Source organism: Larus michahellis, chromosome 1, assembly GCF_964199755.1.
Source record: "Larus michahellis chromosome 1, bLarMic1.1, whole genome shotgun sequence".
NCBI lineage: Eukaryota > Metazoa > Chordata > Aves > Charadriiformes > Laridae > Larus > Larus michahellis.
Genome location: NC_133896.1, coordinates 99,944,522 through 100,015,494, shown reverse-complemented (window position 1 = coordinate 100,015,494; position 70,973 = coordinate 99,944,522). Strand labels below are relative to the sequence as shown.

Sequence of the window (70,973 nt, the reverse complement as noted above, 5' to 3'; positions counted from 1 at the left end):
AATTGTCTATATTTACTCCAGGGTGAGAATTCATAAAAGGCACCAATTTGCTTGAAAAAAGGAGGATAAGGTCAAACCATCTGCTCTCTGACTTCCACAGGACCATCCGGTAGCACTGATTTTGACAGCATGGAAAGAACCTGGGACAAGATAACATCTGAGTGGCTCAAAATGCAAGCTCGCCCTGCAAGACACGTCTGGAGCTCGCACAGCTCCTGCAGCTCGTGATCCACCCCAGCTACGCAGAATTTTGTCTCCATCCAAATTATCCCAGCTGGGATGTGCAGTCAGTGGCAGAGCCAACATTGCGACACAACGAAATGGCCTGCCATTGCACTGGTCAGCCAGCTGTGATTTCGGATACCTCTTTCTGAAGCCTCTACTTGAGCTGTAGGTGACAGCTTTGCTGAGTTTTTCCTGAAAAAGCAGGGAAGAGGAAGGCAGAGTGACTAAGCAGGAATCCTGCACCTGGGCTTTATGCAAGAACTAAAGCAGGAAATCCCTGAACCCTTAGAAAGCCAAGTCAGGTAGGATGCACAGCACACTGCCACACTGTCATCCCACCTGATGATGCAGTGATGTAGCTGGAGACATCCAAACACTCAGTTTCCATGTGCTGGGCACTGGCGGAAAGAAGAGCCCTGAGAAAGATGCGTTTCACATGGCGTCAGTGTTGAAGGCAGGGAAATACCCAGTCTAGCAACAGGAACATCATCCATCTACCAAGAGAAGGATGAATCACCGAGTAGTAGTTCACAAACTATGTGAAACTTTGATTTATTGGTAAATTACAACAAGCAGGCTGTGCAGTTCATCTCCTAACACGCTCTGCTGTCCAGGTGAATACACCCAACATCATTTGCAATGTGAAGAAGTGCCACCACAGAGCTCCTGAGCTCATCAGCAGGAAAGACCTGGTTTCTTCAAGACCGGTTTTACTCCAAAAAGTGACTGCCTTGAAAAGTTACCTTCCCTCCATGGGCTGTGTCTTGGCGGGGTGAGTCAGAGTTTAATAGATGCCTCTGGTAACCAAGATGAGTTTGCACAGACAGATCCATACCGTACTCTGCACCCTGAACTCAGACCCCAGTCATGGCTCGGCGGCGAGACCACCACCACCCAGACGGGCTCGCACCCAATGATCCGGGTGACACAGCAAAAGCTACACCTCATGTAGGAAGCCTTTCATTTTCAAATGTTTTGTAGTTAAAAGCACCTCTTTCTATTGCTTCCATATGCGTTTTACCCTGCAATATTAAACATAAAAGCAGTCCAACGCAGGAGACCCAATTTCTGCTTTGCACAACACTGGGGAATTATAATAATACATTACCATGATTTCTTAATAAAATGGAAGTTCAGTCCTCAAATGAGACATGTGGCAGTTGTGGAAAGAAGCCCTCCTGTTTTCTTCACCCTGTGTGTGCCACATCACATAACTGGGCTACAAAATTTCCTCTGAAGCATCAGGTTTTGGTCCCCTTCAGACACACATCCATGGTCAGTGGCCTGAACGAACAGATTACTATCACAAAAATGCGTTGTGTTAAAAGTCACCTGGAAGCGGAGGGAAAATGCGAGTTCTTTAATTTGCTTTTTTGACTTGGATGCCCTTCTCACTCTTCCCCAGAAGAGGAGGTGGTGGGATTCTCCAGCTGAGACTTTTGCTGTTAAGCACCAGTCTTGTCTGCCACACTTTTCCCTGAAGGCAGCAGAGCTAACACAGAGAAGAAAACCCTGCAAAAGCAAAAAAAAAATGCTTGCTGGAGACCATGTTTTACCGCATAGCTCGAACGCCTGAAAAAACTTAGGAAAAAAAAGGTATTCTTACTTTAAAAGAAAAACATGCACATTATCCATCATGGCTCAAGGAATACTAGTCAATGTGCTTGATTCTTCCACAAGTCCATGAGCATTTTCCGAGGAAATCTACAGACACACGCTAGGTGTTTTGAATGTAGCCGAGTTATGAAAATGCAGAACACTTCAAATCTCAAATCAGTAATCTCTTTCTTAACACATAAGCTGCCAGAATCAGCCTGTAGCATGAGAATGTCATCTTTTATATTTAATTTAAAAGTCCTGATTAAAGTTTTTCCCCTTTAGAATTTCTGAAAGAGAAAAAAAAAAAAAGCTTTAAACAGGGACATGGGGATACACTAAGAACAGAGGAAAAAAAGCACCGCTCCAAATTGCCTTGGATCAAGTCATTATCCCAAGTCCCTTAGTTCAAGATAAGCCTGGGTTAATACTGGGTTGGCAAGATCAGTGCTCTTTATGAAACCAGTCAGTCTCCACTTACATATCAGGGTGAGGAAAAACAAGTGGGAAAAAACACAAGCCTATGTATGAAGTCAGATCTGTCTTAAGAAACCAAGACCTGATTTTTTTCATCTTCCAGCTCACCCTTCTCTTCTTGGGTGCTGCTTTGGGGGACATATACACATTTACATTATCCACACTTATGGCCTGCACTGGGGGCTCACAAAATGAATGCAAGCTTTAGTCAATCCACAGAAAGAGAGGAAAGCTGAAGCCCATGCGTGAGGGCTTTGGTACGCTGAAATTTGACAGCGGGACAAGCGGCCGAGCCAGACACAGTTGCTGAACGCGCAGATTTCATGGCTGGAGGAAAATCCCCTCCGGAGCGGCAGCAAGGGCTTCAGTGGGGGTTTGCACACAGTGGCGTGCAGATTGGGGGAAGCCCTGTGGATCACGATGGGCACTTTCCCAAGGGCTTCTTGGGAGATTTACAAGTCTAATCCTAATCATAGTTTACTCAAGCATGGCCACTAGCAGAGCCGCAGGCACGCCACCCCCTCCTGCTCCACCCTCACATCCCCCAGGCAAACGTCCCAGCTCCTGGCCATCCCTTGTCCCCATACACCTCCATCCCCAGGCTCTAACCCAGCTCTCATATCCACCTCCACCATCTGGGACCCGGCCACATCCCTCACCTCTGGGAGCCAGGAGCTGCCCACACATCACCACCAGCCATGACCCATCTCCACAGTCTGCGAGGAGGGCTTTTACTGGAAAGGCAAAATAAAATTTACCCTCGTTTTGCACATGGTGGAAGTTTGCTGTTGGATCCAACAGTTAGCACGCTGGTGGACCTCTCTGAGACACCCATGGTGCTTCAACAGGACTTGACTTAACCTTCCTGCCACCCTCTCCTCGTCAGGTCAGCTTGCCCAGAGCTGCTTAACTCTCGGGAGATAATTCAGTGCCATGCAACTGGGGACAGAGGAAAATATGAGCTCAGGTCCACTGGTTTACACGAAGAAAGGCTGACAGCAGTGGGGTGACCTGCACAAGGGGCCCAGCCTGGGCGGTGGGAGACAAGAGGAGGGGGAGAAGCCCAAACCAGCACCACAGCACATCTACAGGGGAGGGAGGGACGGTACTGTGGGACCAAACATCTCCAGCTTCAGCTACAAACTGATCCCCAGCAGCAGATTTCTGGGTGGGAAGGAAATATTGGTACAAAACACGCAGGTCAGAGAAAAAATCACCCTGAGAATTTGGGCAGGCTAAGCAGAGCGTACGAATCATTTTCTCTGAAAACCCCATCGATGACACTGATAGAACAAATTGCCGTCATTTAACAGTTTGCTCAGCCCTCCAGATTGTCACTGACAATTTCATGTTTTTCAGCAGAATTAGTCATGCCATAAATTGTTACACCTGAAATGGGAACCACAATCACCAGATTATCATCTATCTAATTAAAACAAACCTAAGTATTTCACATTCTATGTATGGTACAGTGTTCATGTGCCAAACATCAAGATACAGAGTGCTTTGGAGTTTATATTGACGTCAGTTTTTTGCTTCAATCAACATTTACCTTTTAGGTCAATACATTTTCATGTTTGCCATAACAGAAGCTAGAATCAACATGCTTATGCCTGTAATTATTTTGCTTAACTCTTTCAGTGTTTGAAATAACATTTGCAAGGAAAAGGGAAAGCAAAACACAAGTGTGCAGTGGCTTTGCCCGGCCTTTCTCTCAGTTAAATCCAGAAAAATGCTATTGCGGGGCTGTTATCTGGTAGAATCGCCTTGCTTGTTGCCAGCACTGGCGCAGAATACATAACAACATTGCCAGTAATATTAAATACCAGTAATAGCCCACCTGAATAGCCGGGAGACAAACATTCAGTTATTAAAAGTGATGGTACAGAATTGCCTCATTAAGCCCGGTAGCTCACTGTTTACAATGGGCTAGTGCCAAAAGAAGAACAGAGTTTTACAGCTTTTATTGCTATTGTCTCAGCGCATTGAAAAAGTAGTCTGTTTTCAGATAAGCTACAAAAAAAGCCACCGATTTTAATCAACGTGAGGTATTTGAACTCTGCGGCCATCATTTGATTCAGCCCTGCCGAGATAAGTCAGAGACCGAATGTTCATCTGTTTGGTTTATACAAGAAGTGAGTAAACTGTTTGCATTCATTTACCACACTTCACTCTCCAGCGTTACCCACGCCGGCTCAAGCGCTGGTGGAGAAAGCACCATCTGCCCAGGGACGGATGATCCGTGCCACGTGTGCCAATCTGTGCCACAGCGGGCGCCAATGGCTTCCTCGGCACCGCCATCCCAGGGAACGACTTCGTGTCCCCAGCTATTCAAGCTTAAAATGGGCTCAGGATGAGAAGAGGACATGGAAATGATTATAAAATGCGCAGGCACAAAGTCACATGTGCCCTGCAAAAAAATACATGCACGCACTCACATGGAAGGCTTTTTGGCAGACTCTCTCCCTTGCTTTCTCTCTCATATGTATATATGCATATATATATGTGTATATATACATATATATGTGTGTGTGTGTATGTATTTTCTTTTTTTCTGGGCCACAAGTCTTCCCTGCAAGCCTAGAATTGCCAAAAACCCCTTTCACTGGCCTTGCTCCAAGTTGTTGACGAGACCAACAGCTGTTCTGCTCCAGCAATAACAGGGAAGCAAGGAAAAGGCACGCTGTACGTACATGGGGAAGGAGGGACGTTAGTGGAGAGAAGGGGAAAAGCATGGAGGAGGTTTCACCCTTCACAGGTAAAGCACATCATCATGGAGGTGCGGTACCCTCTGAAGGGTGTAGCCGGGAGTTTCTAGGCATCTCCCTAATGCAGCCTGTCTCCATTCCCAGGGTGGGAACGCTATCCCCAGTTTCTCTCTGGGATGTAGGCACGGGGCGTTTCGGTAGCTGCCCGTGTCCAGGGCAGAGCCCTGATGCCGATACTGGGGCTTCTCTCGTGCAGCACCAGTTCTGCACTCATCGTCATCCCAATTACGGCTCCTCAAAGCAGAAGGGAGGAGGAAGGTCAGTGTGCTCCACTCCAGCCTGAAAATAAAGCTTAAAAAAACACGCAAAATTGGCTATTCCCGCATGAAAGACAAACACGGTCTCCCTCACTTTCCAGTAACTCACTGCCTTAATGGCAGAAGATAGACAATTAATAGTGTGGCTTCCGTGTTAAATCACATTGGGGGCCATGGCTTAAACCCACTTTAAAGAAACTAGGCCAATCATTTTATGAGGCGTGGGAATTGTTAAATTGGGCTATCCCTTCTGCTTCATAGAATTGCATGAAGACCGATATTGTGGAGAGGTTTTTGATGAAGGCCTTGTATAGCTCTAGGTCAGGACATTTGCATTTGTGAAGATTACATTGAAAGCACAAGAAGCGAAGCAGCATGAACAAACAGCAGTGTTTTCATCTTTAAAAAAAAAAAAAAAACACAACACATTCCGTCCGTGGGAATGTGGTACAAGGGACTGGAAAACAATGGTTTCTATTTCCAGCTCTGCTGTCAACTTACAGGAGTCTGACCTTAAGCAAATCATTTTACTCTGGAACCTCATTTATCTGCCTCGGGTGTGTAGAGGTTCATTAGTACCCTTACTAATGAGCTTCATATAATCATATGCAAAGCACAGCATTTTAGTAGATTTTGGAAGACTAAGATTTGTAAAGCCCTTTGAAATTCAAGATGATGTAGATATGTAAAGATCTCCCTCTTGCTCACTCGCTCTCTCTCACACACACTCTCTCCAGGTGATAAAGACAAATTCCATTTTAAAAGTTTCGATTCCCAAGCACAAACAGTGTAAACTCAAAGTCCAGTTTTTGAAGTTTTATTACTTCTTTGAAACAACAGTGCTAACATGCACGCTCAAAGGAAACCCAAACAGCAGCAAGTTACTGGAACAGTCGGTCTTGAGCAAGCAATAAAAGCCTAACCAAAGTTGAACTTTGGATTACAATCCATGTTGAGCTATTGAATTTGACAGGTTAATTTGTTCATTTCTTTGACCTGATTTATACATTTGCTATATACTTGCAGAGCTCCTCCTCTTCAGGTGCTACTTTTATACTCCTTGCCCTGTTGTAGTCTCAACAGTACAGAGGCAGTCACCTGCTATGAGTGCACAGTTGCAAGCCTGTGTCTTTTATTAAACTAATTGGTACAGGTGGAAAAAAAATAGTTTTCATGCCTACAGCCCCGAAGCAAAGAATGACTCTGTTCCCAAAAGAGTGTTTTAATTTTTTGCAGTTGTAACAGTTGGCCTAATAAAAGATTTTACCTTTAACTACAAATCTTGTCCACTCTATGTCCTTTGAACAGCACACTTGTAGCAAAATACCAGGATAAAAGTTCTAACTTATTACTCCTCCTCACTGGAAATAGCACATGCACTGGTTTTGGCTGGGATAGAGTTAATTTTTTTCATAGCAGCTCCTATGATGCTGTGTTTTGGATTTGTGACCTAAACGATGTTGATAACAACACACTGATGTATTAGTTACTGCTGAACAGTGGTTACAGAGCATCAAGGGCTTTTCTGCTTCTCAGGCTGCCCTGCCCATGAGTAGGCTGGGGGTGAACCAGAAGTTGGGAGGAGACACAGCCAGGACAGCTGACCCCAACTCACCAAAGAGATATCCCACACCATATGATGCTGTTCTCAGCAATAAAAGCTGAGGAAGGAGGAAGGAGAGACATTCGGAGCGATGGCATTTGTCTTCCCAAGCCACCATTACACATGATGGAGCCCTGCTTTCCAGGCTGAACACCCGCCCGCCATGGCCAGCAGTGAATGAATTTCTCATTTTGCTTGGAGTGCGCATACAGCTTTTGCTTTACCTGTTGAACTGTCTTTCTCTCAAGCCACAAGTTTTTGAACTTTCACCCTTCCAATTCTTTCCCCCATCCCGCTGCGGGGAGTGAGGGAGCATCTGGGGGGGAGTGAGCTGCATTCCAGGGCTCACCCACTGGAGCAGGGTGAGCAACAGGCTATTTCTAGCAACCTATGTGCGTCCACAAAGGGCTGGAGTCCATCAGTGCTGCTTTAACCAGAGCAAACTGTGGTTACTTACACTACTTTAAAAAGATTGAAGCGGCAGGTTGAATGTTTTCCAGAATGGAATTTAACTGCTTAATGGGAAAATGGAAACAAAAATCAAGGGGGCTTTCTAGGAATTGTGCCAAGCAAACTCCAATATCCTTGCACAAAGCAGTGTCTCATTTCCCCTTCCATGCACAGGCAAAAGGCACACCTCGCTGATTTTTATTATCCTTGGGTCTAAACTGAGGATATGTCTCCCTACGAACGCCTCCTGTAGAGCATGCTGGTAAGTCTCTCCTGCACAATCAGATGCATGAAATCAGGGAAAAAAATAACTCTTATCTGCATGTGGAAAGCTAATTTGGACACTGGGCACTGAGGCAGGACTCGAGCGATCCATCTGTTATGCTCACACAGCCTCTTCCCTCTCCTTCCCAAAGCCCCCAGGGAAGGACCACGGCCATTTCACAGACATGAAGCTCAGGCCCCAGTGCCATGGGGTTTTTTTAGGATGCCTAGGTACGCTGCAGAGACTCCTCGATCTCCATCAGGTGCCTAACCCTCGTAGGCAACAATTGCTTTGGAAGGTACATTCCGGGCAGACTTTGGGCAAGCCTCCACACGTGGGCACAGAGAAGAGCCATGCGCTGGTTTCACCTCTGCTCTCCACCGGCACAGGCGAGACCTCTCTGCCCGGGCAGCCATGTGCCCACGCTAAAACCCAAGTGCTTTCCTGGAGGAGAAAGGAAGGATTTGCTTTGGGAAAAGCGGACGGAGCAGCCCTGTACGATGCCGTGGGGCTCCGGTGAGCCATGGCCTCCCTGCAAGGGTATCCCAGCTATTTGAGAGCAAGGAATAGTGTTGGAGGATAATTACAGTGGTGGGGAATTTGTCCTGGTTTGTTTGGTACAAGCTTTGTGCACGCTAAGTATTTGCTTGGCTGGAGGTTTGGGGTGTTAAAATTAAAGAGGAACAATATTTTTGAATGATAGATGAGGCAAAGGTCCCCTTGGCAATTGAGGTTTTGCCAGGGCAAGGAAGTAGCAGAGAGACCACCGTTTGACAAGAGATGAAATCAGATTATTATCTCCGATCAGTTTTCTACTATTTGTTTTTTCATTGAACCTAATTGCATTACTTTGCATTTATCCTTGGGTAAGGAAAAGGAAAGCAGATTTAAGGTTCGATTTCAGAGAAATTAGGTAAGGCAAGGAGATTGGAAGGCTTTAATTATAGCCTCATCTCATCAACTGACTAGCTTTGCTCACCCTTTGCACTTGCCATAACCCTTCAGAAAGATGAGGGAACCCCTCCACGCCTTTCTACAGCCAGTCCAAAACCTCAGCTCCCTCCGCATCCCAGGGGAGCCACAAGGCTCCCTCAAGATTTCACCACATCGGGAGCAGATCTCAGACGATCCCCCGGCTTCGGGGGCTGCAGGGCTCCTCGAGCCAGCATCACTTTACCTCAACAGGCCGAACGATCTCCAGCGCAACCCCTTCGCCGTGCGATTTGGGGAGAAGGCGAGTGCAGCACAGTAGCCGGCTTTCTCCTCCCATTACCTTCCTCCCCGCACTGCCACTCATCCATCCCCGTGCTGCCAGGCTCATCTCTCTTAATGGCAGGAGTTGTCCGTGGGACCAAACTATGAGTAGACAGTGAAGGGGCCCAGCTTAAAAATAACACCTTAAAAAAAAAATGAAAGCACATGGGAAGAGTTGTTGCGGCCATGCAACACCTGTCAGAGCCGAGGAGGTGGCAATCGGTGGGAATGAGCATGAGGAAGGATGGGGCAAAACCTAGCATCTCAACCTGTATCCCTGGAGGAGTCCATTCCCTGGGGTTCATTCCCACCACTTTCTGATGCCCCCCATCATGCAAAAGCAGGCACTGGTGCTTGAAACCCTGGAGGGCTCGGTGCCAAGCCTTCCTTGATGGAGACAGGTCTTGCCCTAAGGGCAGGGTGCTCTGTTCAGAGAAACAGCTTTCAGGGAAATGAGTTTGTTTTTTTTTCTCAACCAGGGTCTGGCAGCTTGCCACGGTGCCCCTCACCGAAACAACCCCATTTAGCATTATCGACCCCCACACACCCCACGCCAGCACCCGCAAGAAGCTGTGTGTGACCGATGCAGGGATGGCGCTGGAGGAGTCACCCGGACTGCTGGCAAGGGAAGCAGACAAGCCCGAGGGCTCAGCACCCGAGGGGGAGGATGCTGCTGGCGCCCAGCACCTGGCAGCCTTTCCCACGGGGGGAGAGGGGAGCTGGCAGAGCCCCCACGCCCCCCTCCCTGCCCTGTACTGAGCTACCCCCGCTATGCGTGATTTCTCCTGGGATTTCTCCCTTACTGTCTTCGCGCCACAAAGGCAATGGCGGGTGTATTAAGAAACGTCAAGAAGAAAACGGGCTTAAGGCATGTTGTCCCCCAGTCAGCTGTGCCAGAGCCACTCCTCACGCTGCAAACTGGATGGGGACCGAAATGGAGAGGAGACCACGGTTCCCCTTCCTCCGATGCAGAAAAACATCCTTTTCCTTACAGACAGGGGTGAGCCAGTGTGGGGTAGGGCTCTCAAAAGTCTCCATGCAGCTTGCAATTACCAACACAGTTGTGTTGCCTACTTTTGGAGCCAGGGCTGATGCTGGGGTGTTTCCTACCTCTCAGGCCCAGACAACGAGCAGGCCCACCCACTCCTACCTTAAGGGAAGGCTTGTTCCCTGCTGGGTGCATGAGCTGGCTCTGCATGCATTTGCATGTCTTCTGATAGCGCCCGGAGAGTCGCTCTTCCAAAATCCTTGCACTAGAGACAGCTGGAGAGTCTAATGTGATGTTGCGACGGTTAACACCAGACTCAGTCCCCATCATGCAGACCTCTTTCCCCGTGCGTGCCTCATGAGCTTGCACGCAGCTCCAGGACAGGCTGTGTGTGGTGATATGCTTTCCCTCACAGGACAAAGAGCGCGTGTCTGCCCTTCATCCCCAGCCCTCCACACACACTCACGCACGCGTTTGCATGGACAGCTTTGGGAGTGGGGTCACCACCAGAGAGCAGCTTGGGGTCTGAGAGCACCCTCCTGGTGCCAGCATCCCAGGCAAGCTTCTGCATGGCCCTGGGATGCGGGAGGTGCTTCGATGCTCCTCTAAGAGAAGGAAAGGGAGAGGCACAAGAAAGCTTTAGGAACAATCTTCTGCCCTCCCCACTGCTGAGGATCTCTTTCACTTGCACCAGTATCCCTCTGTCTCCAAAACAAGGTTTAGCTCATCAGGAAGCAGAGAAAAGCATGGGAGGGAAGGGGAAATGTGAGTGGAGCGGCAGGGAGAGCCAGGGCCACAGCCTGGCACGGCAGGGGAGAGCAAGTCGAGCCATGCCACCGAGAGCTCCCAGGCTCACATCACCTCCCACCCGCTTCCGTCGGAGCAGGCAGGGGCGATGCTGCTCATGCTGCCGCGGTGCCAAGGAGTATTCTCCACACATATCCCTCCTGCTCCTCACCCACCCCAGCGCAGAGCGTGCCAAGGCACACAGGCATTGGGCTGTGGGCCAGGTGCAGATTCTTTTTTTAACTTAATTCAGCCATCTTCTGCTCAGCAGCCCGGTCACTGTGTTTACAGCTTAACCATCAATCTCAGCATCAGAGCCCATCCTCACCCCAACCAGCCATGGGGCACAAGGTATCTGCAGAAAAGGGCACCCTGCGCTGATGATCTAGGGTTTTTTTAAGGGAGTTGTGTACCGTACAATCAAAATGACCAGGTATTTCCAAAACTGTTCAGTGAGGCCTTCTTTTCTGATTAGCATGTCTCGTGGAGAAAAAGCAGAAGGTGTGAAGGTCTTTAATACCTTCACCTAACACCTAACAACACAGAGCGCTGTGGTGAGGACCAGGGAATCCTACCCTACTGCCATGGGTACTGCCAAGGTGTTCTCAAGTTATGCAGCAAAAGAGGCTGGTGATGTTAGAAAATGGATATGAGGACAGCTGCAAGACCCACAGTGTTTCTCTAGGTTGCCTTTTCCCCAAGGCACCTCCACTTGGAAAGAAGGTTCCAGCTGGGCTGACAGACTTGGAAGCTGAACTTCTACTTAGCAAGAGAATAAGCCTAACACAGATTTCCCCACGGCTTTCTGATAAGGACATGACAGTCAGGAACCACACCTAGGGAGGCTCTTTCTGGGCTTGTTGCAGGCTGCAAGGTCTCTGCCAGCCCTGGCCAAGGATGGTAGGAGGGTTGTGTTGTCCCCTCCGCAGCAGCCCACTGGGATGCCCCCAGGGAGCAGCAGCAGCAGCATCCTCCCGTCTGCTGGGGTACGGCCGGGGCAGCACAGGGAGAGGAGGGCACCGCGCTGGCTCTCGGGCACGTTTCTTCACAGAGGGAGCAGTTTCCACACAGGCGTTTTAAGAGTTTGCAAAGATTTATCATTAAGTCAACAACTCGTTGTGCAAGAGGCCCTGTGAGATGTAACAGGAGCTGGTAGATGCCATGGCACTATGAAAGGAGAGTCAGGAAGCTCTGTTCCCCGCTCAGAGATGTCACAGTGGTTTTATACCTTAAGTCATGCACCTGGTGTGTTTCGAAGGGACAAGTGACTGGGCTACATCCTGGTGACCCAAGATGTCAGCACTTTATTAAGAGGGAGACTGAAGACAGGCAGATGAGGACGTGCAGGTATTCCATTGCTTTAAAAAAAAAAAAAAAAAAAGAAGAGAAAATATAAATTTCTGTGGGAGACATAGTCTCCCCACAGGAAGAAGTAGAGGTTTGTTTTAAGTGGGTTTATTTTTTTTAACATTACGAGTATTTTGTTTTAGAGGAATGGTGTTTCACCTGCAAAACCAGAGTTCATTTTATCTCCACCCACTCCTCATTAATCAACCTCAAAGAGCATTTTTTACAATAAAGAGATACAATATTAGTTAAACTAATGACTTACATAGGCAGAATCATTCCCGCAATCTCACCGAATGCTTGGAGCAAGCAGACAGGTCCTGAGAACTGACAGCATTGGCCAGGTCCAGGGTATGAGGCTCCTGAACAAGGGTTGCACCACGGGGGAATCCCCAGTCCCAGCAAAAGACCCCAGCCTCACCAGCCCCTGTCAACAGCATCGATGAGGTACACAACCTGTACCATGAAGATGTGGCACAGCAGAGAAAACACTTAGATTGGATATTAGGAAGAAATGCTTTATTCTGAGGGTGGTGAGGCATTGGAACATGTTGCCCAGAGAAGTTGTGGATGCCCCATCCCTGGAAGTATTCAAGGACAGGTTGGACGGGGCTTTGAGCAGCCTGGTCTAGCAGGAGGTGTCCCTGCCCATGGCAGGAGGGTTGGAACTACATGGCCTTTAAGGTCCCCTCCAACCTGAACCATTCTATGATTCTATGATTTTCACAGAGAAGTTTTGGGAAGAAACGTCAACACCAAGGCAATTGCTGGCCCCCATGTTGAGAGGCAGGATGCAAAGCAAGTCAGAGTGGCTATTCTAGATAAAGTCCTATGTGCAGGGAGCAGGAGGGCAAGCTGCAGGAGGTGGCCAGCTGACAGCATGGGTGAATGAAATGGCACAAGGGCTATGGAACTGAGTGAGCACTGGGACTTGCACGTGGGAGAGAAAATCAAGCACACAACATTTCAGCGATGGGTTATGAGCAGAGGAATTTGAAGAGGAGACTAAGATCGTAGAATAGGTTCATTCTAGATGCATCAGCAAGGTTTGGCTGTGTCTAGCTTTGACCACTTTTCCTTCCTCTTCAAGTCTCCCTAAGTTTCAATTTGCCTTCTCCACAGCCAACACTTCAGTAGTAGCAAACACGAAAGGAAATGCATTGGTGGTGCTAGAAAGGAAATCTTAAGCCGGTAGGATTTGCACAAATGGGAAAACGGGCAGGGGAGAAGATGGCTGCAATGGTGAGGCTGGAATGGATGCGACCCTGGGAACAGCAACATGGAGCACGACAGAGAGGGTGGTGACTGGAAACCAAATGCTGTGACAATGTGGGAAGCCTGAGCTGGTAACAAAGGTGGCTAAATGGGGGGCCAGGATGGAGGCATGGATTTAGTTAGCGCTCAGGAAGTGAAGCAGGCACAGCAGGACTCAGAGGTAGAGCGCTCAAAGGCACCAAGAGAGGGAGGATCTGATGGCCCGAGCATAGGCATGGTGCCCCAAGGAGGACACTGAGCAGGAGATGGGGAAAAGCAAGTACCAGAGCTAGACGTGGTGGGCTGAATACAGCAGTATGGAGGCTCTTGGGAGCTGTGCAAGAAAAGAGACACCAAAGAGCCATCAGCACCAGTCTTGAGTAGAAAAGTGGCTCTCAAGATGAAGTTTGGCAGCAAAAGGGAAGAGAAAGTTGCAAAGTGTATACCACCAAAGTAATTGGGACACCAGCAGAAAAAAAAAACCCAAACCCCTAGCAAAGCAGGAAATAAGAGAGATGGGGGAAATTGGACAGAAAGAGGACATCAGAGTACGCATAAAAGCAGAGAGAAGACAGAGCAACAGAAATCCACCAACACCCTGCAGCCCTGAAAAGGCAGGTATGAAGCAGGCTGTGGAGGAGCAAGGCAGCGGGGAGCTGATGGCACAGGATGAGCCAAGAGGGTTGCAGTAAGACCATAAAGGCTCACAGGAAAGGATGGGGATGATGCTCCATAGTATCAACACACGACACAAGGAGATAGGGAAGGAGGGGCAGGGACAGCTGAGCAACTGGCCAAAGCAAGCTGAAAGCAAAGCTAATGGATTTAACAAAGGCACGGAGGAGTCTCCAGCAGAATGGCAACACTTATTAAGAGGATGTGGCACCAAGATATGATGGCAGCAAATAATTAAAGGTTGGTAACAGGCACTAATTTAAGGCTAATAAGAGGCAGCAATTTATCAGGAGACAAGAGTAAAGAGTCCAGGAGCAATAAATTCAACAATGGAGTAAAACCAAACAGGCATAGCAAGAACCAGAGCCACCAGCATGATAACAAGGACAACGACGCAGCAGCATATAAACTCTGTACACAAATAGAGAGCAGCTGATGGAGGCCCAGATGGAGCTGCCAGGCCTCCTCCCTCTGCTTATTCAAATCTTCGCCAAATACCCATCTCTGCTGGGAGGCCTTTGGGAAGAAGTCAAGCCAGTGACCAGGGAAGACACAACGTTTTGAAATAGGGCCCCTATTGCGCTTGTCTCTGCACCTGGCATCTAGACCAAGAGCTCTTCAGAGCAGAGGCCGTCACAAGATCCCCACCACTTGTGGGGTGGGCAGGGTGGGGATGGACACAAGGTTAGTAAGGAGGGGCATATCCAGGGAACGGCAGCCATGAGTAGATCCCTGAAGGAAGGTGCCATCGCTGGGCCTGCGGAACAGAAGCAGCATGAGGAAGGGGCAAGAGGACATTTTAGTTGCAGCCCCAGTTAAGGAACAACCAGGCACCTCCCTGGAGACCAAAGGACCGTCTTCCCATGGGAATGGGGAAACAGGAGCCCAAGTGTCAACTGGTGATCAGGAGGGCAGGAGGAGCAGGCTGTCCTCCCCATAGCTCTTACTGCGTTTTTCCAGCAGCTTCCTAGAAAGCACACAAAGCTTACTAGCCATGCTCCTGTTCCATCCAGCCTGAAGTAACTGGGGACAATTGCCATTGTCCCTGCAGCAAGGATACCTCTCGTTCGCTCATGCCCAAGGACCAAAGCTAGGCAGCGGGAGGTACACACCCGCCCCATTGCTCTCTGCCTCTGAGCTCGAAAATCCCGATCCTCAGCTTGGGCCACTCCAAAGGAGGTCAATGCCCAGCAGCAGCACGTCGGCGGTCAGGTTTGCTCCGGCTCTCCCTCCCGTCAGCTGTCCCCGGGGCTCCAGCCACCACAGCCACCGCAGACCAGCCTGCGCTTACAGCTAGGGACACGAGGCGTGGAAAGAAAGGGCTGCCATGAAGCTAAGAGAAGCGCCTTGAGACACCAATGCAGAGAGCGTGGGAAAGAGGCTAACGACATTCATGTTCATCAGGAGACAGATAAAACCACTGCAATAATAAAATTTCATTATGACAGCTAAGGAAGAAGAAACAAAAATTCTTTGTTTACTGTGTCTATAATAAAGTACAAAGGTATCTGCCTTTGCGCTACTGGTTGCACAGGCAGGTTTCAGCCCTGGGTGAGGGCCAGAAGTTGCTGTATGTCATTTTCCAGGCAGCAGATGGGCTCTTCACAGCGTTAACTCAGCTCTCTGTGCCACAAGGTGCATACAAAACAACTTTCCTGGGGTCCCTCTCCTTATGGGAACAGAGAGAGGACACTGCAAGATTTACTAGTTCACACAGACTTACAGATTTATGAATTTATCAAGAGAAACGGGGAGGACATTAGGGTCCTCACCAATGGCTGAGGACTGCTTCATCCTTGCTATGCATGGGAGAGTCGACGTTGGCGTTCATTCTCAGGGCAGAAAACCATTAGAAACCTGACTTTTATTCCCTATAGAGCTTTGTTTTTTACTACAGGTCTTTACTAGTGCATTCAATTTGCAAATCCAAGGGAATAGTATGGGAAAAGTTTCTATTTTTAACAAAAGAAAGTAAAAACTTCTAAAGTAATGAACTGCTGGATAAAAAGATTAATCTTCTTGAAAGAGTTTTGCTGCCTTATGTACTCCCACACAATACATTTTACATACTTACATTTTGCATGCATATATACATACGATTCTCCTACAGAGTACAAAAATAAATTGATCCATATTATAAACTTACTCTACATATGCATGGTTTTTATTCACAGACGTGTGTGAGAAAGTTTGAGAAAATGAAAAACCATACCAGCCTGCGACTAGGGCCAGGGGCAAGGACAGAACTGGATAAAAGTAGTATATTCTAGGCAGTAAAGCATCCTCTCTTATCTGCTCACTTCTAAAGACACTTATCCCCCCCCGCCATTATTTTTGTTAAGACAAGTTCGTCTATCCTGAGCACCAGAGCAGCTGACCCAATGGCAGTTACCTCCTGGTGAGTCAACTGTGTCCTGAGCTGAATGTCCCCACCCCCATCCCAATAGGAAGACTTATTTTAGATAGCTCTGTCAGAGCATTCACGGTGATGTCTTAAGCACTGTTAAAAGCTTATACCAGCAAGACAAATATTTATTTCTCAGTTTGAATCATCTCCCTTTTTTTTTAAGAAACCCATTCATGACTAAGCATGTTTCATCACAAGCTTTTTAAAATGTCTTTATACGATTCCACCTCGCTTACAAAAGGCCTTCATAGTTTTGCCTCAAATGCTCACAAAATGTAATGAGGCTCGAGACATGAGTCTAGCTCGGAGTTCCCTGCAGTCGTAGCATACTCAATTTGCTCTAGTCTATTTTTTCCTAGTCTGGCTCTGCTTTTTCTCTTCCTGTTCCGGCAATCATGGCTTAGAAAGGAAATTTTTCAGGGAAGAAGAGTTTGCAGCTCATTTTTGAGGTTTTGACCAATGTCTGATCTGAACAGTCTGGCAATCCCATCAGTGAGCAAAAGCAGAATGCAGGCAGGGTCTCTGAAGTGAGCGCACAAAAGACATGGACTAAACATGAATGACTTGCAAAAGGATCATGAGTGACCTACAAATCAGCCATTGCTCACTGCGTCATTCAGCAAATTTAGAAAGAGCAGGCAACTAGGACAAATGCAAGCCTGCACTGCCTTTGGATCAAGTTCTTTGAGTATCTTCAGACGAGCTTCTTTCCTTCTCTCTGCCTCTGGTTTCTTATCTAGCTGATGGGATTAGTGATTATTACTGGCTTTTGAAGCCACCTGGAAATTTACTGATGAATAATGATAACAGCACACTACTATCTTGATGGTTTTCCTCAAGTTGCTCCTAAAACACTTCCCCTCAAAACGTACGTGGGCTGCCACTGGTGACCCAGTTCTTATTCCTACCTAGTATGCCCAAGTGCAGCGCAAAGGACAAGGTAGCACCATAAGCATCTCTCAAGAACATTCATTGCTGTGACCTCAAATTTCCAATTCTTCTTACAGAAACCCCAAATTTATTGGCATCACTTACTGGGCTGTTTTAAGTGGAGGGAAAGTCCTTGGGCAAGGACCTGTGGTCTGCCTGAGGATAATAACAAGAGGTACCTGCTCAGCTCCACAGGGTTTATTGGCTGGCCACAAACAGCAGTATTTATGTCGTCCCAGTCCTCTTTTATGGCAACTTGAGTTTGAAGCTTACAGGGCAGCTCTGTGCCTTCCCAGAAGGACCTTGAGAGCCCCATGAGCAATGACTGAAGGCCATCCCAAGGAGCCATGGACCGAAATGATCCAACTTCCACCTCTCTCCCAGGTCAAGTCAATGGAAAGAGCTCAGCACTGCAGAAGAGATTTTTGATCCACAGGCAGCCAACATGCAGTATTTGGTACCATGACCTACCACGGTACCAAATGGTACCTATCGTGGTACCAAAAGGTCACATATGTGACTGAGACCATCTGAATAGAACTACAAGCTTTCATTAAACATATGCAAAAGCATCTCTGCACTGCATCCATGTGAAGACATTTCACTCGGACACTTCACAGTCTGACTCACAGCCCAGACAAGTTTACAGAAGCAATGGGCAACTTCTTTCAATTTTTCCCCCTCCGCCCCTAAATCTAAAGCACCACCTTAGTCATCTTTCCCTCAGGCTTGCTGACTAGCAAAGGGGAAGGGAGACATTTCAGCAGAAACTAAAAGGAAAACCACGTGTGAAGTACAGGTTGGTTACTGCAGCAACCACTTTCTCAAAACAGCCTAGATTGCAATTTCAGAGCTAAGAGTAAGGTTTACCAGGTAAAACAAGGACTTATTCGGTCAGCCTCTTAATCGCAAGAGCTGAAAACAAAATACACTAAACAAACACAGCCCAAGATACATTACCTTTCTCCAGCAAGACCAAGATTGGCGCCTGAAGGAGAAACCAACCCCCAAATCCAACTATTTGGAAACAGACAACCTCTGTCTGGTGTAGCCTCTCCACACTAGTGAGGTTCCTAATTTCATTAGTGCTGTCTTGCGTTTTTTGCTAACGGTGATAGGATCTAAAGAAATACTGTGATCTCACACACTGATCCATTAGCCAGGAAACAGATCTGCCCGTATAGCCTTTGTCTACGGATGAGCATTTCCAGATAGGAACAACTTCATTTAGAGACTAGTTCTGCCTCCGTTAGAGGCAGAAATATCAGCAGTCCATCCCTTGAGAAAACTGAACCTTTCTCCTCTCAAATCAGCATTTCATCTTCTAGAAGAAATTCAAAGATGCTAAGAGAGGCTTCCTCTCAAAATAGCAAAATGCTGCCAGGTGAGCCCTCACTGCAGCCCTGGGGCCAGTGGGAAGGGAGGTGGGATGCTGCTTGGAAGGTGCCGAGACGTCTGGGGGTGCCGCTTGCCTTTCTAAACCCCATCTCAGGCCAGTGTCTGCACCAGCAATGCTGGTCCTTGTCCTAATCGTGAAAGGCAGCACTATAGGAGGCTGGATGACACTTAGCCAACTTGATGAGGAGTCAGTTGTACAATTCATCCCAGCCATCAGTATCTCGGGCCCAGACTGCCACCAAATACTCAAGAAAGGTAACAGATAACAATAGAAGAATTTGTTTTGAATGCACTGAAAGACCAGGTCAAATTTTGGCAGATAATTGCAGGAACCTGTTCTTTATCTTCCCGTGTTCACTGCACTTTAATCCTCCTCAGCTCTTCTCTTATGCAGGAGAGCATATATATTTTTAAAAGAAAGGCAACCAGATAAGCAAACTGTCAGGCGAGAAGAACAACCAGTTCATGTCATATCTTTGCAGTCGCTTCTACCACACCCAACCTCTCTAAGAATGCACTTCCTGGATTTGTTTTCTTTTTCTGATAAAAATATAAAATGAGCAATAAATGTGGGAAATGTACTTTTTCCATCCCCGGAAGCAGAAAACATGTCTTGTAAATCGTGGATTGCCACCTTCCACAACTCCATCCAGATGAGTAGCCCACAAAGATCAAAAAGCAACCCTTTCATGAGGTTTGGCTTACTTAGACAAACAAATCAGAAACATCCTGGGAACAAAGCTCCATGTGTCTTAATATCCCTACTCGGACCCAAGCCAGAGTCTCTTCTGCCTCTACTCCAACCAGAGAAATAAATGGTGTGCCTGCATCCACATCAATAAAAACTATTCATCACTTTCCCAGCACTGTAAGTGTTCCAGTAAACACTATTTGCCTGCTAAATATTTAGTGTCGCTTGCCCTTCAGTGAAAAGGGATCCTTTCTGACAACTAGTTATATCATGTCAGATACTCCAGAACTTCCCAATACCATAAGAGAGAAAAATGAGTCAGTTCTACTCAGAGCAGGGATGCTTGCTTGCGAAATTGCCCGCTGAGCTCTTGAGACAGTGAAATTAGGCTCTAGGCAGATTAAATTAGCTTCAAACACTTCAAGTCAGAAAATCCCTGAGGGGACACTAGAGTGCCCCTTCCAGAAGGGCACAAGTGCTACTGAAAGTACCACACCGCTTGCTAAATGCCTCTCACCAGCAGCACCTACTTCATGCTCAAGCATTGACTGAACACATGCTTATGCTCTACCACCCTTACAAGCCCAAGGTACTTTATCCCTTTGTCAGATGACTCGGTTAACACCACCCAGCAAGGAGTGCCAGGCAGTCAGATCAGGCTGATTTGAAGGGCCAGAATATCTCACCAGTAGTTCTTTTTCCTGTGTAATCATTTCTTTTAAAGAAAAAGGAAATGAAGTGGAAACAGTACTATCAGGCTCCTCATACAAAAAAAAAACCAAAAACCACCCAACAAGTTTGAAAACAAAAAGACCTAAGGCAGGGTCTCTTGCAGCAGGAGGTGCAGATGGCAGCATCTTCAACACAGTCTAGGCCCAATTAGCTGTTCACATAAAGAGGTGCCATTTCATCTTTGCATACCCTAGCTAGAAATTCAATTCCATTTCCAGTCTGCATCATCATTTCCCACTCTTATTTGCTAAACAACAAACGGCCTCCTCTCTCCATCACCTTACCTCAGCACCAAAAGACATTTTTAAGACTTCCAGGGACAATTTTTTGCAGAGAACAGCCGAGCAGAGGACCTGCAAGCACTCCCCTGAAGCACTCAACTGGCTACAAGATGATTTTCCTACATTTTCTTCTCATGAGAGGTACAGCCAGTATCAGTTGAGCCAGATGATTGAACCCATGAACCACTAAAAGCCTAACCGCAGTGATTTGGGTAAAGGGTATAATCTAGTCTGGTATCAGGTCTGCAAGAGCTGCCATTAGCAAGTCCCCAGGGAAGAGCTGAGAGCAGGACAAGCCTGAAGTACAGTTGTTCTTCATCCTTCAACACCAGGAGGACTGCCTCATGTGGTTATTCTCTTTAGTAACTCTCCACAAAAAGGTCCTTCTTTTAAGTATGCACCCACCAACCAGTGTCTTGTTTCTACCACATTCTTCCACATTCTTCCACTATCTCAAGGAATTGCAACCTGTTGTCTGTTGCGTACTTGGTACCTTCATTAATAGCCTCCAGCTCATGCTGGAAACACCAGTGAGCAGAGTTCATCCCAATCCAGTTTCTCTGCCCTGACATGGCTCTGCGCACCGGTCATACCTGCTGCCAGCCATTGCTCTTGCAGCTGAAGAGTCCTAGTTTGCTCTGTCGCTCCCTGCAAGGAAGCTCCTCCACGCCTCCAGGCCTCTTCCAATCCTACAACACTTTCATCTGAGGGGACACCTTTACCACACACAGCAGTAAGGCAGGGGTGGACAACAGGTTTATACATAGCATAGAAGCGCTCTTTTCCTTCAGTTCCTTTCCTATGTGAATGCATCACTTGCTTTTCTTGACTGTTGCCATCTCACCAGCTCAGTGCTCAGCAAGGGCAGTTTGTGATGACAGTTCTTCCTCCTGAAAGGTCATGGCCAGCTCAGAGCCCATCTTTTTATTTGCGAAGCACGGAGAGTCTTTCCCCATGTGCATAGCCTCCTTTGCTCATGCAGACTTTCACCTATGCTAAGGTGACCGGCCTGAGCTGTAAGAATTGAGGACCAAGGCAAGGAAGTCATGGGGAAAACATGACTTTATCAGAACTGCTATCATTCTTTCAAGTATACGGGTACAACCTGCACTTTGGACAACCTGGTGACCATCAGTTCTATTTGGGGCGCATCTACTAAATACACAGGCAATACAGCTGCATGGTGCATGACCCAAAACACCCAAGCACCAGCTCCAAAACCAGCATCAAACAAGAGAAAGCATAAACAGTGGGGTGGACAGACTTCTTTTCATCCTTAACAAATGCACCTTTGCACCTACTGTGCAAGATCAGTTTTATCTCAAAGCTTGACTTCATCATCGTTATTTGTATCATAGACAGTAACCACCAAAATTTAATTAGCATGTTTATTCGAACACAAGTTACATGAGACCCTTCAAGAAAAATATCATAACTAGGCCTCTGCGTATCAGATTTTTTCCACTTAACTTGTCCACAAGACATACTTTGTCAAAACAGCAAAATCAGACTAATTAAACAGTTACGGCAGACAGTTGCATGTGAGGCAAAAAGAGTTTTAAGAGCAAAGACCATACAGAGAACATATTACTGGATTACAGCCCAGCATGGATCGTTCCGAAAGCGACAGGAGGATGAAGTTTTCTCCAACACAATACAAGTATACAGCATCACTAGTATACATTTTGCATTAATACCCATAATTATTAAAAAATAGAAATACACTAACTTCAAATATTACTTGGCTAGCCACTATACCTATAAGGTAAAACCATAAATGGACTAACTCTGCTTAGAAGGTGAAAAATACTAAGTCTCTAGAATTAACTAGAGCCCAATTCAGCAAACTACTTACGCATGTGCTTAAGTCCTACTGACAGTAGTGGGGCTTACACATATTGAAGTATTACAATTAACATGGAGCAATTTCAGCATGCATCAACAGTTAAGTACATGCTAAATACTTTCACTGAATCAGGATCATATTCCTTAAAGTACAACAAAGTTATATACAATATAAGAGTCATGATCTTTCTCCCTCAAACTACCGCCCTATCAGAAGACAAACCTCTACTAGGTACAAGAAAAACTGATACAGTCCCCTGAAGAAGCATGGCTTTTCACGTTTTATTAACAACTCCAAAAGCATGCAGAAATCAGTGCTAGGGACAATCTATCTTAACTTTCCTTTTGGTCTTCAGTCTTTCAAAACAACAGAATTTACCCAATTTGCACCGGTATAGTATTAAAACTCTATATGCAATTTGCAAGTTCAAGATCAAGGAACTTGTTTCTTCAGTTCATTCCCCAAGCGACCAATAAATTCTTAGAACTATACAGCTGTACAATAATGCCAGTGATTATATACAATCCTGCACTAGATACTGGAAGAAAGCTACATAGTTACATAAATAAATGTTCAACTTCAAAAATATTTTATTTCTCTTGCACTTAATATTTAAGTGTTTTTAAAAACACAACAAAAAAAAACCTCTGCAATGTTGACATGTATCAGCCCTCTCCAATAAAAAAGATTTCCTGTAGAATTCTTCTTGTCCAGAAGTTATCTGCATGGCTGTTTAAATAACATCAGTCTTGCCGTAGCTATGAAATCCAGGTATCCAGGCAAATGTTCCACATACCTGGGAATGAAACATTCCCATTTTTCTCAGAGAAATTTGATTGTTGGGTTTTGGTTGGTTTGTTTTGTTGTTTGTTTGGGTTTTTTCACTCTTATATAACCCACTATATGATAGTGAACAAAATACTTTTGTTTCATAGAAACAACTAACATTTGCCCACACCAGGCAAATGGTCTATTTACAGATACATTAGGACTGCCTGACTGACAGTGAGTGTGAGTTGCTGGACTCCAAGAAACATGGAGCTTAAAACGGCGACGCTCTCTGCTGAATCGCCTTCCCTTTTAGGATACGTCTTATCTGGAGAATAGAAAAAGACAAAACATCAGTATTCATCATCCTAAAGTGAGTCATAATCTAAAATAATAAAAAAAAACACCACACCCTAGACCCAGTTCTGCATTCCTCATTTATCTGAGCCTAGGTTCAGTTACACCAGAATTGATCCAATTTTACAGCATTTGAACCAATGAAAGGGAACAGAATCACTCAGTTGCTTAAGTTACTAGCTTCTTAGATCAACAGTCCCCTTTTTCATCATGTATTTGTACAGCTCCTAGGAAAAAGGGATTTTCTTCATCTGTTATTCAGGCCAGAGAACTGTCATTACTAATTATTACAAGAGCAATAAAAGCATGATCTCAGGCCATGCTGACATGAACAAGAGAAGGAATATTAACTCCAGTATGTTGCAGGGTTACAAAGGGAAAAAAAAAAAAAAAAAAAACAACCCCGCTTGGCAGGAAAAAGCTTTTGAGATGGAAAAAAACCAAAAGCTACAAGTGAAACCTAAAGTTTCAGGTCTTTGTATATTCTGCCTGATCCTGACATTAAAACCAAAGATCCATGAAAAAAAAAAAAGGCAAATCTCTTAAATGCTCTAAATCTCTAATCTCTAAATAAAATTGCTAAATCTCTTCCCTACAAGATGGAACTCAAAATCCAAAAGCAACTTTAGGAGAGGAATAAGGCTTTTGTGAAGATGGGGACAGAAGGGACCAGAGGAAAGGGTTGTTTGGTTTCTTTTTTTACCTGTTCTCCTACAAGGCCATCAGGAACCAGATGAACTGGCTGCTCATTCTCCAAGTTTCTGGCACTCGGATCAGCTCCCTTTCGCATTAGCAGGCGCACAGCATCCAACTGACTCACCCGATACTGCAGGCTGGCAGCCACGTGGAGTGCTGTGTTGCCATTGTAAGCCTGGAGAAGAAAAAGTAATTCCATGAGGAAAAGCCAGGAGCATGCGTCTCCGGACACCGCGGTGCCATACACATGCACATCCCAGATTGTATCTGCATTACGGAAAAATCACGGTACCTTTGCATTAACGAAAGAGAGGCAGTTGGGCAGCTCCAAAAAGAGACGAATGAGCTCTAAGTTCGCTTCTTCTGCTGCCAAGTGTAAAGCTGAGCGACCACTTTTGCGATCCTAGCAAAAAAGAAACTGTTAGTCTTCCCTGCGGGTGCTTCACCTTACCCAGGGCAAACACGCAGACAAATAAAACAGAAAGCAGAGTAACTGCAGAGTGTTGAACAAACATATTTACACTACAATTCACTGAAAGCCAATCCGAATACACATTTTAATATGAATCCCTAACAAACAATGGACCAGATCTCATTTGGCAGTAAGCTTACAAAGCCAAAATATCAAATGTCATACTAAGTAACGATCTGGCCCAGCACAGACCTAAACTAGACAGGGAAGCAGTTTTTAATTAAAGTTTGCAGTTCAAGAACAAGGTATCATCAGCACCATATTCCTACAGATACCTCAGAGCATTCCAAACATATTCTTACTTTTAAGACACAACCAGCTGCAGCCAGCGTAGCACCATTCTTAATCCAGAAATTAGACTGTCACCTCCCTCTTTCCCTATGGTTCCATTTGCATTGATAATACCTTGTTCTGAATAAATGCAACATTCTCATTCCACTTGGGGTAAATTAAGCTGTAGGGAAGCTTTCAAATTAGTCTACTTCCTTTGTAATAAAGCTAAGACGTGGTGTGGGAGAAAGGGACATGTTCTGCTTCCACATTCTCTCTGGATCTGGCACTTCACACAAAGCCCGTATACTTACTTTCGCTTCAACAGATGCTCCCATTTGTATTAGAGTCTTGATGGTTTCTACCAGGCTCTTGTTTCTCAGCAGCAGCTCCTGGACCTCAGGGGAGTGAGGTGGCTGGCTGTTTTGCAGCTCATGCAGCACAGCATTATGGGCCAGAACAGCACAGTGCAATGCCGTCAAACCTTAATGTTAAAAAAAAAAAAAAGTAACTGTCATTAATGAACAAATGCAATACAGAAGTATTGACTGGCTGCTTGGTTTGAAGGATGGATAAAGGAACTTCTCTCCCTGTTAAGCCCAGGGACGGTTCCACATTTCTAAGTGACAGTGATTGCTCTTGAATGGCTTGGGATTTGGGCTGTCCATCGCCAGAGGAATTAAGTAGCAACCTACTGTGAGCTCTCAGACAGCAGATAATAAAAGAATCAATTTCTAATACTTCCCTCCTCCTCCTCCCCCCCCCCGCCCCCACTGTACTTTAGAAAGAGCTGTTATATGGGAAGCGATTCAATTAAAACAGCTCTCTGGTGTCAGAAATTGTGGCTTCTACATCCACCAATGTATCACTGGCAACTCACATGTTTTTAACAACAGCCTGTTACCACCTACACTCTCCATGCCAAACACAGCGATTGCATGTAAGAGGGAAGAGGCCCTGACAGGCACAGACTAACCATGTTTTTATCTGACAGATATGCCAATTGTAATGTAATTTCAATTGTAATTGCAAATTTTAACCTGGCAAAGATATGCTCCATTTTTATTGCTTCTCAACCCAGGACAACCTCCACACCAGCAGCCGTAAAACACTGTAACATCCAGTAACTCTGTAAATTATCAACTCTTGACTACTCACCATCATAGTTTGTTGCCTCGAGGTCCACATACTGATTGCTTCCCATGGCTCCCTTTTGGATCGCCTACAAAAGTGGGAACAGGTATGCATTTAGGTCTTATCCAAACCACATATTGCTTACTTAAGTTTGTAAACAGCCTTACTGCAACCAAGTTGCAATAAATAACGGCATTAAGAAGATACTTAATATTTAATTGTTTTCGTAGACTAGAGGATCCCACCAAATTACTCTAAAACACTGGTGAGAATAATCTGAAATTCAGTCTCACATTAAGCCGGTTACTGCAGAGCCCTGAGACATGCTCACGAGGCTACACAGAGAGAAGGACAAAGGGAGGAGCAGTGTTTTCAGAGTTTCCCCAAGACAACTAATACCAAGTACAAGCGTTAACGCTCAGGGCAGAGCTGCGCCTGACGGGTTCTCACCTGGAGGACCTGGGCATGCCCCTTCTCAGCGCAAACGTGCAACGGCGTTCTGCCCCAGCAGTCGGTGGTGTTGACTTGAGCCCCCAAGCTAACCAGGTCCTGCACAATGAGATGCTGATTGGCAGCCACAGCCACCTGGAAAGCACTCTGCAAACATCAAGAAGAAAATTTAAACTATTAGTCATCTGACCCCGAACAGGAAAGAGCGACTAAAACAAATAAAAAGCCTAGCTACCTGGTATTATTTAGCAGTGATTATGAATACCAGGAAGCCAGGACAAATGAGGCAGAGCACATAGTTTTACCAGCTCAAGGTGATCCCAAGAAGTATTAATAGCTCAAGGTTAATATTAGTATGCAGGCTAAATCTTGGGGTTAATATTAAATAAGCATTTCACCACATCTTCCTCAAGGTCCAGACATGCAGAAGCACTCAGGTGCGCAAAGCGGGTGCGAAGATTTTTTTGAGAACCTCACCTGGCCGTTGTGCTCTTTAATATCCAGCATGTGCAGGGCAGCCATCTTCCTCGCAAGGACATAGGAGAGAGCTCGTCGGCCCTGGGCAACCGCAATGTGAAGGAAGCTGCAGGAAAGAGGGGAAACACAGAGTTACACCACCACGCAAAGCTGGGGCTCAAGTCATTACAGAGATCCAAACACATGGGAGTGGTGTTACACTGCCAGCTTCAGACGTCCTCTGGGTGACTAAGACAGAATTACAGGCACCTTCTTCCCAGGGCAATTTAAAGCATCTAAATTACAATCTTTTTCTCCCCATTTACTAGATAAAAGTCTAACAATAAGTACCTGAAATTAGACAAATACCTTATCTACCCAGTCTGCTGCAACTCTGTGCATCGCAGCCCGTCAGCATGACCATGGGTTTCATTTGACTAGCGAAACTACTGCACTCGTGACACACAAACCCTAATAAACAGCATCCATTAACAACCCCATGGTCCACCAAAACCCCCACAGAAATATTCCCCAGCCTTCCACATCAGAAGCACAGAAACAAACAGCACTCACGTGTCTCCATCCGCGTCTTTTGCAAGGAACTGGTCTTGAGAGATGTTCGCCAGCTTGTTTTCCTCCTGCTCCACTTGCCACTGAAAAAACGACTTGCCCAGCTGCGTCGTGTTTCTGGTGATGTTTTGGTCAGGCAGAGAGACATTCAAAGTCGCCAAAGAGGCACTACGCTCCAGACTACCACAGATGTTATTGGAAAGCAAGCTGAAGTTCGGAGCATGGGGGCCAACATCAGCCTGCGGGTGGGTCATGGGCTGGAGGGGAGCAGAGATGCCCTCTGAGCCTTCGGAGTCATTCAAGAGGGAGGAGAAGCTCTGTGATGGGCAGTACTGCAGCTCGTGGTTCTCAAAGGTGTTCTGCTGGTAGCCAGGAGACTGGTCACTGGAAGCAAATGGCCTGTAGTCCAGGGAGGCATCCGAAGGGTAGCTCTGTGACAAATCCTGGTTCTGCGACGGAGGAAACTGGTAATGCTGCGGTGGATCGAGCATGTGCTGGGAGGTGTGATCTGGGAACGCCTGGTACTTCTGGGATGGGGAGAAAGCCTGTGTTCCTGGGCTGTCCTGGTACTGCTCTCCGGGCGAGCCGTGACTGGGGACGGTGTGCAACCAGCTAACCTGCACTGTGTTCAGAGAAACGGGGCTTGACTCATTCTTGATGTTTATAATGTTCTGAAGCAGGTCAGAACTGCTGTCATGCTTTGGGTCGTTTTTATGCGTCTCCTCCATGTTATCCATAGAAGTTGGGGTCTGGGGTGGTGTCTGTCGGGAGGGGGGGGAAGAAAAAAAAGAAAGAAAAGAAAAATCAAAACAAGCCCCAGAAAGTTAGAGGTATAATTGTATCTGGCAGTTTCTGATCACACAAAGCAAACTGAAAAATAAAGGCACAGAAAAAATTACTGCAAGCTTACCAGGAGGTGTGGGTGAATATTAGCTTGCCGTTTGAAAGAAGGTCCATCAGAAAGGAGCTCGGGAGCCTTTCTTTTGCCACTGTGACCTAGTACACTCTTCAGCTCTGCTGAAAACAAAATAAATTTAGAATCCACTTGGAGGTTACTCTCACAATCGACTTTTAAAGTCTTATCGAAGGGTGTTTAAAAGAAAGGGCTTTTTTTTACCTGTGTACTGCTCGTAATTCACCAATCCTCCTTGTGCCTTTTGAGAAAAATCCAGATTGTTCCATTATTATAATGTTATTTTAGGGGAGAAAAAAAAAAAAAAAGAAAAAAAAGAAGAAAGAAGCAGAGACATGCTTCTATAAACATAGAATATACCTTAGAATAATTCTAGTACATGATTGTCTAACCCTAATTTAATTGCTTTTAATTAAGGTTAGAAAATGGAAAGACTTTTATGGAACTTAAATGAGAACCACCATTTTTCTTAAGGCTTTTTAAGCTATTTGTTACAATACCACAAAACTCAAGAAAATCTAGAGAAAGACACTGTTCCTTACTGAGGTCTGAGGATTATTGTTTTTTTTTCTTAAAAATAAACAAGCCAGCCAATTTTATACTTCTTCAATGCCGTGAACAAAATCCCCTTTATTCTTCCCATAATTTCTTTTTTTTTTTTTTTCCCCTGTTTCTATCTTTTCAGACTGGAGGGGTACGCCTTTATATCATGTGCTCTGCACGGAGGAGCACAACAGCATGACAAACTTCTCTTCTGAGAAGATTCCCCAACTCTCACAATGAATGACCTCACTCCAGCTAACAGGGAGTTTCTGAGGTTTCATAACACAAACTTATCTTTATCCAAACTCCCTTTAGAAAATAAAGCTTAGTAAGAATGCTTTTAGGTGCCTCCTCCTCCTCCCGCCGTAAACCTTCTTGCTAATTTCTTCCCAGCTCTGTTCTTCCACTACGCATTGAAAAGGAAAAACACTGACTCCATCCACATCAGATAAGGCAGCAAGCTCGTTTCTAGCGTTATCGCATGCCTTTTTTTTTTTTAATATATATTTTTTTTTTTTCCCCTCCTCCTTTTTGCCAGCTTCAGGAACCACGAAAAGCACTTATGTCAGTGCTGAAAAATGCAGGTTACCTTGCCTTCCTCCGCGGCGGGGCCCGAGGACATCTGCTTGCTGCTCCTGAAGTGCAGCAGGAGCTCCTTCACCGAGTTCTTCACGCGGACCCCTTGGAAAGGTCCTCTGTGCTGCTTCCCCCCCGCCATGTGCTGTTCAACTGTCGGGACACGAAAACAAAACACGGATTTAAGCGACAACGGAGCTGGCGGCTTAAGGAATAAATAAACAAATAATAATAATAAAATAAAAAAAACACTGATGGAAAACAACCTCAATGCCCGGTCTCGCCGAGAAGAGCCGAGGCGAAGCCCCCCTATGCCCCCCCCGGTTCGCCGCCTCAGGGCCTCGCCCGGAGACCCGCCCCCCCCCGCCCCGGCCCGATGCCGCTCCCGGCGCCGGGCACCCAGCGCCGCCGACGCGCTCCCGCCCGACGCCGAGCTCCTCCTTTTTCACCGCTTCGCAGCGTTTTAAGCCCAAAAGGGTCCGCGATCGATAGGGGAGGGCGCGGGAACCGCGGCTCCGCGCCCTCCCCCCGCGCCGGGCGCAGGGGACCGGGACCGCCGCGGCCGGGGCTCGCCGTACCTTGCAGCGCGGGGCGGGCACCGCCCCGGGGGTCCCTCCGGCCGCCGCCGCGGCTGCTCACCGAGAGGTCCGAGTCGGAGCCCGGCGACCCCGGGGCGGAGTGGGCCGGCGAGCAGCTGCCCTCGCTGGAGTGGGGCGAGGCCCCGTAGAAGTAGGCGAGGTTGATGGGGCTGCTGAGGGCGCCGCCGCCCCCACCGCCGTCGACGCCATCGGGCGCCGCGTCCCGGCTGCTCTCCACGATCATGGCGGTGCCGCGGGGCGGCGGGCGGCGGCGGAGGAAGAGGGCGGCGGGCGGCGGAGCGGCAGCAGACACTGCCAGGGCTGAGCGGGCGGCGCGGCGGGAGTGGGGGGCGACAGCGCCGCCGGCGGCTCTTATAGAGGCTCCGCCCCCGCCCCCCCTCCCCCCCGCTCGCGGCCGGGGCGGGGCGGGGCCGCGCTTCCCGTAAGGGCGGTGGGACGTGGCCGCGCGCGGGGCGGGGCGAGGGGCGGGGCGAGGGGCGGGGCCGGCGGTATCGACCCGCTCCCCCAGCCCGGGCAGCGGGGTGGGATGGGGATGGTGAGGATGAGGATGATGGGGTGGGATGAAAACGATGAGGATGGGGATGATGGGGCGGGATGGGGAGGATGGGGAAGGGGATGATGAGGATGGGTTTGGGGTGGGATGAGGACAATGGGTATGGGTTTGGGGTGGGATGAGGAGAGGATGATGGGGTTGGGGGTAATGGGGTGGGATGAGAATGATGGGGATGGAGATGATGGGGATGGGATTGGGGTGTGATGGAGAGGATGGAGAGGATTTGGAGGGGGATGATCGGGTGGGATGGGAATGATGGGGATGGGTTTGGGGTGGGATGAGGACAATGGGTATGGGTTTGGGGTGGGATGAGGAGAGGATGATGGGGATGGGAATAATGGGGTGGGATGAGAATGATGACGGGGATGGGGTGGGATGGGGAGGATGGGGTAGGATGGGATGCCACCTTGCACCCTGTCCTCCAAGGTTATCCCCAGAGGCGTCCCGCAGGTTTTGCAGCCCCCACTCGCAACACCAAATTGCAACCCCAAATTTCCACCCTCTTGTGCGGCTGTAGAGGTGGAAACCACAAGCACCACCCTTGGTCCCCCGCCGCTGCTAATACAGGCTCACATCCCCACACGCACTTACCCCTCACCCCAGGTGTGACAGCGCGGGAGCATTTGCCCTGCTCCTCCCAGGCCTCGGCTCCGGGGAGCCTGGTTTGGGAGGATGGGGATTTTTTTTTGGTCGTGCACGTCAAGTGGGCAGGATCCAGAGAGAAGGGGAACGTGAGTGGTTACTCACGATAGAGATGAGTCATCTCTCTTCCCCTGTTATCGGAGCGGGTAGTAGGCAGGGGGCAGACACAGAAGTTATTTTGTTTTTAGGTTGCACCACACTGCGGTGGCAAAGCCTCTCGGTCGAGGCCGGCGGGAAGAAGCGGGTAAGCAACACGACGCCGAAACAAAAAGCGGGCGAAACCATGTGCCTGCTATTACTGTTAACATCACTACTGAGCTATTACCAATATTCGCAGGGGAGACTTCTCAGATTTCTACTTTGCAAACAAATATTTCTGCTTTCCTCGTTTCCATTGAGGTAACCATCTTGTAAAATACGAGCGAGCTTTTTTGTCCACGAGGTTGCGATTGGGATGTTTTTAGCACCGCGGCTGCCCCCAAAATATGTAGTAAAACAACATGGTATTTCTAAAGTCTATTATGCAAATTGGAGGTCTATAATTTAGATTATTATACATGTTTTAACTGTATTAAAAAACATGGGACAGGTGCAACATGAAATTATATTAATCAGCCCATGAGGAGGCAGGAGGGAATTACTTTATATTATTCAAATATTTCTTCCACTGTCAGGTGAAGGAAGGGTTTCACTGGGAATTAGCTAGGCAGTTTTCTACTCCAAGGACTGTTTTTTTTACACCATAGATTGAATTTATGCAGTCACAGTAAAATTTGCAAATGTAACCCATAAAATCAAATCAGATGCTGAGTAGTGCCAGAAATAGCACAGTCTAATAAAGGTAAAAACTCGCTTGCTCCCTCATCAGCAGCTATCTCCCAAGTGCACCTTCTCCCTCATTCAACAAACCTCTTTATGCAAGTGATGATTTGTTAAATCAGGCTGTATGTTTTAAACACGCAAGGAGATGGTTGTTCTTCAAGCCTCAGAGCTCAGTTACAATACCTTAGCCTTAGGTAGACGCTTTTAAGTATTTCCTCTTTGAAAAGAACTTGCTGCTCAGAAATCCTTCAGCCCCCGAACACTCTTTGCACCGTTGGTGGCTGACGGGAGGGCCTACAACCCAGCTTTCCAAAAGCGGATCCGACTTGATCAACCTTTGCGTCCGCATCCCTGCCAAGTAGCCCAGAAAGCCAGTCATTTTTTTAATCTAGCCGGGAGGGTCCCAAACTGCTGCAGCAAATGGATCTTGCCTTTTAACGAGCAAATGGTAACGTGAATCTGAGAAGTCTATAATCCCGAAAATCAGATTTGGCATCATAGTTGCCTGCAGTTCCCTTAAAAACGTCAAGATTAAAAGTGGATTTCAAACCGAAAGTGCGTTTCTCTCATTGTAGTCCTACTGTGTCATGGAAGGTCCCTAAACCACACGCAGGCAGGGACAGACAGCACCTTTACCCTTGCCATTCAGTAACGATTTAATTGAAGATTAGTCTCTATGTATGAATGGAAACTATTCTACGAAACAATTTAATGAGGTTTTTGTCTTAAAGAGGGTGTGGAATTTCTTTTTCTCTTCTATTCCAAAGTTTCTACTTTCCCGAAGGCTGACTTGCTCTCCTTTTACCAAGCAGAATCCACTTCAGGCAACACTCTGATACCTCAACTCGTACGTGTTTCATCAGCTGCATCTTATTTCTCAGGTCTTCTGGCATAAATCTACTCCCAGTCAAAGCAGATTAAGACAAGTCTAATTCCACCGAGCTCTGTAACAAAAGGCTCTTTCAAAAATACACACACCCATCGGTTGCACAAGATGAGCTGGCTCCCAGCAGCCTTCTGCTCTCAAAGCACTTCCATGCGAGTTACTGGTAAATTATTGCTACATCTACAAATTGTAATTATTAATGCTGCAGACCTTGAGCATTTGGATTTTGGCCCAAACACTACGTAACATCTGCGGTGACCCAAACCCCGTGAGGTGTCTTCAGCCTAAGAAAGTTCCTCCTGGGCAGGGCGGTGACCAAAAGCGCTTGTCACCTCTTCTCCTGATGGGAAACCCAGCGCAGCCCGTACAGACAGCAACAAACCAGGGGAAAGGGAGGGTGGGCTGGGAAGGTGCAGCAGGCCTGTGGTGTCCAGGCGGTTCCAGCCCGCTTTGGCCAGGCTGTAGCACAGGGCAACCATCAACCTCCAGAGCTGGAGAAGGCTGCGAAGCCAGCACGGAGGAGGAGGAGGAGGATGCCTCAGCTCCCCCAGCGCTGCCCTCCCAGGTTTTTATTGCACCACCTCCATTTACTGGGATGGATCAATAATGCCAACTAGCGGCCGGTATTAGCAACATTTGTCCTGAAACCTTTCTTACATACTCCAGGAAACAGTGAGATGTGCCTATCTTGGTATCTCGGACCACTGCAAAAATCAGAAACAAAACGCATTTGTTTCCAAAAACCCTGCTCCTTCCTTCTCTTCAGAACACAGCCTGGGCAAGTATTGTGGAATTAAAGCTCATTTCCACCTCAACATGAGGAGGAACTTCTTTACTTTGAGGGTGACAGAGCACTGGAACAGGCTGCCCAGGGAGGTGGTGGAGTCTCCAACTCTGGAGACATTCCAAACCCGCCTGGACGCGTTCCTGTGCAACCTGCTCTAGGTGACCCTGCTCTGGCAGGGGGGTTGGACTAGATGGTCTCCAGAGGTCCCTTCTCTGTGATTCTGTGAAAGCTAATCAGCCTTGGTTTAGGTTATATCACTATACTTGATCACTGAAACAGCTTTGATCGCTGCTTTTGAGCGTGTGACTTGTGCACACACCCGAGCTGCTTTGATGGGATCTGGAAAATCAGACAAGAACACAAAAAAATTCTGCTGTGTCAAAGCTTGCACTTGCTGGGTAGGGGTCCCATCACAAAAGTCAGGAGGGTTGAAAGTTAACACCTTAGACTTTTACCACCAACAAAGCGTCTAGGCTCAGCACAGTCATGTGTCTGCCTTCTGCTGCCCTGTTCAGAGCCAGCACCAGGAAAAGGTGCACTGGACCTGCTGTGCTGGGCTTCCCTCTGCATCAGGCCTCCAGGGACTGTGTCCTCGTTACACGGAAACAGGTGAGCCATTGCCCTATGTCAAAGCAAAATCAAGGACCCTGCTCAGTGTTTTGAGTTGTTTTTTTTGTTAAAACAGACTTCCACGCTTCCAACACCCTTTTTAATTGTAACCATGAGACTTTCTCTCATATCTGGACCCTCATACTGAGAGCAGCATTTTGATAATGACAGCACAAATTCAGACTGAGGGAGACATTTTGCCGCCTGGCTTTCAGCCATCTCTGGTTTATCCTTTCTGACAGGAGGTTTGCAGCCCGAGCTGCAATGCCGCGGGGCAGGAGACGACTCCTGGGCCATCCTGTGAAGGGACAGCAAGGCAGCTGAAAGGAAACCTCCAGCACAACCGCCTGGGATCAGACTGGCAAAGCCCACGCACGGCATCAGGCAGCAGAGGGGGTACCAGGCAGACAGGTCGAGCACTCTCAGCTTGGAAAAGTTTGTGCTGCAAAGCTTGGGCAGAGATTTGTGCGTGCTTGTAAACACATCCTCCCAACAGCCCATGCCATCCCTATAGCTTCGAGTGTAAGTAATCACCACCGATCTGATCCCTGACATAACTTGTCCCTACCTCTCTATGGTCAAATGATGCGGCCTCACAGTTCACCCTCACGTCCTGGTCTCAGAATTGGTAACAGTGCTCTTAACGTGAGCTCAATTCTGGGGTCACTGGTGAGAGAAACTACCTCCTTTGGGTGAAGCCTGGGCATGGTTTGCTCTAGGGCTGCTCCCTAGAGGCAGCATGGGCAAGACTCTGACGGTTGTCTCCCTCGCTGTTAGCTTACTCTCCAAGAAGTCATTCTACCTTCACTTCCCCCTCAGAAAATCCCCTGGAAGCCGTAGCTCCAGGTCACACATGTGACAGGTTGAAAGAAAAAAACCCAACCAAACAAACAGAAGATGCGTCTTGGGGAGGCCACGTGGGGCTCAGAAGCGACCAAGGCAAAGGATTGTCACACTGTATGGATGTGGCTGGTCTGCTATAAAGAAAGGGCTAGCCTTTACAGCATCAGTATGCTGCTTGGTCCCTGGCGCACATACTGGGGTGAATGCTGTAACCCCAGTTTATATATATATATATATATATATATATATATATAAAAAAAATACATATCTAGATAGATATATAGAGAAATAGAGAGAAAGTATACATATATATATATAGCTATATATAGCATACATATATATGCTATATATGTAGGTTTTTACTAACTAACTAACTAAATACATACATAAATAAATAAAACAAGCTCAGAAAGTGGAGCTTTGCCTTCCCTGTAGAGCTGCACGTAGTCACTTTGCCAGGCACATAACCACAAGTGAGGAGCTTGCCAGCACTCAGAGCAGACCACGGCTCAGCGGGTATGGAGCAGAATAAACATCTCTCTTCGGTCTGCCTCCTGTGCAGCAGCCCAGGACACGGGTCAGCCTCTAGGTAAGGCGGCAGAGCACAAACTACTAGCAACAAGCACTTGGTTTCGCAACACATTTCTGGAGCGGTATAACCTTTGTGGTATTTCTTAAACTGGAAATAAAAATGGTAGTTTACAATCCAGTTGCTTAACACAAGTGAATATTTGCTGTATGGATGTTGAATGCTCCTTATTCTCCGATGGGTGTAATTAACCTGCTGCTGCTGCCTGTGCGTCGCGGCATGCGAACACCACCACCACCCTGTCTCTGTACCCAAGCAGCATTTCCACCCACCACGCAAACCCCGAGCCATCCCGCATAACGCTCGGTTTGCTTATAGAATAGCATCGAGAAAAACAGAGGTAAAAGCTTCGTAACTATTCCACTCCTGGAGACCGTTCAGGATCAATACCTACGTTTGCTTTAACGGTTCAGGAGACCACACATCAGCAGGTTGGAAGTGGTCCATGACACATTTTTGCTCTAAAAGCCAGTACAGAGGAGTCAGTGTTTCTTCCCTCTTTGCTATACTCGTATTGCCACATTCTTCCCAGACGTTGGTCTCCAAGACTGACATTCTGGGATTAGCCTGAACTTCAAAAGGGGGCATGTATAATTCTTCATATTAAAGGAAAACTCAGACTGTTCATTTAACATACATCTTTTGGGGCTTGCTCCTTTGATCCAAAGAATGCCCTCAATTCTGCTTTTTTCCTCCCAGGTTGTTTGATATTTATAAATAAATAAATAGAGTGGGTTGCTACTAAGCAGATCCTTTCACACTGTGTATATAAAGCATCTGAGATCAGTATGGAACAAAAGAAACCTCAAACCCAGCAAGCGCTACAAAGCTGTCTAAGTGTATCTCATTTCTGTACAAGTAAACAGTTTCCCTGTACATACACCTTGTGCTTGTGGACATTCCTCTCAACGTACTCAGGGCCCTGGTTAGTCATGTTTTCTCATAAACTTATGTATCTCACTAGTTCATTAGCGCCTTGCAGTAGGAAGGCATGGCTAAGAAATACACGCACCACTGATGTCACAGTGTGTAAACACGGAGCAGAAGGCCATTTCCCCATAGCAAAGGGCAACGTCATATGTCACCTGTAAAGGATATTGTGTGTACATAGATGAGGTAAATATTTTTTTTTTCTCGAAATTTTTTTCTCATTACGATATTCCAGTTTAGGAAGGGAGTTAGCACAGTTTCTCAGTGCTGGTAAGGAGTCTCAGTGGAGGTCTAAAGGGGTAAGTATCAGTTTTCCTTGTGACCCATGCTGAAGACGTTTTTCCTCCTAACTTGAGCGACCAACCCGTGTTAAAACCTCTCATTCTGATCCCACATTCACAGTTCCCTGGAAGTGTTCAAGACCAGGCTGGATGGATCCAGTGTAGTGGGAGGTGTCCCTGTCCATGGCAGGGCGTTTGGAACAAGATGATCTTTAAGGTCCCTTCCAGCCCAGACCATTCTATGATTCTATTTTCTGATGTCAGATAGGAGAAGGAGCCCGTGCTGTAGCCACAGTTCTGGTGGACTTCCATTTCAGTCTTCCTACCCAACACAAACAAAAAACTCTCCAACCACCTGTAAAACAAAATCACTTTCTAGCAGGGACTGCAGAGCTGTCCGAATGCAGTATCACCACTCAACTCTTTAGTACAGGAACAAGAGGAAAAACTGCTTTATTACAATCAGACTAACGCAGAAAAATATGATTTTTCAAACGGCAATCTACCCAGGACCCTGTTTTTCTAGTCTCTCAATTTATGTTTAGTAATGGATAACCTATCTAAGGTTAAGGTTGACATACATCCAGGCTTTCCCAACATGTGTTTTTCCACTCAAAAACATTGCCCAGGGTGTTTTTTAAAATTTACCCACTTCTTGGACACGGCAAATCAGTCACACCTACTGGACAGCAGATCTAACTGGGCTGACCAGTCCAGAAATCCCAGGCACACTGGCAGCACGGGTGCAGATCAGCCGTGCTGTGGTTGCATGGCAGGATCGGGTTCAACACCTGCAGGAAGCCTCAGCATTGATTTGCACAATCCCACACAGCCTGTGAGCACACCCTCCGCTCAAGGGTGCAGATCGGCTGCAGGAAAGCCCAGGCAGAAAGAAGACAACCACAGTAAAAGACACTTGTACCACATTAACACTGCAAAGATCATTGAAGGGAATGCCCTCCTCTTATGTCTTGATCTTATTTCACTGTGTTTTCCAGCTTACAGAATTTAAATGCCTTCAATTCATAATTCCATTCACTAGAGAAATTCCAGCTTTCAAAACACATGGCTGGCTGACCTTGGGAAAGTCCTGAAACTCAGCTGTAGAGCTGTCCTCCATTAGTCAGACAAAAATTCAATAAACAGGAAATTTTCTCATTTAAAAAAGCACCTAAACTAAGGCAGCCAAACAAAATCTTATTACGGTAGGGGAGATGTCAGGTTGCTTCCAAGCAGCAGTACAAAAGCTTTCCTGGTGCTTGGGGTGAATTGCATATACTAGGGCAGGTTTTAACTTCAGTTAAATGAGTGCTGGGACAACTGGGACAACATCGCTCCATCTATGGGTCAGAATTTACTGCCATGTAAGTCTCAACCACAGATGCCCTATGTCTGCATAAAGGATCTTAATATCATGGAAAGGATACTAATACTATGTTCTTTCTGGCTTCTACAGACTTAACAGCCAGTTGCTACACATTCAGAAAGAAATCCATGACAGTAATGACAAATTCGCGGTAATACGTAAATTGCGCAGCACGAGTTAGCATAAAGCATCAAAAAAGTTGGAAATAAACTCTTTGATTTGGTGGGGCACGGTGCGGAGCTCTGTTCCCAGGCGTTGGCTCCCTCCTCCAGATCTCAGCTGGGGAAAGACACGGACCGAAGCCAGACGCATCCTGTCTGACAGGACACTGCTCTTCACAGAAGCCGGCCCATGGATGTTCGAGTTTCCTTTTCATTTCCTGCCAATTTCTTCAGAAGAAAGCAAGAGCAAAGGCAAGCTCTTGTTTCTACCTCGCACGTTTTTGTCTCAGGAGCTTGTGACCGTAAACGCGAAAAGTCACGGGGGACGTTTCTCAGCAGCACCCTCAGGATTGAGTCCTCCTGCCCCTGAAAGCCCGGGGCTGGAAGCAAGGCCAGGCCCGGCCACCTGGACTGCGGCAGGAGGGAGAGCCGAAGGCTGGGACGGGGCTGTGCCTGCCACCACGCTGCTCAGGGGTGGGAAGGGAAGCTTCCCAGTGCCCAGGAGAGCTGCTGGAAGCCCATTTCCAGCAGACATTGGATGATGATGATGATATCCCAACCACCGCATGTGGGGTGGCAGCAGGGCTTTGATGTAGGCAGGGCAGGGTGCAGGGCTGCGGCCCTCAGCACCCAGGGGCAGAGGGCATTTCCTCCCCACACACCCCCTCCTCCTATCCACTGCCACTAAACACAACGGGAAGCACGTGGCTCGTTGTAAAGAAAGTCAATAAAAGGTCTAACGCGGCAAAATCACTTGCCTCAGGAACCAAGCTGATACCAGAGTTTTGTTTGCAGCAGAAGTATGGCCTTCTTCCCAATGTGCCTAGGTGATATTTTCCTTGACCGCTGGTCACCTGGTCTGAGCCCAGAGTATCACCCTATCTCTGCCCTCCATGTGTCTCCAGGCAGGCTACGATGTCCCAGCTGAAAATACCTGGTTTCCATCTAAAGTACTTGCAAGCTACCCATCCCCAGCCACGGACAAGTCTCCGATGACACCATGGTACAAACATGCCCCCAGATTTGGAGGGGGGGGGGGGGGGGGGGCGTGCTCTAAAATCCAGACCACTTTTCATCCTCTGCAAGAAGCTCAGTGCTGAGCTGCCTCTTCCCTGCCTGCCAGAAACAGGCACGGGTAATGAACCGGGGTGCTGCATAATCGACCTCATGTGGTAAGCCAGAGAAACCCTCACCAGGCGATGAAAAGCAGCTTATGGTTTGGTTTAATAAACCCCTTAACATAACAAATTTTAAAGTGATGTTTAAGTTCATTAAACTTAGTTCTTTTAATTCCCACAGATATTCTGGTAAATTACAAGAAAGTAGGTGTAGATCCCTATTTTTATATACGTTTCCTTGTGTTGTCTCACACTGCACTTTACTCCTGTCCTGTTGAAGCTGGCAGGCTCGTATGCGGATGATGCTCTGCTATTCTAAAATTACTGATGAGGTGCCAGGGAAGAAACTAATCAAGATTATACAAAACACCCGCTTCCACTAACAATGTTTCTTCCATTCAGTGCTCTTGGAGTTTAGCTTTCCATCCATCCATCCACCCACCCAACCATCCATCCATCCATTTAAACTCTGGAAAGCTACTACATCCTCCCCGTGGGAAAAAAAAAAAAAAAAGAATATTGTTTCAGAGAGATTTGCACAAAACAGCTACACTATTTAGAGGTATTTTACCTCCAGATCTACTGTGGGCTTTCAAAAATCCCACCGTTCATTGCGATTTCCTTCAATATTGGTTACTACCCATTACCTTACTAAAAGCCAGCCACGCTTCTGTACCCAACCCCAAAACATGCACAGACAATTACAGCATGAGCCACTCGCAACGCTATTAGAAGTAAAAAAATAATGAGAAGCCAATATCGTTCCAATCAATGACAGGGTTTAAGCAATAAAGCAAATAAAATGGTAATAGTGTACCTTCATGTCAGAGGAGTGAAGTTAGAATTAGCTCCATGGAAAACAAGCCAGTTCTTTGCTCCCCACTGGGAATGGATCGTCCCTTATGGCCACGTCTCTGTGAATGATTGAAGAGTTCCTCTGAGGTTTAATGATATGAAACAGAGAAGCAGCAGCGAGGAATTTTCCCCCCCCCCTCACAAAAGTCCTGCTTACTCTGTCTTTCTGGTCACAGAGAAAAACCCCATATATGTTTAAAAAAAAAAAAAAAAAAGATACCTTAAGCAACCCTCCCCCCACCAAGTTTATTACAGCTCCAGGCTGAGTGCCCACAGGGCTCTTTATTGCAGTGGATCACACATCATTTATCTTTCAGCGCTGGTTCACCGTGGGGGATGTTATGACATGTGAGAGGAAGCGGCAGGGTGGAGGAAGAGGGTGGTGTGAGTGTGGCTCCCTGGACTTTTTCTGTGCAGTGGAATTTCCCAGGCGGGGTAAGCCCTGGTGGGGACATTCCCCTGCCAGAGAGGCTGGCAGGAAACCCCAGCCTGGCGTAACGCTGCCAAAAAAGGGTCTAGAAGATGCTGATGCGAGTTCCGCGGCAAAAACAATGAAAAAGGGCTGGGCAACAATGGGGCGAAGAGAAACCTGCAGCGTACAACGCAGCGGGGTTTCTTTCCTGACAGGGTCAGGTTCTCCTCCTTGCCTGCCTACCTGCTGCCTGCAGCGCTGCCTGTGTACCTACACACAGCCAAGCTGCTTGGGCACTACCGGACAAGCAGGTGCCTGCATAGCGGTCCCACAGGAAGCGAGAGAGATACAGTGTCCCACAGAGTAAAAAAAAAAAAAAAAAAAAAATAAACAGAGGTAGAGCAGGGCAAACACCTCTCCTTGGCAACTGTCTGGAGTTCAGTGGGATTTGGCCCTCAGAAAGGTCAGGATGAGTTTCACAGAGGCTACTGTCACTTAGCATGAAAGCTCCAGACGTCCAGAAGCCTGATTAAAATGGGGGAAACAGTAAAAAAAAATAAGGGGGGGGGTGGGGGAGAGGAAGTACTCTCCTTTGTCATAGATGTATCAGATGTCACCTGCTTCAGTTGATACAACAACCTTCAGCATGGAAGAAGTTTCCAGGATTTTCCTCAAAGGTGAGCAGATCCTTTTCTTCTCCTTTCAGCAGTGGCCAAGATGCACTACGCTTATCAACTATGGCAAGCAAAGACAGGACACCCCGATGTTCTCAGAGCAAACACCCCCTGGCTTCAGTGCCTTTCCCTGCCCCTTCCCAAGCACAGTTAACGCATACGGTTCCTGGAGGCTGGAGCCAACAAGGTAAAAGCACTGAACCACTGATCGCCCTGCTCGTTGCATCCCTAGTGCCTTCTGCACTGCAACGTAGATGTTAAAAACAAACCAACCCCCCTCAGAGTTTACCCCCACCCTTGCCCTGCCTCAGCAAGCTGCAGGAGGGAGGTAGGAGAGAATGTCTCCTTCCCAAAGGCGATCATTTTGAAACCTTCCCCCTGCAGGCAGGAAACACTGCGTGGGCTCCATCTTCCTGTTCGCAGATGTATTATATCACTGGAACATGTTCAACTGGTAATCTCGATGGGCTCAGTACTTTTCTTTGAAACAAGGGCAGTTTGTTCCAGCCGGGGCTGGTATTTGATTGCTCGCTCGCTGAAGGCCGGTGGTGCCCTCAGTCTTGTCTAACGCATGGCAGGGCAGTGCCCGGCCAGACCCTGGCCCCGCTCTCTCCTGCAGCAACTGTGGAGCAAAGTGTGCTGATACTGGGGACCTCAGAGGCTTCTGGGGGCCTTCACAAGGTACCAAGACCTCTCCTTGCAAAGAGGGAAGGCTGCAGCCCCAGAGGGACACGGGTGGCCCAACATCAGCGGCAGTAGGAGCAGCACCTGGAGCACCACTCACCTCATCCAGCTTCTCCAACCCTTTCTCCCCAGGTGTTGCTGTCTCTTGAATCAGGGCAGCTCAGGTGCTCTGTCTCCTAAAGCCATGGGGACAAGTGTTATCAGCTGTAAATGCACCCTCCTGAGTACCACTCACCTGTGCAAATGGGCAATCCCTGCTCCAAAGGAAAGGAAAGTCCAAATAGGGCAAAACCCAAATGGGGGGAAGGGCAGAGTAACAACGCCATGGCCAAACAGCTGGCCACGTCTGGCGGTCCAGGAAGAAAAGTTGTGACTTCGGTCAGAAATCAAAATGCCTAGTTGTAGCAATATTTGTTGCATGGAGGAATTTGTTGATGTAAAAAGCCTACATTTCAAATGGTGGATATGAAATTGTTGGAATTGGAAGATACACATATACTGGACACACTTTACAACAATGTAAAATAAGTGCAGTATCTGCTTTTTACTGGAGCTCTTGAATGTTTTTCATTGGATTTCCAAGACAGTATCTTTTTTCCTTGAAGTAACTTTTTATTTCTATTTTTTACTTAGCAAAGCAAAGGCAAAATCGAGACACAGCAGAAGCAAATAATAATAATAATAATACAAATACACAAGGCAACAGCGATAAAGGTGGAGCAGAATGAGAAGAAACCATTGGAAGGAAGAAACAGCTAAGACGAAAATAGCTGCCTCGCCAGCAGCAAGCAACAATTCCCTGAGAGAAGCTGACTCAGGCAGAGAAGGAGGGCAGGCGGGAGTGGAAAGCGTGACTCACATGGCCCAGGGAAAACCAGAGGGTAGGAAGGAGTGGAAAGAACTGAGCGCAGGATGGCACAGCCGGGGTGGGGGGTGGGGAACCTGTGAATTTGTCGTCATTCTTTCACTGCAGGTACTTTTGCCATGCCTCTCACCCGCTGAACTCCAACGGGCATGTCCCACCTGGAAGGTCTTTTGTGAGATCCTTCAGAGCTGGCTGCCACGCTGTGGGAGAGCAATAGTGCTTGTCATACAACTAGTCCCAGTCATCGCAAAAAAAACTGCAGCAGAGATTTAGAGTGAAAAAGGAGAGCCCCGCATCAAGCTACACCAAAAAATAACAGGCTCATACGGAGAGCCCAAGCATGAGGGCACTGGGCGAAAAGCACTTGTCTATTTTCAGAGTGAGCCAGGGAAGGGAGAGGATAAGAAGCGGAGGGACTGGACAAAAATTTTAACAGATGGCTGTACCAGGGAACGCTGAGTACCATAGCATGGCCTTGCTGTCAGACCATACAGCCTGCTAAATTTTCCATGTTGCAGGAAGAAGTGACTTGAGATGGACTGTTCTATCCCAGTAAAAGTTTACTCCTCTGGATGCTTTTGTGACACAGTAAAAAAATAATCAGATTTAAGAGAACATTTAGGGTGAAAAAAATCATCCTCTGAAGGATAGTTTTAAGCCAGCCTAAGAGTTACCAACATCTACATCATCAACTGAATTTCATTCTAAAATGAACTCCAAGTAAAAGAGCTTCATCCAGTGGTGTTCGTGCCATCTGGTTTCAAAAGGCAACTACCCAGGAGTTAGAAAACAAACCACCACCGAGACTATTACATTGTGGCTTATGTTTTTCATTTGAGAGTCATCCCAGACTCTCTTTCAGTGCCTCAAAGCCCTCTTCTGGCCACATTCACTAAGGATTCACTAATCTATTAAGCCCACGCAGGCTGACACAGTCAGGATGTGAGGGAGGGCATGTTGTACTTCCACCTGGGTTTAGTGATGTGCTCACTCTCCATCTGGGGCTCATACAAAATAACTCACTCATTCTCTAGCGTCCTCCCGCATATCCCGCTCTCCCATTCCAGGCAGAGAAGGTCCTGTGCGATTCGCCCTGACAGACTCACAGAGCAGACCGGCTTATTTCACCCCAAAAGGCTATTGAATATGCCCATGAGAGGCTTGTAAGACCAACAGTGAGGGAGGACACAGTAATTTGGACAGGATTTTAGATAGTCACTGCCCAGAGACAAGCTAGGCTACCTTACGTGAGAGTTCAGGTCTGGGTGACAAGCACTGCCGTGAATTAACATTTCAGGAAAGACTCAAAGATCCCGATTCAGGGAGACAATAAAACATTCCCTCGATTTCAAATACATCGGTCCTGTATTGTGCGACAGCTAACGTTAGAAGTTAGGTAATACCTTGCTAATTGGGGAGGCAGCGTTAAGCCATGGGATGAGCACAAGAAGCCCCATTCCAACCAGGTCAGAAACCACGTGGCCTCAGCTCTTTGCCAGCCCCGGTGAGCCTCCTGTCCCTCTGTCTGGCCACGGGAGGCTCACGCCCCTTCCCTGCCAACCACCTGTGCCATCTCAGGCAAGTTACGTGCCTTCTCTGAGTCACCACAGGCTCTGAAGAGCACACAACACACGACGCCTGTGTCCTCCTCCTTATTCTGGTTATAAATGCTTTGGTTTCGTTTTAAAAACTTCCCCGTCTATGATATGTCACGTCTACAAACATGTGAAAACCTGATATACATGGCTTCAAACCAACGGTAAGCAGGAAGTCTGGAACAGTACCTAACACGTGATTGCTATGACATTGCTGGCAGTACAAGAAGAGGTGGGTGAGCAGCCTGGGTGGGAAGAACCGTTCCTTTTTTGGCACATTTGGAGAAATACGTGTATATTTCAGTGTGCTATATCAGAGGCGTGACTTTTTCCCACATGACTGGTATCGCCTTTGGAAGCCTCCACATGACCAAATCCCCTACTTTCTTCCTCTCCCTGATGTCACAGAGCAAGACCTTCGCACGTTGTCCCTCCTTCCACCCCATCCAACCCTTACTGCTTCCCCTCATTCCCATTTCCCCTCTAAGCCTGCCGGGGGCCTGGTCTCACACCCCACTGAAGAGCAGCTTTGCAGCCTCTCTTCTCCGTTACGGCTAAATGAAGGCTGACGTGGGTGGCGCACGATGGCAGTACACTTCGCTTTCAGTTTCCAGAGCGAGATGCTGGGAATAGGGTACATGTCCTTTGCCCTGTTAGCTACTGGTTAGCTGGTGGCATTGGCAAGAGCACCTCTTTGTTTCGGAGGAACGTGAGATCAGCACCCTAGGTCACGGGACCGGCCATTGCCCCCTGCCCTGCCTCCTTCAGCAGTCACCATCGAATCAGAGGGGGAACAGAAAAACAGAGCAAACACTTAGCAATACTTCTGCAGTGTACTCTCTTCTAGTTTCCAGGAATTCGTAGTTTGGGGATTTTTCTCAGTCAAACAGGCTATTTTTCCCTATAGACATAGGAAACCAGAGCACAGGGTGATGCACCCTGCTTACTTCTTTCCCAGCTGTGAATCCTGGCTGCAATGTAACTCCAAGGCAGCCCTGTAGCCGTCCCCCAACTCCTCCACCCTGTCCCTCCAGCCAGACCAGGGACTCCCCGGTCTGCACGCTGCAGCCACCCTCTCCCTCTCCCCATGACCCTGCAAACACAGCTCTCGTGCTCACGTGGCTGCCCTACAGCCCCTGAACGCACCGGCTGTCTTACAGGACAGATCTCTCCTCAATTTTTCTTCCATTACTTAAAGTAAAAACTGTTCACAAGCTAGAGAGGGAATGACCACACCGCACCTCCTCTGGTCTTCATGCCGCTTTTTCACATGAAGTGGCTTAAGGATTTCCCGTTGGCCAGCTGGGTTGCAAAAGTCCTCAAAGAAGGAAGCCTACATTACGTTCAAGCTTTTATTGTGTGTCAGGCCTGACACACCGACAACAGGAAACATCAGTCAGGCTTCTGCTGCTTGCACAGATCACTCCCCTCCAAACGCACATCATCAGGGGGCAAAAAAAAAAAAAAAAGACTTTTTGAAGTGATTTTAATCTGTAAACCATAGTGTGAAACTTCTACCCAACACGCAGAAGAAAATTGTGATAGGTCAAACTAAGGGAACTACTACGCAACTATAAAAATACAAAGTATGTGGGGTTGCGTCAAGCAAGATAAACTGAGACTAGATGAGATGAAACAGTTAAGTAAACTTGCCCTCTTTATTAGGAACTGTTTATTCTTTGAGCTTTTTGGCTACTTAATTGTTTTTCTGATCACATCAGCAAAAAGACATTAGAGCCTTCTTTGTATCATAAGCATTTCAATAATATGCATATAACAGAAAAAAAACCCACAACTTTGAAAACAAGTTCTTCATCTAACAGACAGATAAGAGTCCTTTGCTGCTACCAAAAGATAACACGAGCCTTCCGAACAGTCTAAATATGTATGAGCAGAAACTAAGCATTAAGTGACCTGGCCTTAAAAAGTGCTTTATAAATTAAATACACATTTGTGATTGAAGTTTTTTGCTGTTACTTAAACTGTCATGTACGGAACAATGTTTTAACCCACAGTTCTGCAACAAAAACAAAGCAAAACCCCAACACCCTCACCCTTCCCAGGAGACAATTTCAAATCTTCAGTTTTCTCTCATATATATGGAATTGTCATCTGTAGCACATAAAAAGTCATGTAGAATCTTCTGGTAAGCAAAGTTCCCATTTTTAAATGCTTACCTCTAACAAGCAAAAACAATGAAAAACAATACTTTGAATCTCGTAAAGCAGAGCTGCAACAGTGCTGCGTAGCAGATGAAATTAGAAGCAATTTAAAACTTGAAAAAAGGGCAACTTCTGTTTTTTACCCTCTCTTTTCATCAGCAATTCAACGAACTTTACTAAAATTCTAGAACGTAGAAATCAGCCTAACACGATATGAGAAACAAGATTCTCAAAACATCAAGTGCAGAAAATCACTGGGTATCAGCCTAATCTGTAAAATGGAGCTTACTTATTTTATAAATAAAATTGCTCTGATATCTTCTGATAAACACCATAAAAATACAGTCTTTTTCACTGGGATTTGAGTGAGCTAGATTTTGAATAAAGAAATTAAAAAGGAAAAAAAATCCCTGTATTGAAAGGTTAATAATCAAAAGGCTCAGGACAAGAATGAAATTATCAAAAATTATATAAATTTCTTCCCTTCAAATGAAGAAAACGGAAAGAAAAAGAAGATGGAACTTTGAAAAATCTCATGAAATAAATTTTTATGTGTAAAGGAAGATACTTAACTGACAACTGAGAAATTCCTTCCCAGTCCTGTTTCATATTAAGCAACTTAAAAAATAACCAACCTCTTAACCTAAGTCCCTATTAAAATCCATGTAGAAGCTTAAAGGTTTAAAGAAACTCATTTAAAAATATTTTATTGCTTCTATGTTTCCATATACAGTACATACACAACTAGTGCAACTGGCAACAAGACAAGAATATAAATGAAAAATCATTTATAGTTCAACTGAATGACATATAAAAGCATAGTGTCCCCAGTCTTCATCTTAAAACATAATTAAATGCTCATTTTCTCCCTTTCTCCTCCCTGTCTATTCCAGAGCCCAAGGAAATTAAATACTGGTCCCCATTGCAAATCAACTGGCAGTTTCCCTCAAGTTGATTACCTAAAAGTTAATCTGTTATTAAAAAATTAATCTAATAGGGAGAGGTTCTACCAGAAAGCAATTAGACATCATTGCTAATAGCAGTCGTGTTCTCTTTTCCTCAATTGTCAAAGCATCCAAAAACCACATGTTTCTCTCTGTCGTGGTTCTTGGTAGCTAACAGCGATATAAAGGTGCTGTTGAAGAGCAGCAGTGAGCACTGCAACACTCAGAGAAGAAACACGCCGCCCCAACACTCTCACACATGGTACGGCTTTTTGAGGAAAACCAAAGGGTTAGTCCACAAATTAAGTAGTTTCCTTCAAAGTAAAATATGAAGTCTTATTTTCATTAACACTGTTTGGATAGATTTGGTATTCGGGATGAAAGCCTTATCCTCTACCTATTTGAAAAAAAACACAGCTGGAAAAGATGAAAGGTCATTTTGCATTGTGGTGGTTTACCGTCCCAGACCTGAATTGGTGTGATCTCTTTTTAGCAGAGGATAAATTTCCATGAACACGTTAAAGAAAGAATCGTTACCTGAAGCTAATGCATGGACAGATACTACATGAGGCAGTCGTCATTAGGAACAGGCAAACTGGACCTCCTTAGTTCTGATTTAAAAAGCTAAGAATAAATGCCATTTCAGTGTATGCGACTCCCCCATTTTTAAATATTTTAAAATTGGTAAGTCTATAGATGGATTCTACTGACAACCTTTACATGCTAAAAGCATTTACATTTGTTTTTAAAACAGTTCTCAGTTGTCCTTTAAAATGAACAAACCAAAAAACACTGTTCCTGTAGCCATTAGCTTTAGCTCTCTTGGGGCTCCAGCAATAAGAGCACAGTCTTCCTAACATAGCAGCAAACCTGGCAAGGAATAAAACATTTCTAATATGAAGACATCGCAGTTATTCCACTCTGTGCAACCTACCGATTTGCCTTATTAATTTTTATCTTCTAAGTTTGCTCACAAACACTCAAATTCCATATTCTCTGTAAGCATGATGAGCTTCCTCAGAAGAGTTCCACTACTGTTTTAACACATTTCGCAGTAAAGCCACTGGTAAAGACAACCTTTGGCCCGAGTAGCACCAGAAATAAGACAACATGGAACACTTCTCTGCTGTTTAATTTGGGGACTGAATTTAATCGAAACTTTGTTTTTAAAGCGCTCCTAGTTAAAACTATAGCCAGGCCTCTATCAAATTAGCAACAGAAAACACCACACCAAGAGGCCCAAGAGCCACCTGCTTTCACACCAGCAAAACCGCAAATGTTTACCAAGCATCTGTACCAAGGGCCACCTTGTGTGTTTTGGCTTTTGGGTACGATTTTTTGACCCTTTATACTGGCAGCAGTGAAACTCATGAATAAGTGCTAAAACTGCCAAACACAGAAGGGGCATCACTGCGTGGCCTTGACACCAGTGTGCGCCGGTTGCTGTTACCCATTGCCAAGCATCATCAAGTGCATTCAGGCCACCTGGCTTCTCCATATGGACACAACGTATGAATGATGTAGAAGAGTAATTATGAGAAGCCTAGCTTTGCAGGAGCATAACAGAATAGCTTTATCTTACAGGGAAGGGAAACACCTTCATTAGCAGATGCTTCAAGTAGGCACGCCTGCAACTTGAACTCGCAGAAACTGCCTGAGACAGCGTCTTCACTGAGGTCATAATACGCACATTTCTCCATCACAGATAAATCAAGAAGTAGACAGTGTATCAAAGCTCAGAAGAGATTCAGTAGTACAGAAAACCAAACTAAAATGTCTATTTGCACTATTTAGCAGCCATCTACTGTAAACACAAAGGTTGCCTAACTAGAATGCTCTATTAAATTTCAGCCAATTCTTGATGACTTAATACTATAGATATTTTGACTGTGCTTCCTTGATTAATATTCGTGATTTTGATATACTCCCTTCATATTTCTAATTAGGACTTTGAAACAAGAACATTGTGCTTCCCTGACATACAACTGGAGGGGATGTCCCTCAAACTGTGGAATGTTGAAAGACTGCTCTCAAAATCTTTCCCAGGCTTCACACAGAGTTCTGAGCAGCAAGACTCTGGCAACAGAATCAGTGTCGTATGGATTAAATCAAGTATACAGTGTAGATAACCAGTAAAGCTAATAACCCACATAATTTCTTATGGATTCCTGTCAATTTAATTTAAGGTGCTCTCTAGTAATCTCAGGTATGTATGATCAGGCTGAAAGAAATCAACCTCGCAGGAAGATGTGGCCTGAACGGCCAACTCCTCTTTACCACCCTTCACAGCTACCCAGAGTTAAGGCCACCCTACTTATACTGCATGCAAGTACAATAGCCAGAGTTCTTCCATGCCATCTGGCATAATTCCATAGCTCTGACAAAGAGGAACTTTACTTCAGTCACAGCAAAAGATGACATAGGGATATCCACTTGTGCTAAGTTTGCAGAGGGCACACGTAAGATAAAAATGCATCTATTTGATTTTTAACAATGACTTCTTTTGGGTGCAAGTTATGTGGCAAGTAATGAGCCAGAGACATCTCCCAAGCATCCACAAAGTGCACAGCAATCCCTGAGAACATTTTCCTCATGACAGAATCAAGCTGGAAAGAATACCAGTCACTGTTAAAGAGGCTCACTTCTGGCCCAAGCTCCTGAACATTAGCGGTTCTGATGACGATTAAAGTCTTGGGACTGCGATCCAGCAACTGAATAATTGATCTCCGAATGTTCCTCAGCCGCCGGATGTACACTTCCACAGGGAAAGTGCTGAAGTGGGACCATATAGTTATGGCTATTACCGTGTTTCTCCCACCCACTATGCCATTCAGTTCGTTGGCAATGTAGCGCAGTTCACTGCTAAAGACCGTTGAAAAGCGAATGGGTGGCCCGTGACAGCGGAACTTCAATAGGATATTGTGCTTCAGGTCCACAGACATGAGAGGGCCCACGTTCTTAGGACTCCCGAGGTTAAATTCCACTAGATCTGAAAACCCAAGAGCAAGCATTAGTGAAAGACAGCCTAAGAGATTAAAACTATCAACAGGATGCTAGGACCACAGGGCAAAAGTAGCAGTAGAGAAGGAAATTTGAACATAATTCTAAGAACTCTAAAATGAAACAGAAGATGAGCATCCTACACGTGCTAGCTACGTATTTCAGAGTGGAGTTTATGGGTGTTGAAATTTGCAAGACAGAATACTTGAACTTCACAAGGCTGTCAATGCATTTTCCAAGTTTTCCAAACTATTTTCTGCTCTCTTTCTCATAAAAAAGAAATTTTCCAAACAGACTCCTTCAGTCATTGTTGCCCTATGAATCCAGCGTTCACAGGAACACTTCTGACTTTAGGACTCCATTAAATTTAAAGATGACTTAAACTTGTAGACATTAAAGAGTCTCCAAGTCTGTGTTCCACACAATTTACCTGCTTTAGGGGCAAGGGAGAAATATCAAATTGGCTACTGAAATTCTGTTGTTTAAGTTAAAGTAAGGGAAACACAAGAAAGGGTCCAAAACCAATCAACAGTAATAGAAGTCATTTTGCTACTTTATTCCAAAATTACTTGTGTTACTGGGATGCTGCAAGGCCTTACACAGGCACCCTAAGTGACTTCTGCCGTGCCCCTTGGGTGGCCACCTTAACTCACAGCCACAGCAGAGGTCCTCACTGGTGAAAAGCTTTACAAGGACAGCTTTGCAGATACCTTGTGGCCCCATTTCCAAGGCCTACATGTTTCCAGTGTCTGCTCAAACATTGGACTAACTGCCTTTCTGCCAGCATTTCTGATTATGATTTGTCTTTCCTCTTCCTTTGTTTTGTCATTCAGTAAGATCAACTCTGTGTCAGAGATGGGAGAAATAAAGCTTTGCAAGGGTCTATAAGGACAAAACCAACCAAAAAAAATAACCTGGAACAAATGCTGTCAGATATTCAAACCACTGCCTTATTGTAGAGTCTCCAAACAGGTGGATGACTTTTCCTTGCAAGCACTTGGTTATATCATCTGACTTGTTAAAATGATGGATCCAGTGTGTTCTGGACCTCCACTCGTCTTCATAATAATAACCAGAAGGGGAAACTGTAGGATCTTCATCTCTGTCCGTATTGCTTGACTCTGGAAGAAAATAATTCTTTGAAATTAACACGCAATAAAACCAGTCTCCGTAACCTTCATGGACATGTAGCCAGTGATGTATGAACATCTCTAGTTTAAAGCGAAAGAGTATGCTCCACCAAGTAGATTAAAAAGCTTGATGCATCATACTTCCATAAGCCCAAGGAGTTCACCTCCTATTTCTGCAGCAAAATCTGCAACTACTGACAGAGTTGGATGAACAATTACAATTTAACTTGGTTTAAATTAAATGGTATCTCTGATGAGAAAATAAAATATAGTAAGTACCTGACAGAGAATCATAGAATGGTTTGGGTTGGAAGGGACCTTAAAGACCACCTAGTCCCACCCCCCTGCCATGGGCAGGGGCACCTCCCACTAGACCACGTTGCTCAAAGCCCCATCCAGCCTGGCCTTGAACACTTCCAGGGATGGGGCATCCACAGCCTCCCTGAGCAATCTGTTCCAGTGTCTCACCACCCTCACAGCAAAGAATTTCTTCCTAATATCCGATCTAAATCTACCCTCTTTCCGTTTAAAATCGTTACCCCTCGTCCTATTGCTACACTCGCCGATAAAGAGTCCTTCACCACCTCTCCTGTAGGCCCCCTTTAGGTACTGGAAGGCCGCTGTAAGGTCTCCCCAGAGCCTTCTAAGTCTTTCACACTTAGATAGAAATGCTCAATCGTGAATGCTTGTAAAATGTAGAGAGGAGCACAGGCAGAAAGATCACCAGAGCCCCTCCTTCTTCCAGCCTGGGCCAGATCCCACCGTCCCTCGGCTGCCAAGACCCGCAACCCGCCCCCTGCCAAAGCGCGCTGCTCCCCTCTAGCGGCCGGCCCACAGCCGGGCAGGGGCGGCGGCGCTGACCGCTGGCGCTCCTCCGCCTCCGCAGGCTCTGCCCCTACAGCGCAGGACACCAACCCCCCGGTAACAATCTGATACCACTCCAAAAAAAAAAAAAAAAAAAAATTAAATATCCGTCTATGGAATAAAACACAGACAGACACTCCTCCTCCAACCACACGTGCTAGAAGAGTGAAGTCTGAAGCATAAAGGCTCCAAAATGAGGAAATGCCAGAATTAAAGCTATGACTAAGAATTTCATATGTGCCCTTTGAATGTATGAATTACAAGAATCTCTAATTCCATAGATTTCATACCTTCTCTCTGCTGTCTATCCCCTTCCCCTTTTACTGCCTGGGATAGGCTAACCTCCAAGGAATAATTAAACTACACCAGGGAAGCTCTGTTCTGCAGGACACCTATTTAACTCGCAGAAGTTGGCCGATACATTGCAAGCAAGGGCCAGAGATTACAGGAAGAGAAGCTGCAGTCTCACGGTTATGTCAGTCAAACATTGCCACGTTTCTCTTAGTATCCAGTGTGATAATAGTGCATCGAACTTCCATGAGGTTGTTATACAGGTTTCTCCTTTACCACGTGTATTCAAATACCGAAAAGCTGAAGAAACATGGGGCAGTTCCCCGGCACAAACACCAGCTGTTTAAACATTTTTTACCCACCTTGGCGTGGAGACGACCTGTTAAGAACAGTCCCTGGCCTGTCCTAACTTGCAGCTGTTTGGGAAAGCACACGTTACCACAGCCAAAATCATGCCAGGGACCACTCCATGTAAAAGTGCAGGCAGTGGAATTCCAGTGCCTAGAGGCATCCTCTAGTAGATGCTTCATTATAACACAGGTGTAGCCAAACGCTAAAACACTCAAAAAACCAGGCCATAAGTATCTTTAAACACCCATCCCTAATAGGCATTTCTGGTCTCACAGTTTCTATACAATATTCTCTGTGTCTTGCATTGGTAGATGTTAACCTCCTGAGACCTCACAGGGACGCTGTAAAAAGCAAACTACTATTATGTTTGTATAACATGAAGACGATAATCATGAGTACTACAGAAAAAGCCATTTAAAAATTTTATCTTTGGATGATTCTTTAAATCAGGCAACAGGACCAATGAAAGAGGAGAAAAAAACCCAACTACTAATGTTGACTCATCCAATATGTATGAAACAGGAATCCTACAAAGAAAAGGAAAACACCCTTCATATGGTCATGTAATTAAAGAGTAATTCATAATGTGAATTCACAACTTTGGTTCGTTTGTTTCTTAAGTTCTGATGTAAAAACATTTCCATTTTTACCTTTTAAATTGACTCCTAGACCACGCATATATATAAAAATGCTACTAGAACTAAACCTAATACCATGATTTCAAATCTGTGTATAGTACCATATCAGTTTGGCTCCAGAATTCAGAAAGCCATTACTTTGGGATTTCACAGAAGAGAGTAAAAGCTCCAATCCTAATAGTTACAAACTGAGAATAGAAATAAAAGCTTTTCTTTTAGAAAAATAAAGTTTTAAAAATCAACTTGATCTACATTTACCCCCAAACAGAAAAGTATATGCAAAAACAACAGCAGAACAATGAATTTAAGGGTGCCATCAATCCTAACAAATCTATACATCCATGATCATTATACCAATGTATTATTTATTCAGAGACTGTTCTTAGAAGGAATTTCCCTGAGGAATACTGCGCTACTCCTACCAATCCTTTCTAACCCATCATTAATCTTCAGGAAATGCAGGCAGGCTTTGATCATCTGCAACTCCTGAAAAAGGGTGATAAAAATCAAATTTCAAATTCGCAGCAGTTTCTGTGAGGAAATATATAAGATAAAAGAAGCAATGAAAAACATGTCATCTCAAGGATCCGGAAAAAGAAAATGGGGAAAGCACTGCTGGCCTAAGAGCAGCACTCTATTTTTTTTTATTGTTTTTTTTTTTTTAATGAACGGCAAAACTAAAAGGAAGAAATGCTGTAGGCTGTTTTCTGTTAAGACTTTATTGCTAAGGTCAGGAACTCTACCTTTAAAGTCTCCTACAACCTTATAGAAAAAACACCTGAAAAGCTTTCAATTAAGAAGTAATACATTATGTATCACATTTTACACAGGCTTTCTAGAGGCATAAAAAGCATGCATGTGGATATAAATGAGATAAAAATCTCAAAGTTTAACTTAGTACAGTCTCTTTGTTCTTCTGTTTTTAGACAGGGTACAGAACAATTAGGTTCTGGTCCACAACTGTAGGTACTGACATCCTGTGGTAACACAAATTATAGTAATACTTAAATGCAAATTGTCAAAATCTGTTAGACAAAATTTGTAGCAAAGAAAGAAATGCTAGAAAAAAGACACTTTTGCCAAGAGAACAACCTTTTTTTTTTTTTACTTGTTTTTTGCTAAAAATCCCATTTGTGTAAGGAATTTTAGACAATTTTGTTATTAGTACTGAACTTACATTACAGTAACACCCAAAAGCCCTCATTTTCTCAATACAAAAAGTTAATTTATATTCTGTGCTATGAAAACAAACAAATGATTACCTCATGCATGTTGGGTTTCTTATAAATTTAATTATGAATTACAAACAAGAATCTTTATGAAGTTCACTTTACCTGTAAATGCCTTGGGCTTTACAATCACTGAATCGGGTCCACTGGAGAATATCGGCCTTTTGATGTTCACATCGCTTGAACAGAAATTAATAGTAATAATATAGTAAGGCACTAAAATTGCAGGTAATATTAATCTCATTTTTTCTTATTCCACTTCAAATAAGCACATAGGCCTCACAACAAGAATTTTTAACTGTTAAATTTACTCTACTTCCTACAGTTGAATTAATTCTGTATTAATTTCCTCAATTAGTATCACTGTTCTGAAGCAGAATTCAAAATTTCATAGCACTAGGACACAAATCTTGCGCGCACTGTTTCTGGCACAAACCTAGATAAAGCCATCAAGCTATCAGAAGTCTGCAAGAAGCTTTGGGGGATTTACCACAAAGATAGGAAGTTGCCAAGCTTGTGGTAGGTGTACCACTGCCAGGAGACAAAGCACTGCACGGGTATGCTGCAGCAGCAGCTCCCAGCTCTGCCAGCCCTCCATAGGTGCTTACCACAGTAAATACCTCTGTTCAGGTATTTACCTTTCAGCCCCCATAACCCCACAGCTTGCTCCGCAGTACGTAGCGGAGCTTGTGGCAGTCCAGCACCACCACCACCTGCGGTTCTGGCTCTAGACAAGGCTGGCAGTGGTGTGTCCTGCCTGTACCAGTCAATGTCCAACCAACTTCAGAGATCTCCAGCAATAAGATCTTCCAGTAGGGCAGCAATTTGCTGAATACAGAAACAAAGCTCATTCCCCTAAACACTAAGTGACCTCAGAAGTACTTGTTTGTGGACATCAATGCAGTCTAATCATTTTGTGTTGGACACATACCACTATTGTACAGCTGTGAGAGATGCAGAGATTTAATTCTAAGCTCTTGTTCTGTCTTTTGTTGCTGTTTTTAAAGAGAATCCCTGTCTAATGTTTTTCTCTATTTAAGAAATAAATTATTTGGAATTTCTATATGCCATTTCAGTCAAGGATCTCAGAGCTGAGGGAAACAAACAACAACAAAAGAAGCAAAAAAAAATTCCCACTCCCATTTGGAAGCATCACCGACCACTGAGGCACAGAAAGCCAAAAGACCCACTTACAAACTTGATAAAGAATAGCCAAAATCCAATCCCACTGATACTTTTGATTTCTGGTCTTCAGGTACAAACATGCACACACACTTTCCTAATTAACCTATTTGGAGCTGCTACTCTAAAAATCTTTCCTGATTTAAGCCTCAAGTGGACATACTGCTGAAACACTTTCCTTCAACACCTTTTTTGGAGAGCAAGGCAGTACCCTACAACTACAGTTCTGGCACTACACAGTAACTAACTTTGTCTAATTTCGGCTGAGGGTATATACAGAAGCAGTCCTACCACATCTACCCATGCTCTAAGAGACGTATCTTTTTAAAATGCTGAATGCAGAAGAAAAAGATGATTGTGAAACTAATTTCATTTGACACTTTATATAACATGCACAGATCATTTCCACTTGCGCAGGTATCGCTCAGCAATTTGTTGTACCAGGTGTTTTCTTCCTGAGTGACTTAAAATTATTCATAAAATTTGAAAGTCATACTGAGCAACAAGCAACATGTGGCGTTACATGTGAGATGACTGTTGCTGAGGATAACAGCAACTGGTATTTTGTGTAAAAATAAGCCTAAACTCTGGACCTTTTTAGGTAGTTCAGACTTGGCCACAAATACATCTCAAAGTATTGCAAGCGTAGGTATGGAAACAAAAAATAAGGAAACAGACCCCCAAACCACCACCAGATTTAGACAGCATGCTCTTGTGATATTTAGCAGGTGCACCAGGGTTTAATTCAATGCATAGAGAGAGAACTACACTCCAAGTTTCTTTAGTTTCAGGTTACTGTGTTCTTGCATGACTGAACAGAGGGAAAGAAAACATTCAACAATTCACATCAAACACCTGCTCCTGCAGATACACACCTCCTCTAAGACAATGTGTCATATTTTAGCAATAATCTAAAGTTTGTCACAATTACTTGGCCAAGTATATATAAATTCAACAACATACATACCTTTGGAAGAAGAGGCTTTCCTCTTGTGTCAGAAGACCTTTTTGATATCCACCCTTGGCATGGTTGATTCGGCTGGCACAGGACAGTTTTCGGGGCTTATAACAGAACCATGGCTCACCTGTGTAGAGATCTGTGAAGTTACAGACCGGGAGATCTCCAGGCAAGCAAACATTGCACTCAGTGGTTTCTGAATACCTCCCAGACTTGAATGAGCTTTTGAAATAGACTCTGTCTGGCCTTTCTTCTCGTAAACGTAGGAGGACTTGGATTGCTTCACTTGGATGGACAAGTGACACAGAAACTTTGACCTCTCCTGGCCAAAGCAAGGTAAAGAAGACTTTATAAAGGCCGTTATGGCAATCTACAATCCTTCCTGTTGCTCCAGCTTTCAGCAGAGGAGAGTGAATTCGTGCCTGTAGGTAGTCTCCACCATACTGCTTGAGTTTTCCTTGGAAATCCTTCATACGAACAAGCACCTCTAACTGATCACCCACCTTGAAGAACCCGCTGGGTTTCACAATCATGAAGTCACTACTTGCAGGATCAGTGCTTTGTACAAAGGCAATTTTGCGACTGGGGGGTTTTGGCCACTTTATTGCAGCAAGCAAGGATTCCTGCTCCGCTTGTTCTCTTTTGGACAAAGTCTGCTGCTTATAATCACAGTAAGGCTTCCTGGTAGTTTTGGTTGTCTGTGATAGAGAATGCTGGACATTGTTTTCTGTTATCCAACTTGATCCTGAAACTGTGTCATCATCCAGGTGCTGTAGAGGAAAAAGATTACCTGAAACTGTGCTATTAAATGAAACACTACGAGTAACAGACGTTTGTCAGGAAAGGATCCTAAGAATCCTTTGCTTTATAGAACTTTGAATCTGACCAGATGAAGCAACTTTACTAGAAGACACAAATCTATCACTTTCACTGTGGGCTTTCTAAAGAAACAGGTGGGCAACCTGGGTGACCCTGCTCTGGCAAAGAGGCTTTTATATAAATCAGGCCAAATATTTTCTGTGGCAGTATTTTGGCTACCAGTGTATTCTGTAAATATCAGCAATGTGGAAAAAGTTTCAAAAGGTTGTATGAGTAAATAGTAAATTGTATCTCATGTTTCATTTTCTTACTGTAGTAACATTTTAGTCTTAGAGCCCAATGAGGTCTAATAGCTGCCCAATATAATGCAAGGAAATAGGGCTTCTTTGAGCCGTTGCACTGCAGATGAAGCTGATGCTCCCCCTGCACATGCCTTCTAGAGAAGTCTGCTGCATGTAGCAGCTGCAGTCATTTACTTGGTCACACTCACATTGCTTCTTATCTAATTATCTGAAATACAGGTTTCTCTGTAATGTACAGATTGAAATAAATGGAGGAAAAGAAAAGAATGCTTCAGGAACAATGAATTCATGAACTGGTGGGCAAGTAAAATAGTCTAGGACAAGCTAGGACTAAACAGGGAAAAAAAATTGTTTATTTTTAAGATTTTAAAATTTATATACAGCTCCTTCTAAAGCCAAATGAAACACAACCAGAGCATCCCGTTTTTTTTTAAGAGTTTAAGAGTTTAAAAATTAAAATAGTTAAATACAATGCTAGACTAAGAGAGGGGGCTTCTGCTGTGACTTGAGATCAGTGTCCAAAACTATATTCTTATGCAAATAACGGGCAGAGATACCATCTTCTTTTTGCAGGTTTGCATTAGGGAAATTCAAAAAATAGCACAGTCTAAGACTCCAGAGCTACCTGTGAGACTTCTAATCAGCAAATCCAAACTTTCACTTCAACTATGCACAACATCAGCAGTTAAGGAGTACTTAATTGTCAGGTGTGTAACTTACCCATACTCGTATTTCACAGAGAAGTAAAATACGTCAAATCATTTTTCAAGCAAAGATTTGAATGATACAATGCACCGTTCACATGGCATCAGAGAACGTGCTAGTTTAGATTTGAAAGACGGATAAAAAAAATTAAAAGTACACTATTTGATTTTTAAGATCATTGTACTTACCAATATCATAGTGTTCTCTGTTTATTTCCTCCATAATTAACTGCTCAGCAACATACTAAAACTCCCAGCACTTACATTACAGCCTTAATTATTATTATAAACCTTTCTTAAGTCTGTTGAAATATCACCTAGAATACATGTACATACTAAGTAGTTCCCCCACACACTATATTTTACTTGAATTTGCCAGTTTATTAAAGTCATTTGAACACCACAGAGATTCAATATATTTTTTAGAAGTAAACCTAACAAGCAATAGAAACACACAGGCTTTTGAAGCCTGTTACATAAGAAGTTGGTTTTGATCAGCTTAAGAGTAAGAGGATAATGAGCACAGTAGGCTGTAGGATGGATACACAAAATCTTATCTGTTTGATATCCATGTTAACCATAAAAATCTGAAATTCTAAATTTTTACATTTTATAGTTAAGATGTAAATTGATGGGTACCCACAGATACACAGAATGTTTATTATCACAATAGAAGCTTTTGCTTCTGGTTTACATTTCCACCCAGGATTTAACAAATTTTCCCTGAAGGGCATCTGAGGTAATTCATAATTATTTCTATTTTCCATCACAGCAGGCAAAAATGCAAATGTGTCACTGCACATTGCTTTTATTAATCCAGTAAATTTCAGGCAAAACTGAGAATGAATCTCAGGCACAGTCCTACTTTAAATCTTGCCTACATGCATTCTTGAATTAAGCCAAGATTCTATTTTTGGATACCTTCACAACTTCTTCCTTTCACTTGCTCATGCATATACATAACACAGAAAATACTGCATGGAATTATTTTTAAGAGTTAGCTATATATATTGATGCATACAACAAGCTGGTAACCGTGTCTCAGTCAGGAGAAATATTTAAGCATTTACCAAAGAAGGGGTGGAGAGGGAGAATGTGTCTTTGATTAATTTGTGCTCAGTGTAAGCTCTCAAGAGAAAGTTTCTATATTTCAGTTGGTTCTTCAATGGTTGGTACTTCAAAGAGGCGTGGTGCATGCGAAAAAAAATCCTTTCAAATGAAGATGAGAGATGGGCATCAAAGAAGGTCTTAAAAACAGACCTATAACTATTTTAAACGTTCTATAAATTCCTTCAGGGTTCTTAACTCAGTCTTTCTATCAGATACGTTGAAGATGTCATTTATGGCCTAGTTAGCCTTTCTGAAGTCTTTCCAAGGGCCTGTCTATATCTACCAGTGGAAAAGGGTGCAGAGAACACCAAGCCAACAAACTCATACACTCAGAAAACACAGCAGAGACCACAGTTCAACGTCTCTAAAACACTCCACCAACACAGCCTTTTTAGCAAAGCACCAGGCCAAAGCTCTTCACTTTTATGCAGCTGAGGTCCTGGACAAGCACTGTCACTTCAACTCCAGCATCTCCAGGTTATGACCCAGCAGAATAGATCATACCACAGATATTTCCTCAGTCAATCTTCAAGGGAAAAAAAATAATAAAAAATCCCTATGAAGGTAAAACCAGAGCTTCTTCAACATCATGAAAGACCATTCTTTCTGTAGCGTCCTTCCTCATCTTTACAGCCCTCTCCCAAGTCCAAACACGACCATGTATTATTGCATGAATTGTAAGCTTACATGTGAAAGTAAACTACATCATGTATGCTATTCACAGGAGAAAATATTACAAAGATTCCATTTTACAGTTAAGGCAGGGAAAGCTTCAGAGTCAATTAATATACTGAAGATCCTTCACTGAAATTGAAAAGCTTTCTAAACCATCTTCCTTTCTTAAGTACTTCCCAGGCTCATCTCCAAACAAGTACTCAAGCTCACCTATCCCTATGGATACACGTGGCTTGCCCTGAGGCAGATTAATAGCTTAGTGTGTCCCCACTCTATTCCCTACCCTCTCTTTCACTGGCACTTCCAAATTTCTCTGGTTCCCATATGTTAACAAGTCATACTGAGCCCATGCAGAAGTGTGGGCTTTCTACTCTAGTTAGCAGCCAAAATAAAATAAAATTTCTTTAAGTAGGGCAGATAAAGAACATTTCTCAAGATTTCTCAAGAGTCCTCTTCCTTTATCTTATGACACAGATTCTTTTAGTTTTTAATACAATCTCCACGTTGAATAACACTTGCCCTGCTTTGCTTATTTGCACATATACTCCATTCAAGGTGTCTTGATTTTGAAAGCAATTACCAAGAGGGTTTTTTTGTTTGCTTGCTTGGCTTTTTTTTTTTTCAGTTTGTGGGAGGGGTGTTGTTTTTTGGTTTGCGCTTTTTTTATTGTTTTTTTTTTATTTGCTGCATTCTGAAGTTAACCAGAACCCAAATGTGTAAGTTAGTGGATGTCTGACAAGTAAGCAGGCAGGACAGAATGGATTACGTGTCAATTAAGCACAAACAAATCCACAAGCTGTTGCTGGTACATGAAAGATGTCATAGAAAGGAAAGAAAAAAAAGGAAGCTGTATTTTCTGGAGAACTAATGAAAGTTTCAGCTCAACTACTCAGCTTTTAGTATTCTCACTGCCAACTAGCAAAAATTACATAGAACACAGAGCTCCACCCAAGCAATCATGCTCTCAAAGATATTCTAGAAGGGTCACAAGTTAGACCCGTGAAAAACACCTGTCCTCAGTTAAACGCAATAATGTTGGTGGCTGATAAGAAATGTTGAGTATTTCAATTGCTGCTGAAAAGCTGGAAGTCATAGAATCATAGAATCATTTAGGTTGGAAAAGGCCCTTGGGATCATCGAGTCCAACCATCAACCCCACTCTACAAAGTTCTCCCCTACACCATATCCCCTAACACCACATCTAAACGACACATTCAGGGATGGTGACTCCACCACCTCCCTGGGCAGCCTATTCCAGTGTCTGACCACTCTCTCAAAGTCCAATATTTTCCACCAGCTCCAACTCTTAGCTTGGCCTAGTACATTCAGAACAATTGCTGTAAACCTGCACGTCTCTAACATTAGAGCAGGAAACATCACCGGAGATTCCCAGGTGACAGGCAGAGGAGGGGGAAAGTTCCAGTTTGCCCAATAGAAAGTCTCAATTGACGCAGCAGACAATATTTGAAACTGAACAAACACCAGTTACTGAAAGGTCAGTCATCTTATTTTCAGTAATTTTACACTCTAGGTACTTCATCCCTATTTGCTGTCTAAGACAGGCATGAGATCAGTTTACTGTCTCTACTGTCTCACAGCACTGAGTGGGTGCTAAATTAGTCTAAACGTCAAAGCCAATCCTAAAAAGCCATCACCTGGCAGACAAACGTTCCAGCAATAATCCGAATAAGATGATGCAGTTATCTGTTGTAGGCACCTGCAATTTAGCAGCAAAAATAAAAAACTTTGTTACATAGTTCTTTTGTTCACCTTCAGGTGTTTGTTTCTATATACCATTCCTTCATCCTTGCAAGAAACTTGCCCTCTCCCCATACACTCTCTTTTCTAAGTGCTTTTAAATAAAAGAATGCTCACAACCAATGCTGAAGTCACTTTAAAGGCAACTGGTACAAATATACAAACTCTCCTGCATCCTAAAGGCATGATGTTGCCCCTTGGCAACAACCTGATACTTCGTGGAAAATTATTGAACCTTTTATCTGTCTGGCTGTGTTTGCAAAAAAAAAAATACATTTCTTCTGGTGCTATAATGCAGTGATCCACTGTGGACCTCAAGGGAGGAGTTACTCCATACTAAAAAGCAAATTAAACAATAAGCAGACTATCAAATGTTTTGTGGACAGCTTGATTTTTTGGGTTTGTTTGTTTTTTTAAACGTAAGGTAAGAAATATATAATTCTGACATAGGTAGGACTCTTGAGAGTGTATGATTAGTAGCTTAAGGATTCAAGAGGGAAGATTCCAACACGAAAAATTATAAAATCCTAAAGAGAAAGAGCAGGGAGGCAAGCTAGGGGCTAGCTGATAATTGCCTTAGTTCTTTAACTTTAGCCAGATAGATTAGATGATCTGGGGATGAGAAGCAGGTCTGATGCATTCACAAACACATTTTCAACAGTAACAAACAATAAGCCCTCCTTCCCGAGACTGAATGGATTTGGTAACAGGTATTTTGTGAAAGCTTTCTAAGACTGATCTCTGAGTGAAAAGAATGAGCACACTAGACTGCCTGGAAAGCTATGCCAAAGACAGAGACAAATACCAGAGCACAAAAGGCAAGACAACAGAAGGGGTCAGAGTTGCATGTTACGGCATAAAGATTTACCAGCAAAACAATAATTAACTGAGTTTGGGATATCAGATATATAACAGTCAACAAAGCCATGCAGATACTTACCATGAATAGCAGCAAGAAAAATAGCACAGAGTGAACACCCATATTGCATTTTTCATTTCACTCTCAAAGCTCTGTCAGAGCCCTTTTCTCTAAGGAATGTAATTTTAAAAAAGGAAGAAAATAGTCTAAGGTTCAAAATACCAAAACTGTTCTTCACAGAACATCCTAAGCAAAAAAAAAAAAAACAAACCAAAAAAAAACGGCAAAAGAGAAAACAAAAGAAAATCTACGTTCTATGTTACACAAAAATTACCATGCTACCTCAAACCAAAGGTCCATCAAACACGGTATTTTAATTTCCAGCAGTTTCCAACAGCAGGTATGTGGGAAAAGAACACAGGCCAAACTTGCTATACTTCCTCCTGAAGACATAACCCAGTTTCTAGCACTTTATGGCTTAGAGACCTATTAAACACTAGGGTTGACATCCTTAAGATGTAGTATCCCCTAAAGGATTTTTCTTCTATGAATTCATCCAGACTTTTAGCAGCTACACAGTCTTACTGCAAGGACTTCTGCAGCTTTGCTGAAATCCACGACACACACACCCCACCCCACTTCCTTTGAATTCAGCATCTGTAGTTTTTTAGTGTCTCCACTAGTACTGGAATAGGCAACAAACATTCATTCTTTAGTTATTGATCCTGTTCCACTTGTGATTTTAGACCTCTCAAACATCTTCCTTGCCCTTATCTGAATTCAAGTGTATCTTTTAGGGAGTGAGACAAGATTTTACAACCCCTCTTTTGGATCATTTCACGTGGGTCAGGAGAAAAAACAACTCTGCAAGCAGGATACACACAATTTAAAAGCATAAAGCAACTATCTATTGGCTAACATGCATAAAAGATAGCTAGAATTTAATAAGGCATTAGGCTAAGCATTATTATTAGAGAGGTGGGCCCGAGCAAACCTTATGAAATTCAACAAGGCCAAGTGCAAGGTCCTACACTTGGGTCGGGACAACCCTCGTTATCAACGCAGTCTGGGGGATGATGTGATAGAGAGCAGCCCTGCGGAAAAGGACTTGGGGGTACTCCTGGATGAAAAGCTGGACATGAGCCAACAATGTGCGCTTGCAGCCCAGAAGGCCAATCGCATCCTGGGCTGCATCAAAAGAACCATGGCCAGGAGATCCAGGGAGGAGATTCTGCCCCTCTACTCTGCCCTGGTGAGACCCCACCTGCAGTACTGCGTCCAGCTCTGGAGCCCTCAGCACAAGGACATGGGCCTGTTGAAGCAGGTCCAGAGGAAGACCACAAAGATGATCCGAGGGCTGGAGCACCTCTCCTGTGAGGACAGGCTGAGAGAGTTGGGGTTATTCAGCCTGGAGAAGAGAAGGCTCCAGGGAGAGCTTACAGCAGCCTGAAGGGGGCTTACAGGAGAGATGGGGAGGGGCTGTTTGCAAGGACATGTAGTGATAGGACGAGGGTCAATGGTTTTAAACTAGAGCAGGGTAGGTTTAGACTAGACATTAGGAAGAAGTTCTTTACAAGGAGGGTGGTGAGACACTGGCTCAGGTTGCCCAGAGAGGTGGTGGAGGCCCCATCCCTGGAGACATTCAAGGTCAGGCTTAACGAGGCTCTGAGCAACCTGAGTTGAAGATGTCCCTGCTTACTGCAGGGGGGTTGGACTAGGTGACCTTTAAAGGTCCCTTCCAACCCAACACATTCTATGATTATGCTCACCCACCAAATGCCGCACTGGACAGTCTCGCCAGGCACGCAGCCAATGGGCAGAGTCAGCCTCAAAGGCTTCCTGGAACCAATCCTCCATGTTTTAATCTGTCTTGAGTTTAGCCTGGGGTTGTTGACTAATGCAGTTTGAAAGTGCCTTTGCACTACAGTGAAAAGTAAAATGAAGAAATATGCAAGTCAGACACAACAGAGGGAAAATGGAAAAGGCAAAGAAAAGTTGCATCAGTACAGGCTGAAGATAACTAGCTAGCCAACAGCTCTGCAGAAGACCTAGGGATTCCGGTGGACAGCAAACCGACCACGTGTCAACAGCATAGCGTTGTGGTAATGAATTAACAAGAGCATAACCAGCTGATTGAGGAAAGTGATGATTCCCCTCAACTTCACCTTGGTGAAGCCATATCTAGAACACTGTGTCTGGATTTTGAACACCCCGTATGAGAGTCTAACTGGAGAGACCAGCTAAGAACCCCTGAGATGATTAGGGGACTGGAATTACATGACCGAAAGGAGACACTAAGGGGGATCCAGACCTTTAAAGTCTGGAGAAGACTGAGAGGGGATCTAACTGTAGTCTTTCACTACCTAAAGAGAATTTATAGAGGAACTGGAATCCGAAGTACTTACTAAAAGGACAAGAGGCAACTTCCACCTGCACATAAGAGAAACATGCCTCTTTATGAGAGGGGCGTAGCACTGCAACAGGCTGCCCAGGCAAGTTAGGAAACCTGACCATCCTCGCAGGCTGTCAAAACTCAACACAACAATACCCTGCACAATACAAGGTAATTTTGAAGTTACCCATTTGAGGAGGGTGTTGGATAAAATACCTCCAGACATCCCTTCCAGTCTGAGTTTTCTGTGATTCCAAGTTGTAGCTAAATGCTGTCAGTCACAGCTCTAACCCTACACTCAAAAAGGAATAATGTTGCTCAGGCCCTCCTAGAGAAGAAACAGGCTCCACTTACCTCTACCTGAAAAAAATTATGGACCAGCACCACAATAGCCAGTACTGCCATAAGCAGGCAGAAGATTTGCAATTTGAACGAGTCACGCCACATTGTCCACTCATCTCTTTCCCTCCCATGTTAGATGCTGCCATGACTTCCGTTCACCACAAACATGAATGTCATTTTGTCTCAGTAGCATACAAGAGAATTCAGCTGACTTCCACTTCATTCCTGCAAATGTATTTGCAAAAATTATATTAAGTCCTCAAAATATTGTTAGAAATAAAGCAAAGTTTAACACTAAAAGCATATAAATCGTGGAACTTTGCATGGCAACTATGAGTACAATGAAACTGTTAAAACAAATTTTTATGGCCTTAATCTGAACAGTACTATCTATTATGTTACTTAATTCTCTTGGGCATATCAAGGCAAAACCTTATCATAAAGCCATTCTCACTAGCATTTGATACAAACAAAAAAAGCAAAAGAGCGCAAGATTTCTTTCTGACAACCAAAAAACCAAAACAAATAACCACCACCCCATTTATCCATTAGGTCACACTATCATCATGAGTCCAAGACTTTTAGCAGAAACTTGTGGGTTTAGACATCTCCCTATTTACCTGATTAAGAGATTCCAACAAGTTGTTATTAAAGACTAAGGTCTGAAGCAAGTCTGGATAATCAAGATAAAAGATACTTTCTCCAGTTTTCTGCTGGGAAGAGGGGAAAAAAAATAGCTGTAACACCTATTGGTTAAACAGGAGGTATCTAACAGAGTTGAATGCACTAAAACTGAACCTCAGGAATCTGCTGTGATATTAGACTGCATCCTCCCTATTGGTTTTTGGTTTGTTTTTTTTTATAATTCCTTTTACATTATGTATCTTATGCAGCTCTAATGGTAAATAAGTAAACTTCTGGGAAGAATGCAAGGTGCTGGGTTTTGGTTTTGTTGTTTGTGATTTTTTTTTTTTAAGGAAAATATAATAAAACTTAACAACCGTTATTAAACAGTGTCACAGCTTAATACTTGTTCGGTTTGACTTTCGTATCTTCCTTCTTTTTTAGAGGGGCAATTTTAGGGAAGTCACTTTGCAAGCAAAAAGGGTACCATTCTCGCAGAAGGAGAAGCTCTAAACTTGGAAACAGACAACAGATGGCAAGGATAAACAGTCAAAAGACACCAGTCTCGTCAAACCTAACATTCTCAAAGCAGCGTTACTCATACCATCCACCAAGTGCAACAACATAATCAAACGATTAGATAAACTTTGCATAACTTTCTATAAATAGTATAACTGCAAAGTTATACTATTTATTAAGATTCTACGAAGAATGCTGCATATATGTAAATTAGATATAACGATACATTAAATATCAAAATCAGCTAACGAAATCATTCATTACAGGAACATAGACTAGAAAACTAAAATATATTACTGGTATAACCAGGACAATCTCAAAATAGACCACACATGAAATTGCTTTACAAGGATTACAGGGATTATTACTTCAAATGCTTTGCTGAGAATCACAGAGATTGTATTTCTGACTGATGAACAAGCAATGAAAGAGCAAGATGTCTGTTAAAGTAAAGGTATCAAACTGAGAACATGCGACAAAACTGCAGCTTTGTTGGAACAGTTCTGAGCTAATACAAAGTATTAAGTTTGTATAAAATATCAACTCAGGTTTTACATAACTGAAAACAAATATATTTAAATACATTAAAATGCTAATTTAAGGCGATGTATCACCATTAGAGGAACAGAAACAAATACATTAGAGAAAAAGAACGTTGCTAAGAATTGTCTTCAAATCACTGAAAACTAAGAGAATGTCATTTCATATAACTAAAAAGGCCACAGAGAACACTGCCACGTATTTTTCTTCAAAAGTTTTTGTCCATAATTTTCTGTGTTTCAGTAAACATCACATGTCCTAAAACATTCAAATATACAGGTTTAGAGCTTTCTTTATACTAAAGGCCTTAACATACTCCCAGTTTCATCATCCCTGAATAACTGATCTAGTTCATTTTTTTACATAATGGAAGCCCGTAAGTGTGCCAAAAAGCTTAGATTCTTACCCTATTCCTGGACCATTCTCTGAAGCCATCCACACAAAAGGACAAAAATAACCCTGGAAACAATACAGAAAAACCAAACATATATACACATATATAGAATATTTTTTTTTTTAATAAAATCTTATACATTGGTGATTTGCTTGCTGTGACACAAAGTAACATGGCAGTTAAGACTCCTCACCTGCAAAATTAGTTTTTTTCTACAATGACCAGGGAATTTTTTTTAAAGGTATTAAAATTTTAACTTCAGTCCTGTACCTTTGAATTTTCTGCTACTTACTGTTACACGTTACTCCTCTCAGCTTTGTTCCGTGTTATTACTCGCCCAAGGTTAAAACCAAAAACCAGCTCACTGATATTTTTACGAACAGCCTTCAAGTTCTCTTGCGCTCTGTTACAGGGTTGGAGGTTTTGTTGGTTGGTTGGTTTTTTTATGTCATTAAATATTGTCAGCTCCCCGCCCCAATACTTCTCTAAGCCGGCAGCGCTACAACAGCCCGCGTTAGTGCAACCCCTTCAAAGGACTGCCACGCACACCCCTGAGGCAGCCCTGCCACCGACTCCGTTGAGGCACAAGCTTCCCAGGCCAGTCGCGGGGGGGGGGGGGGGGGGGGTGTGAAATCAGATTTGCGGGTGTTTTTCCTGACTCGGCCTCGCTCCCCAAGGAGCCCCTGCGGCACCGCTGCCACGCCGAGGTCGCCGCAGAGGGCTGGCGGCAGCCGGGCTGTGCCCCAGCTCCCTGCGGCGGTCCCGCGACAGCAAAACAAGCGGCCTCTGCTCCGCGCTCACGGAATACACACCCAAGGGTAAGGGACAGGGACAGGGATGGGGCGGGATGAAGAGAATAACAAGCAAGCGGGAACCACGCCGCTGCCGGCAATGTAAATTGTAAAGCTGCGTTTTACCGCTGTGAAAGCGGGTTTCTATCACCGCCCTCTTCCGAGGCTCGGCAGCCCCGCAGGTAGCAGCCCGGGCACAAGCCGCGCGGCCGGCCTCCGGCACCCTTCCGGGTAGCGGCACAAGGGGCAGCCCCTGAACCGGCAGGAAGCAGCTCCAGCCGCCGCCGAGGCAAAACAACAGCGAGCGGGCAGGCAGGGCGCCCCTGAGGGGCAGGCGGGCCCAGCAGCGGGGAAGCAGCACCGGCCGCCGCTGCCGGGGGGGAGATCTAAGCAGCACACCCCAGGAACCCCCCACCTCAGCCGGACACCCGCCACGGCGCCCCAAGGCCGCCGGGCCTCCCTACAACTGCCCCGCTGCCGCCCTTCCACCACCACCACCACCGCAGGCCCCGCCGCCCCACACCCCAGGAACCCCCCACCTCAGCCGGACACCCGCCACGGCGCCCCAAGGCCGCCGGGCCTCCCTGCAACTGCCCCGCTGCCGCCCTTCCCCGCTCCCTCCCTCAGACCAGCAGCGCCACCGCCACCGCAGGCCCCGCCGCCCCCGCGTCCCCTCACCGCAGTGCCCCAGCCGTGCCCCCGGGGCCAGGCGGCGGCTGGCTGTATATCCATCGGCCCCCGCTGCCCCGCCTTGCTCCCCGCCCCTGAGACGCACGGCAGCGTCTATCGCACCACCTCCCCTCCCTGCCCCGCCCGGCGCCAAACAGTCGCAGATAGCGGCCGCCGCCCCGGCCAGGTGAGAGAGGGCGGGCGGGCAGCTGGTGAAGGACGGGGCCCCGAGGTGGGGGAAGGATCTCCTGGTGGGTTTTTTGCAGCGGTGACTACGTTGACACAGTGATCCTATGGGGGAAAAAAATAAAAGCATAACGCGGCACGCACTGATTTCTGGGCATCCTTTTTTGCTGAGAGGGGCCTCATAATCTCGCCCTGGTGGGGGTGGGGGGGTGGCGGCAGCTTCCCTGTAATTTTTGAGGCACGGTAGGTGTAGCCAAAGAAGCCGGCATGGGGGGAGGCTGGTGGAGAGCCCAGGCTGATGGCCTGGGTGGCATTACCAGGCTCCTGTGTGCGGAACCTGCCCGGCTGCACCCCCAGTCAAGAGACAAGGCTCTGACGGCAGCCATCACAGCTCAGACAATGCTGAGCCTGGGCCTGAAGGTGACTATGGGAGGGGGCTGGGGAAGCAGCGTTTTGAACAGCAAGAGGGTTACGAAGAGGGGAGAGGCAGGGCCACAGGCCAGCTGCAGGGGCTGAGCTAGGGAGATGGGTACAGGACAGCAGAATTGGGCAAACCCTGCTGCGTTAAAGGCAGCACTTCAAAATGCTTGAGGAGATGCACGCGGTCAGTGTTGAGTTTAGCGACCTGCGCTTCCAATCTGGTAACAGGGCATCTGCAGTTGGATTTGCCATCACTTGTAAACGCCGTGTAAATCTGGGAATACCTCTTTCCAAAATACTCACCTGCTAGTAGTTGTCTGCATGAGTACAGGTTCAAGGCTCAATCGTACTTTTACTAAGGAATACCCAGCATGCTTAAAACCAGGAAGAGAGACAGAGCAGCTGAAGTATTCT

The 70,973-nt window shown here is 45.2% G+C and overlaps 2 protein-coding genes across 18 annotated transcripts; both read right to left on the bottom strand.

Annotated features, from left to right (window-relative positions):
* Window positions 1-21,760: 21,760 nt before the first annotated feature.
* NFKBIZ (NFKB inhibitor zeta) lies at window positions 21,761-41,665 on the bottom strand. 6 transcript variants are annotated; one of them, XM_074596404.1, is made up of 12 exons: window positions 30,014-30,369; window positions 29,449-29,588; window positions 28,521-28,557; window positions 28,314-28,420; window positions 27,407-28,164; window positions 26,855-26,960; window positions 26,378-26,524; window positions 25,952-26,015; window positions 25,108-25,277; window positions 24,344-24,454; window positions 24,059-24,226; window positions 21,761-23,326 (listed from the first exon to the last, which is right to left on the bottom strand). In XM_074596404.1, exons 1-12 carry the CDS (start codon window positions 30,255-30,257, stop codon window positions 23,273-23,275), a joined length of 2,106 nt encoding a protein of 701 aa, XP_074452505.1. In that variant the 5' UTR covers window positions 30,258-30,369; the 3' UTR covers window positions 21,761-23,272. The 6 variants fall into 6 exon arrangements, with proteins under 6 accessions (XP_074452505.1, XP_074452516.1, XP_074452527.1 ...); XM_074596415.1 differs by having other exon boundaries at window positions 28,314-28,417; XM_074596426.1 differs by lacking the exon at window positions 30,014-30,369 and adding an exon at window positions 40,439-41,665 and having other exon boundaries at window positions 21,761-24,226.
* A 5,893-nt stretch (window positions 41,666-47,558) lies between these two features.
* On the bottom strand, window positions 47,559-70,077 carry NXPE3 (neurexophilin and PC-esterase domain family member 3). Of its 12 annotated transcripts, none has more exons than XM_074596348.1 (9): window positions 69,963-70,077; window positions 68,506-68,558; window positions 67,037-67,129; window positions 66,429-66,641; window positions 63,764-63,852; window positions 57,465-58,225; window positions 55,421-55,494; window positions 51,727-51,933; window positions 47,559-50,801 (listed from the first exon to the last, which is right to left on the bottom strand). In XM_074596348.1, the coding sequence occupies exons 5-9, from the start codon at window positions 63,803-63,805 to the stop codon at window positions 50,251-50,253; spliced, it is 1,635 nt and encodes a 544-aa protein (XP_074452449.1). In that variant the 5' UTR covers window positions 63,806-63,852; window positions 66,429-66,641; window positions 67,037-67,129; window positions 68,506-68,558; window positions 69,963-70,077; the 3' UTR covers window positions 47,559-50,250. The 12 variants fall into 12 exon arrangements, with proteins under 12 accessions (XP_074452449.1, XP_074452456.1, XP_074452438.1 ...); XM_074596355.1 differs by having other exon boundaries at window positions 67,037-67,126; window positions 69,963-70,061; XM_074596337.1 differs by lacking the exon at window positions 63,764-63,852 and adding an exon at window positions 68,786-68,896 and having other exon boundaries at window positions 69,963-70,037.
* Between the last annotated feature and the right edge of the window lie 896 nt (window positions 70,078-70,973).

Excerpts from the sequence above, each read along its gene's own strand:
- NFKBIZ (XM_074596386.1), bottom strand. The coding sequence starts at position 30,257 with ATGATCGTGGAGAGCAGCCGGGACGCGGCGCCCGATGGCGTCGACGGC. Across the intron at positions 26,525-26,854 it reads TTAAAGAGCACAACGGCCAG|AGTGCTTTCCAGGTGGCTGT; the intron begins GTGAGGTTCTCA and ends TGATGTTTGCAG. Across the intron at positions 24,227-24,343 it reads TCTCTTTCGTTAATGCAAAG|GCTTACAATGGCAACACAGC; the intron begins GTACCGTGATTT and ends TTTCTTCTCCAG.
- NXPE3 (XM_074596310.1), bottom strand. The coding sequence starts at position 60,476 with ATGCACCACGCCTCTTTGAAGTACCAACCATTGAAGAACCAACTGAAA. Across the intron at positions 55,495-57,464 it reads GAAAGCCTCTTCTTCCAAAG|CGATGTGAACATCAAAAGGC; the intron begins GTATGTATGTTG and ends TTTCTGTTCAAG. Across the intron at positions 51,934-55,420 it reads AAAGCCCAAGGCATTTACAG|AGTCAAGCAATACGGACAGA; the intron begins GTAAAGTGAACT and ends ATTTTCTTCCAG.